The sequence below is a fragment of the Bubalus bubalis genome, chromosome 24 (genome assembly GCF_019923935.1).
Source record: "Bubalus bubalis isolate 160015118507 breed Murrah chromosome 24, NDDB_SH_1, whole genome shotgun sequence".
NCBI lineage: Eukaryota > Metazoa > Chordata > Mammalia > Artiodactyla > Bovidae > Bubalus > Bubalus bubalis.
Window position 1 is genome coordinate 1 of NC_059180.1, and position 72,089 is coordinate 72,089.

General features: G+C 43.0%; 1 protein-coding gene, 1 long non-coding RNA gene and 1 pseudogene across 2 annotated transcripts; all 3 read left to right on the plus strand.

Annotated features, from left to right (window-relative positions):
• The first annotated feature begins 2,512 nt into the window (after window positions 1–2,512).
• LOC123465340 lies at window positions 2,513–5,027 on the plus strand. The gene is made up of 2 exons (XR_006640566.1): window positions 2,513–4,268; window positions 4,787–5,027. It is a non-coding gene; the product is annotated as an uncharacterized LOC123465340 (long non-coding RNA).
• A 16,950-nt stretch (window positions 5,028–21,977) lies between these two features.
• Window positions 21,978–22,927, plus strand: LOC112581841 (annotated as a pseudogene).
• A 5,083-nt stretch (window positions 22,928–28,010) lies between these two features.
• LOC102407860 (patched domain-containing protein 3) lies at window positions 28,011–41,806 on the plus strand. Its single transcript, XM_006078734.4, has 4 exons — window positions 28,011–29,229; window positions 30,312–30,433; window positions 37,063–37,208; window positions 40,094–41,806. The coding sequence occupies exons 1-4, from the start codon at window positions 28,201–28,203 to the stop codon at window positions 41,596–41,598; spliced, it is 2,802 nt and encodes a 933-aa protein (XP_006078796.4). The 5' UTR covers window positions 28,011–28,200; the 3' UTR covers window positions 41,599–41,806.
• The last annotated feature ends 30,283 nt before the right edge of the window (window positions 41,807–72,089 follow it).

The following is a 72,089-nucleotide window of genomic DNA, read 5'->3' on the forward strand; positions in this document are numbered from 1 at the left end:
CTGGAGTGGGTCGCCATTGCCTTCTCCGCTTAAGTGTCCTAGTCTCAGCCTAACGCAAGTGGTGCTGGCTGACCCCTTGCAATGCAAATAGTAGCTGCTAAATGCACTTACTGATCTGGATTTTTAAATCTTCATAAACATCATAATGGATGGATAATATTGAGTTAGGAACATGTGTGACATTGTTAACGATTTCTTTAGTATTTATACATTAAATGTAGGGCTCCTTATAACTCTTCCATTTTAAAACTAAAGCTATTAAAGGAGGGGAAAGAAGCTCAAGAAGCAAGTGATATACAAATATATACATATATATATAATTATTGGCTACTTTGCATTGTTATAGGCAGAAACCAATACAAAATGGTAAAACAATTTTCCACCAATTAAAATTTAAAAGAATACTATAGCTATTCAAATGCCTTTTGTATGCAAAGACATATTGCCACATTAATTTTTTCACTTTTTTAGTAGAATTTTAAAAAATTGCTTTCTACAAACATCCATTTATGTATGTGTGTATTGCACACTAGCCTTCATTTAATTTCCATATTTTGAAAAACATTTAATGTAGAAGAAATTCTTTTTTTGCTTGTGAGACCAAATGTTTTATGTTTTTGTGTTTTTATTCATTATGGAATCTCACCTGTGTGTCCTCAGATTGATATTCGATAAAGACTTAAAGGGATCATGAAGCAGTTGTGGAACTTTTTCTCTGAGTAGCTCCCTCCTTTTTGACGCTCTGCCACACAGATTACAGCCTCCCAGGCCTCCCAGCTCACCAGTGTTCTCAATTCAGATTTTTGCCAGGATGTTTATGGTTCCTCTGCCTGCAGCTGCAGCGTGAAAACCCCCTGAAGGCAGAGAGCTGCGGAGTCATCAGGTTGATGTGTGTGCTCACCTTCACTCAAGGAACCTAGCCCTGGAACCCTAACACTGCCCGCTGTTCAGGGTCTGAGAACCGGTTCCTATTTTGTTCAGCTTTCTAATTCCCAATAGTAGGTGAGGAAGTCTAGATGCTGTTCCTCTTATCGTTGCAGGAAGGGGAACGCTTTCCAGGGCCCTAGAGTGGGCTCACACGTGCTGACAAAGCAAGAGACTTGATTGGGAAGGGCAGGCAGGAGGACAGCAGCAGGGTGAGGAAGCCCAGGGGACTTCTCTGCCACGTGATGTGCAGTCTCAGGTTTTATGGTGATGGGGTTGGTTTCCAGGTTGCCTCTGGCCAAGCATTCTGACTCAAGGTTCATTTCATGGATTTTGTTCAGCTTTCTAATTACCAGTAGTAGGTGAGGAAGTCCAGACACTCCTTCTTGTATTTAGATGCAGAAATCATATTTTATTTTAGAGAAAATTATACTTTTGAATCAATAATTTTAAATCACCTAACCACACAGGCTTGAAGGTGTCTTTTGTTTCATATTCGTTGTTTTGCTCATGAACATGTTAAAATGAAATATCAGGAGACACACTTAGATGGCTTCCCCCCTCCACCCCGCCCCCCCCAGAAGAACTTTATGCCAATAAATCCTGGGTAAGGTCTTAGGAGTCTCTGAGTCTGAATCCTTAAGGTATATCAAGTCACTGAGGCCATTTTTGCTCCTGTTTTCATAAGATCTGTTGGTCTAATAAGTCACACTAAATTTTCCCACAGTTTATATTGTGGAGAATTTTTTTCACCATTGAATCCCAGTGTCCATCTTCTTTTTCAGTCACTAGCAGTTCATTCTGCTCTAAAGTGTGCAGTTCACTATCTCTGGATTGGCTTGAGGTGACCACTTGTGGGACACTTGGTAGCTAGCTCACTTCTCATTTCTAATCCATGAATTTGAATTAAAGGGACCTTAAGGCTCTTGTATTCATTACTCAATAAATACTTATCAACTGAGAATTGTAATCACTGGAGGCACATTAATAAATGAACAGACAGGGACCCTGACCTCATGTGACTTTCTAGAGTACACAGACTCTTATAAATAAAAATTTTAATTGGGGAAAACATTTTGATTAGCATTATAAAGAAAAAACTGAGCTTTCCAGATGACTCAGTGGTAAAGAATCCACCTGCCAAGCAGGAGACATGGGTATAATCTCTGGATCAGGAAAATCCCCTGGAGAAGAAAATGGCAACCCACTCCAGGATTCCTGCCTGGGAAATCCCATGGACAGAGGAGCCCGGCAGGCTGCAGTCCCTGGGGTCGCAGGAGTCAGATGTGACTTAGTGACTAAACAACCACACTGATGGAAAATATCAGGATCATGAGGGATGGTAAAGGGGAAGCACCAGCATTAGACAGGCTGGTCCAAGAATGCCCATCCGAGAGGTTAATATCTGAGCTGCCATCCAGATGAGCAGAAAAGAGCAGCCACTTTAAGCTCTAGGACAACAGCTTTCTAGGAGAGGGAACAGCAGGGACAAGGGCCCTGAGATGGGCACCAACTTGGAGGGTGGAAACATATGGTGGCTGAGTTGACATGATTGAGAGCACACGTGGTGAAGGGAAGGGGTCGGGGCGGGGCGGGGGGCGGAGTCAGTGCCAGCTCAGTGCTGCCAGGCCCTGATCCCGGGATTTGATCCTGCTCTGAATACTTCTCACATAAATACAGCACATTGATGCCACGTGCCCACACAGATGGATGACGCAGGGCCCTGGCAGTCAGACAGAGTGCATGCAGTAGTCAAGGCACCAGCAAGATCACAGGATCTGAGATCAGCAGGAACCTTGATGGCACCACAGAGCCTATTTTAAACTCAGGAGACTGAGGAGCAATTTTTGTAGTCTTGGCCAGTATGGACCAAAATAAATTTATTTCTACAGTTTGCAGAACTGTTGCCTCAAAAAAATGTTGGGCTTTTTATGAAGTTTATGTAGAAAGGAAACATAGAACCCATGCCTAGAAATCCTACTTCCATGGGAGAAAGCCCACCAGGGAAACTGCTTGGAAAGTTTAAGGAATGTGACTTTTAAATTATAAAAGAGAAAGACACTAAATTACAAGAAAAGTTCAGAGACAGAAGGGGTTGATCCAAAGCCGGCAGGCTTTGTCCTGGTGAAAAACCCAGCACACAGCACACTTCCTCACGTTGCTGGGTTTATTCCTCCCATGCTTTCCCATGGACTGTAGCCCACCAGGCTCCTCTGTGCATGGAATTCTCCAGGCAAGAATACTGGAGTGGGTTGCCATTTTCTTCTCCAGGGGGTCTTCCTGACCCAGGGATCAAACCCGTGCCTCTGGTATTGCAGGCAGATTCTTTACGACCCGAACCACCAGGGAAGCCATTGCACTTTACATGGTGCCAATTTAAAATTCAGTTTAAGTAATTTTTTTCAGGTTAAGTAATTCCTAAGACCCAAATAGCTCCCCCTTGATGTTATCTGCCCAGTGGCGCATGTAGTCTGCAAGAACCCCTCTTCCCTGAAGCCCTCCAGTCAGCAGCCTTTTCCACACGTGTCTCCCAGCACATCTGTCCGCCGGTGTCGTGGGCTCTCTGCCCGACTCTGCACAGAACTGCTGCTGATGGCATCTCTTCTAGGCAGGGAGTCATTCTGTCAGCCATCACCTAAACGTCAACGTCCTCCCATCTGAGATTGTATTTCTATGTCCCTTAAAAGAGCATTTTAACAAAATCTCGATTTGAACATGAATAGGTTTTACCTACTGATTTTATCAGTTTTTCATTGTATCCTATGGTCTGATTGTGCCCTTACCCTCTCATGAAGCAACTTGCCAGGACTTATGAATGACTTCTGATCGCTTTTCCATTTACATCCACCCTTCTGTGGCACATGCTTCTGTGACACGTCCTTATTGCCATGACGCTCTCTCCTTCCTTTTGGAATGCCTGCTGTTGCCTTCCTGCCTCTCTGCTGCATCCTGTCCCCGTGTGTGTCTCTCCCTGGCACTCACAGCAGGTTCACAGCAGACTCACTCACATGCTGTTCCCTTTGGAGTCCCCGCCTCCCATTTTAGCTGTGCTATTTGGATACAAATTCCCAAGTACAAATTCTCCAACCAAGACTCCTGCTCCCACATCTGGGCTCTGTAGAATCTTCACCTGAGAAATTACCATGGATCAAACCTAATATACCTTTCTTTCTCCCCATTTACACCCCTTATGGACCCTCCCTCTCTCCTGGGCACCAGGCTTCCTGGTTCAGATCATCCATGACCCATTTCTCTACACTCAAGGAGTTATCTGGCCATGTTGGCTCCAGCTCTAATGGAGTGAGTTGAGCAGTGATGGACCCAGAGAAGAGTGGAGACAACAGGTACGTACCCGGTGAGGTTGTAACTGCACTGAGAATAAAGGGCAGTGTTGATGAAAGGGAAGATTATAGAGGGTTTCTGAATGTTAGAAAGCACTGGAAAGCAGTTTTAAACACAGGTGGGGGAGTGGTGTGATGAAGTTGCAGCTTAAAGAGAAAGGCTCATTGCTGGCTCAGAAGGTTCTTACTGGTAGCAACTTATCAAATGCTCTCTCAGTTACAAATACTCCAGGTTACAAATCCTTTAGAAATATATCCTACACTTGCTCGCAGCAGAAGAGCACAGGTCACAGTTCTCCATTGCAGCATTGCTCGTAATATAAACAGAGTGTTGCATATCAGTGTTCATCCCAATGTGGATGGGCAAGAAGTATTATACTACTACATCATCCACTCAGTGCACTGCTCTGCAGGAAATTATGTCCTGATAGAGGACAACTTCCAAGGCATTGTCAAATGAATAAAAGCAACATGTAACAAAACACCATGCTTAATATACCACTATGTATGTTTTGAATTAGGGCATGAAGAAGGGATATATTTTCATGTTTGCTTACAAGGAACTCTAGAAGGATCCGTAAGAAACAAAATGCTACCTGTGGAGGCAGATGGCCCTGGACACACAGGCTAAACGACAGGAGGCACAGATTAAGGCAAAGTGTATTTTCAGCATCTTGAATCATGTACCTGTATTATAACCTCTTTGGAATTTTCAATAAATTGAATTTTTAAAAACCTCCAAAGAATAAAATGCATTTTACTCTTTTTATTTTACTATATTATTTTACTGTTTTTACCAACTGAATGACTTTCTGGTTGTTTTACCATGGTTGTTGTTTGGCTTCTCTAAAAAATCTATTCATGAGTCTTTTCTGGTGGTTTTGACGTTTTTATTTTAACTTTGGTAAGAAACAAAGAAAAAGATTTTTCTCAACACCCTAGGTAATTTGTCCTTTTCTTTTTTCCTCCTTTTGGATACTTTATATACTTTGTGGGTTTTGGCACTATTTTCATAACTTTTATTTGCAAGAAAGAGGATAAAGCTATGCTAGTTTGCTAGGGTTGCCAGAATAGAATATCACAGACTGAGGCTTAAACAACAGAATTTCACCAGGTTATCCCATCTCACAGCGCTCAGCTGCTCAGAGCTCTCCCTTACTGTGCTATTTTGTCTTATCAGCAGTTATGTTTCCTCTTTGTTGCTGATTTTAGTTGTCTTTTTTCTTAGTCAGTATATCTAAAGATTTGTTACTTTTGTTGACCTGTTTGAAGTAACTTTTGTTTAAAATTGATTTCTTTGGTTTTCCTCTTCTGTACATTTATCTGAGAGCTAAATTCTACTGTTTTCACTCCTTCTTCTAGCTTTGAGTTTGGTCTGCTCTCCCTTTTCTGCCTAGGTGTAAAGATAGGTTGCTTATTGAGCTTTCTTTTTAATGTATGCATTCACAGCTTTACATTTCATTGTTGGTGATGTTTTTGCAGAATCCCATACATGTTGGTATGCTCTGTTTATATTTTGATTAGTCTCCAGGTGTTTTCTAAGTCCCTTTTTTTAAATTATTTTTCAGCCTGCTGGTTATTGAAGAGTGTGTTTAATCTTCACATACTTGTGGATTTTCCCACTTTTCCTTCTACTATTGATTTTTCGTTTCATTGCATTGTGACAGGAAAAAGTTCCTTTGTATGATTTGAGTCTATTTAGAGTAGACTTATTTTCTGGCCTAACATATGGTCAATTTTGGAGAATGTTCCCCGTGCACTTGTGAAAAGTATGGAATCTGTCTCTGCCCGGGTCACACGGTGCCCTAGCTGCACGGTTCTCAGGGGTCACCTATCACTGTCAGGCATGACTGTTGGGTCGGTCGGCCATTTCCGTGTATTAGTCACACGGGGAGATCACTGGGACAAAAGGGACACCTTTCTGTCAGCCGGTGACTCTCAGTACCCCATTCTATGGCAGATAGGCTACGAGTGAGCTCTGGTGCATCCCGGGAGCCTCTCTCAGACTCACCCCTTGGCTACATTCTCAGAAACTGGAAAATTTAGCCCTGCAAAAGGCCTGGCCCAAATACAAACTCAGTTCAGTTCAGTTACTCAGTCGTGTCCAGTTCTTTGTGACCCCATGGACTGCAGCACACCAGGCCTCCCTGTCCATCACCAACTCCCGGAGCTTACTCAAACTCATGTCCATTGAGTTGGTGATGCCATCCAACCATCTCATCCTCTGTTGTCCCCTTCTCCTCCTGCCCTCAATCTCTCCCAGCATCAGGGGCTTTTCACATCAGGTGGCCAAAGTATTGGAATTTCAGCTTCAACATCAGTCCTTCCAATGAACACCCAGGACTGATCTCCCTTAGAATGGACTGGTTGGATCTCCTTGCAGTCCAAGGGACTCTCAAGAGTCTTCTCCAACACCACAGTTCAAAAGCATCAATTCTTCAGGTGCTCAGCTTTCTTTATAGTCCAACTCGATGTTCGCTCTTGCCATCTCCTGTTTGACCACTTCAAATGTACCTTGAGTCATGGACCTGACATTCCAGGTTCCTCTGCAATATTGCTCTTTACAGCATCGAACCTTGCTTCTAAGACCATTCCCATCCACAACTGGGTGTTGTTTTTGCTTTGGCTCCATCCCTTCATTCTTTGCAGAGTTATTTCTCCACTGATCTCCAGTAGCATATTGGGCACCTACCGACCTGGGGAGTTCATCTTTCAGTGTCCTATCTTTTTGCCTTTTCATACTGTTCATGGGGTTCTCGAGGCAAGAATACTGAAGTGGTTTGCCATTCCCTTCTCCAGTGGACCACATTCTGTCAGACCTCTCCACCATGACCCGTCCATCTTGGGTGGCCCCACAGGGCATGGCTTAGTTTCATTGAGTTAGACAAACTGTGGTCCGTGTGATCAGATTGGCTAGCTGTCTGTGATTGTGGTTTCCGTCTGTCTGCCCTCTGATGCCCTATCTCAGTGCCTGCCGTCTTACTTGGGTTTCTCTTACCTTGGACGTGGGGTGTCTCTTCACGGCAGCTCCAGCAAAGCACAGCCGCTGCTCCTTACCTCGGACGTGAGGTAGCTCCTCTCAGCTGTCACCCCTGACCTTGGACATGCTGTAGCTCCTCCTGGACGCACTCCTGCGCCATGGGGGACCCCAAAAAAATGGCGTCTGAAAGGCACACTAGCTTTTGCCAAAAGCAGTGAGAGAACTCAGAATCTCCTTACGTTCAGTACTTCGGGGCCCTCAGTCGGAATCCGGGTCTCAGGGACTCATGCCGCATGTCTCCTTGTTGCCTCCCTGTCTCCTGTCCCCTCTGTCTCTCTCCATCAGGTTTCCTAGACGACCCCTACTCGACCTTTCATGCCCACATGATCTCTTGGAAAGGATTCTGAGGTTCCCTTTGGTCCAGGTCTTTCTCCTATATTCAAAAGCCTGAAGGATCAAAAGCTCTCCTAACATTCTGAAGATCCCCTTCTAACTATGCTTATCTCTCAGGTGGGGAGGGAACCAAGCTTCCCCCACCCCTGAACATCCCAAACAATTCCCTTGTAACTACTCCTGTTTCTCAGGGTGGGGAAGGACCAAGCTTCCCCCACTCCTGCAAATTCCCTTAACCCTTCAGATCCTTCTGATGGGACAAAGACCTCCCTTCCCACCAGAGGGACAATCCACGATTTTTATCAGCTGATCTGCCCCTGATATCAGAGTCAATTTGAGCACTATTTGACCTATAATTTAGGTATAAAACTATGACTACAGAAAGGAAAGGTGACTTTCTGACACAGGATGGCCATGATATTCTTTAGACTTTGGAGAAAACTGGTTAAACTGAAAAAAATTTTTCTTGGAAACTGCAAAACAAGGTCTTTTTGCATATGCAATTACAAACAACAAGTTTGTTAAAAAAGACTGCCTAAGGAAAAGCTTGAAGTTAACCCTTTTCATGTCCCTGAAATACACAGCCCACTTTGCCTGAGACCTCAGCCTTGGGCAAATTAGAACTTCAAGAAAATGGGTGGCGGGGGGGTGGGGGGGGTCATCAAAGAGACATTTTAAATGTCAAGTGGAAAACTATGAGATTTCTGTCTGTCTGTCTCGATTTATGTATGTCTCAATATGTGTCTTTTGTTTGTTTGTTTGTTTTAATAATATTGCCAAAATGGTAAATGAGTTCTAATTTAATTGGCCTAAAGAAAAGTTGAAGAATAAAAATTCTTAAAGTAAGGGTTGGAGGTAGTTGGTTGGTTTATTTCACTTAGCGGCTCTCTAGTTGTTCCACCACCACTTGTTGAAAAGCCTATCCTTTCAGGATGCTGGTTGAAAGTCAGCTGGCCATAGATTTGAGGGTCACATTTTCCTGGTGGCTCCGATGGTAAAGAGTCTGCCTATAATGCAGGAGACCCAGGTTCAATCCCTGGGTCGGGAAGATCTCCTGGAGCAGGAAATGGCAACCAACTCCAGTATTCTTGCCTGGAAAATCCCATGGACAGAGGAGCCTGTTAGACTACAGTCCATGGGGTCGAAAAGAGTTGGACACGACTGAGCGACTTCACTTCACTTCACTTCAAAGAAAAATAAGTACTTACAAATCAGACAATTCTAAATACAAGAGAAATTAACCTAAATGAATATCAGATTCACATGAACTGGGAAATATTCAATATGAAATATCTAGTATTAATGTTTGTTTGCTAATCTAATATAGACATGTCTAAGAGTCATTAACATTAAGCTTAATATTTTCATTGTGCCTAGGTTTATTATAAGTTAAATATTGTTATATCTGTTACAAGTTTGTCAACAAGGAAAGTACCTCTAGAAAAAAAAAAAGCTCATAAAAAATGTAAGTGAGATATGAACTTTTAGATAAACTATTAAGAATGATTATATTTTAGGAATGCCTGTCTAAAGTAGTCTCTCCAGATTGGGGTAACTTGAATTTCTAGGGAGGTGCTAAACTAAGTGACAGGAGCTTATTGAATAGCTGGTCACTTCCAAATAAGGTTCTGAAACATTCATTACTGAACACTAACTTCCTCTTAGAGAGAAACTAGAGGGTTTTGGACTATTAGTGAATAATGTTTGATGCCATCCTGAGATGTTCTCTAGAATTTTCTTTAGAAATTATCACTGGTAATTATGTTCGCCCATCTATAGAATGCTAATATAAAATAGGTCAGTTCTTGGTTGCTTAAGGAAAGTAGGATGTGTGTTTTCAGTAAAAAAGATATGAGACATGAAATTACATTTTATGAAGGGAGAAGGAAGTGGGTCTGACTTACAGGTGGCTGTTTCAGGATGGGAGAACAAAGTAATGGGTACAGAACGTGATGAGAAGCTTTTATGGGAAGTGGACCCCAAGGGAAGAGTTTTGTGCATAAATACAAGTTTTCTTGAGATGTTGAACTGCTTTTGATAATGGATTTTAAGTTTCTTTATCTCTTAAGTGATCTATGTTTACCTTTGAAATCTTTTGTTACCTTTGGCTAAGTGAGTAACTACTGTTTCATAGCGACTTATATGATCCTATCCGACTGAGTGTTATAAACCCGTTTGATATTTATTGAAAACATTTCCTAAATCATTTGACTTCTGGCTAACTTTGGGGTGCTTCAGAGGGCCCCTGAGACATCCCAAAGAGAGATATTAAACTACCTGAGTTCATTTGACATGTTAAATTACATGGGAAGTGTTGTTGGAGGAGTGGTGAATCTTGTCAGGTTATAGTGTATGGTTGATGTTACTAATATAGATATCCTAGAAATTATGTGAAATTCATGAGAATCTGATATGTCCTGGTAAAATGTTGTCAGTTATAATTCTAGTTATCATATTAAAGTGTTACATATCACAGGAATGACCAGGCTACTTTGTCAATTGCAATTTAATCAGATTTTAAACATGCCTTCTATGGTCTCATTCTGATTCCTTTGCAAGAATACTGCTACTTGAAGATTTATGGAAGACTTCTAAGATTCACAGATAAACACATTTTTTTGTTTGTTATCTGGTAAGCTAGTACCAGACTGGGATTTAGTCTACTCTCTATCACGATGGTGTGATCACTCATCTAGAGCCAGACATCCTGGAATGTGAAGTCAAGTGGGCCTTAGAAAGCATCACTATGAACAAAGCTAGTGGAGGTGATGGAATTCCAGTTGAGCTATTTCAATCCTGAAAGATGATGCTGTGAAAGTGCTGCACTCAATATGCCAGCAAATTTGGAAAACTCAGCAGTGGCCACAGGACTGGAAAAGGTCAGTTTTCATTCCAATCCCAAAGAAAGGCAATGCCAAAGAATGCTCAAATGACCGCACAATTGCACTCATCTCACACGCTAGTAAAGTAATGCTCAAAATTCTCCAAGCCAGGCTTCAGCAATACGTGAACCGTGAACTTCCTGATGTTCAAGCTGGTTTTAGAAAAGGCAGAGGAACCAGAGATCAAATTGCCAACATCCACTGGATCATGGAAAAAGCAAGAGAGTTCCAGAAAAACATCTATTTCTGCTTTATTGACTATGCCAAAGCCTTTGACTGTGTGGATCACAACAAACTGTGGAAAATTCTGAAAGAGGTGGGAATACCAGACCACCTGACTTGCCTCTTGAGATATCTGTATGCAGGTCAGGAAGCAACAGTTAAAACTGGACATGAAACAACAGACTGGTTCCAAATAGGAAAAGGAGTATGTCAAGGCTGTATATTGTCACCCTGCTTATTTAACTTATATGCAGAGTACATCATGAGAAAACGCTGGACTGGAAGAAACACAAGCTGGAATCAAGATTGCTGGGAGAAATATCAATAACCTCAGATATGCAGATGACACCACCCTTATGGCAGAAAGTGAAGAGGAACTCAAAAGCCTCTTGATGAAAGTGAAAGTGGACAGTGAAAAGCTTAAAGCTCAACATTCAGAAAACGAAGATCATGGCATCCGGTCCCATCACTTCATGGGAAATAGATGGGGAAACAGTGGAAACAGTGTCAGACTTTATTTTTGGGGGCTCCAAAATCACTGCAGATGGTGACTGCAGCCATGAAATTAAAGATGCTTACTCCTTGGAAGGAAAGTTATGACCAACCTAGATAGCATATTCAAAAGCAGAGACATTACTTTGCCAACAAAGGTCCGTCTAGTCAAGGCTATGGTTTTTCCTGTGGTCATGTATGGATGTGAGAGTTGGACTGTGAAGAAGGCTGAGCTCAGAAGAATTGATGCTTTTGAACTGTGGTGTTGGAGAAGACTCTTGAGAGTCCCTTGGACTGCAAGGAGATCCAACCAGTCCATTCTGAAGGAGATCAGCCCTGGGATTTCTTTGGAAGGAATGATGCTAAAGCTGAAACTCCAGTCCTTTGGCCACCTCATGAGAAGAGTTGACTCATTGGAAAAGACTCTGATGCTGGGAGGGATTGGGGGCAGGAGGAGAAGGGGACGACAGAGGATGAGATGGCTGGATGGCATCACTGACTCGATGGACGTGAGTCTGAGTGAACTCCAGGAGTTGGTGATGGACAGGGAGGCCTGGTGTGCTGCGATTCATGGGGTCGCAAAGAGTCGGACATGACTGAGCAACTGAACTGACTGAACTGACTATGTTAAGAGAACAAAGTTTTCTTAGAATGAGGCTTTCAAAAACAGATTATGAATTTCTTTGCCTTTAAGTGATTTATATTTGTTTTTAACATCTTTTGTTACTTTGGTAAATAAATAAGCATTATTTAAGATTATGGAACATGTAAAAGCTCATTCTGCTTCCACAAAAAAATAACCCCTCACTGTTAGACTTTTGCTATTCTGATGTTCTTAAAACATGGCAACAGTCTACTCCTAAACTGGGGAATTAAAAATGCATGAACAGTAGCTGTAAATCAAGGAGTCAGGGCTATGGGAAATCCAAGGCAGCCGCATGGCTTTTCCCGGCTCCTTGACAAACCTCATTTTTATTTGATGGGTTAAAGCCTTCCCTGGCTTCAGGGCTAATGCCCTCACAATGACAAAAAATATATATTTCACTTAATATTAAGTTCTAGTTTTGTTCGTTAAGGTCTGTGTTTACCACGACTCACTTCTGAGATCATTCCTTGTTGTTACGTTATATTGCTAAAAGGTTTAATTAATTAAGTTATTTAAAAGGACGCTGTAAGTTTGTTTCTAAACCTTATCTCAGTAACCAATCTTTGGATAAAGGTCAGATCCTCCATGATGTACAACCAGGAGATTAACAACTGGCTATAATCACTTAACTGTGTCAGATGACCTGGGGTATACTGGGCTCTCTACCTAATGAAAGTTCTTGACTTAAATTCTTGCTTGTGACCTTACTAATACCTGCTAGCTATATTATTTTCCATGTTGCTTGTTTCAGAAGATTGTTTCTTACATTACTAAATGTGTGACTGATGTGATAAAATGCTGATATGCAGTTCCTTATGCTTTTGAACTGTGGTGTTGGAGAAGACTCTTGAGAGCTCCCTTGGACTGCAAGGAGATCCAACCAGTCCATTCTAAAGGAGATCAGTCCTGGGTGTTCTTTGGAAGGAATGATGCTAAAGCTGAAACTCCAGCACTTTGGCCACGTCATGCGAAGAGTTGACTCATTGGAAAAGACTCTGATGCTGGGAGGGATTGGGGGCAGGAGGAGAAGGGCACGACAGAGGATGAGATGGCTGGATAGCATCACCACCTCGATGAGTTTTCGTGAACTCCGGGAGTTGGTGATGGACAGGGAGGGCTGGCGTGCTGCGATTCATGGGGTTGCAAAGAGTCAGACAGGACTGAGTGACTGAACTGAACTGAACTGATGAGATCAATGAATGTAATAATGTAACTCTAGATATGCAAAGAAGCAACAAGAGGGAATATTCTCCTGGGCCAAGAGGCTAGTAAGACAGGTATGGTCCTGAGACTTTTGCTACTTGCAAGGTCTGGTCTAGTAACACACACAATGGCCTGTCAATGGAATCTTCATTAGACCTGGGACACAAGGGTCCTGAAATGCCCCCAAAGCATGGTCAAATATGTGGTTATGAAGGGACCCTGCTGGCTGGAAGTTGGCACTTGCCAGCTGTCTCTACAAAGATTACATCGTGACCACTGCAAGCTGCTGACCTTGAAAGGAGTTCAGGGTGGAGATCAGATATAAGGCACTCTGTGCTCTGGGAAAAACCCAGAAGAACCGGCCTTCAGAGAACCGGATGTTTTCAGGTAAAGGTTTTTATGAGCCCAGCTTCTCGCCTCTTCTTGCACCTAGAGAAACACTAATGGCATGATCCAGTGTCTAGTCCTGGTTCTCCTGTCTAGCTCCTCGGGAGCTTTTCTGCTTCTCTCAATCTTTGGGCCATGTATCTTTAACTTTCTTGTTAAGTTGGCTTCTTCTAGAATACAACAAACCTCCAAGTGATAGTTTGACAACAATATTCCCTGGCCAACACCCAGACAACGCTGAAACAAGTTGCCTTATCGTTCCATGGGCTCTCATCTCCTTCTGTAAATGCATCCTGGCAGAGAGCAGGCAAAGGGAACCTAGAACCCCACAACGGCCCTGCAGCCTGAAGAAGCCAGAGCAGTCATCGCCCCTTTCCCCTGAGACCGGGTTCCCAAATGCCTGAGAAGGGAAATAGGTAGATCGTTAGACGTGAGCAGCATATCAAAAGGGGCCAAAGAATTGGCCCTAAAAATAGAGAGGGAGGAAGGTGGAGACCCAAGGACAGAAGAGCAGAGAAAACCAAGGGGGAACAGAATACAGGAATGAGAACCAGACCCTGATCGTCCTTCCCTCCCCCATGGTGTAACTACTAACGGATTTCAGGTGCTCCTGAGCAGTACAACCTGTCTCCCCTCCTAGCCCATAGGGAGAGGGTCTTTGCCTTACTCTCCGCACCCCCTTCTCATCCAATCAGCAATGACCCGCAAGACCCCTATCCTGCTCCCTATACCCTGGGTATAAAATTGGACTAAGGGCCCCTGTTCAAAGATGGTTCTCTCTTGATCTGGCCCGCTGTTCTAATAGCGTCTCCCACACTAAGAAACTTTATTTCCCTCTCACTCTGTCTCATGTCAGGAAATTCTTTTTCAACCAGAGCCCAGACCACGACAATTTTCCTTACTGTTGTTACAAAATGCTGATTAAATTTTCCTATCTAAAATAGGAATGTCTGATTTACTTAGAGGGATGACTATAACTGACACAGGAAATCCCACGAGACTATCAGGGGATTTCTCAAAAGAAAAGTACAGGCCAGGAGAGAGTAAAATGAATATTCAAAGGGTAGAGCAAAAAAAAATTGCCAACCAGGAAAATTCTATTCACCAAAGTTATCCTTCAAATATGAAGGGAAAATAAAGGCTTTCCTAAAGAAAAGCTGAGGGAGTTCATCACCACCAGACCTGTCTTGCAAAGAATGCTGAAGAAGTTCAAGCAGAATAAAAAAGACACAAAGTAACACATGAACACACACAAAAGTATATAACACACTAGGTCAGGTAAAAATGTATAGTCAGATTTAGTTAATTCCAGTTACTTAGAAGAATGGTATATTAACAACTTCAAGTATAAAGGTTCAAGGAAAGGATGACTAAAAGTAACTACAGCTAATACACCTTATCACCAAACACACAGCATCAAAGAGAACCAGAACATCAGAACATTGCAGAGGAAGAGTTAAATGGTGGAGCCACTTCAGTGGCTAAAAAAGCCAGGTTGCAATCAGCACAAGACAAACTGTTTTAGGTATAAGATTTTAATGTAAGCTCCATGGTAACCACAGTAAAAATCTAGAGTAGATGCAAGAAATATAGAAAGGGGAAACAAGACCACGATGAAAAGCCACCAATTTACAAAAGTAGGCAGAAACAAAGGGAAAGGGAATCAATGGAGACAAAAAACAACCAGAAAGCAATCACTCAGATGGCAGGAGTCAGCTCTTACAATCAATACCCAGTCTAAATGCAAAGAGAGTGGGTTCACCAATAAGAAGACACAGATGCTTAAAAAAAAAAAAAAAAAAAGACCCAACTATATGCTGTCTACAAGAAACTCACTTCAGCTTTAAGGATACACAGAGGCTCAAAGTGAGGGGATAGATAAACGTATTTGACAGGAATGAAAACAGAAAGAAAGGGGGCATAGTAATTCTTATATCAGACAAAATAGACTTTAAGAAAAAACGATAACAAACATCAAAGGAGGCCATTGTATGACAAAGGGTTAATACATCAAAAAGTATACACACACACACACACACACACACACACACACACATATGCAAAGATATAAAACAACATTGGATCACCTAGGTATTTTAAGCAAATAATAACAGATCTATAGGGGAAAAAAATAGACAACATTACAACCAGAAAAGACTCATGAATAGACATTTTAGCGAAGCCAACCCGTGTGTGACCAGATGACAGACTCAGCGGGCTCATTAGGCACTTGTAATCATTCTGTCTGAGTAGCTCTCTTTTTGATGCCCTGCCCCACACATATCACCTGCTGCACCTCCCTGGCTCACCTGTGTTCTCTGATCAGGGCTTTGCTGGGCTGCATCTGGGTTCCCCTCCCTGTACCTGCAGCATGGAAATTGCCTGAAGGCAGACAGCCGGGAGTCATCAGATGGATTTGTGTATCCATCTTCACTCTAGGAACTTAGTCCTGCATGGCCACTGTCCAGGATCTGAAAACAGTTGTTCCCAGTATTTTGTTCAGCTTTCTAATTACCAGTGCCAGGTGAGGACGTTCAGATACTGTTCCTCTTAAAGCTGGAAGTGGAAGTCACATTTTATTTTTACAGACACTCTTTGAATCAGTAATTCTAAATCAGTTAACCATATATGTTTGAAAGTATCTTTTGCTTCATTTTCTGTGTTTTGCTCTTGCAAATGTAAAAACAAAACCAAATATCAAGAGACACACTAAAACAGGTTTTGTTTTCTGTTTTTCCTGGTTGAACTTTATGCCAACAAATCCTAGGTAAGGACTTAGGAAGCTGCAACTCCAGGGTGGCAAGAATAAAGCAGCAGCATGCACCTCCTGCAGCATGGCAAAAAAAAGGCTCTCTGGTACCATTAAGATCCCTGTTGATTGCAGATCCTGTGATCTTGCTGGTGCCTTGACTTACTGCATATTGTCACCCTGCTTATTTAACTTATATGCAGAGTACATCATGAGAAATGCTGGGCTGGAGGAACCAGAGATCAAATTGCCAACATCCACTGGATCATCAAAAAAGCAAGAGAGTTCCAGAAAAACATCTATTTCTGCTTTATTGACTATGCCAAAGCCTTTGACTGTGTGGATCACAACAAACTGTGGAAAATTCTGAAAGAGGTGGGAATACCAGACCACCTGACCTGCCTCTTGAGAAACCTGTAGGAAGCAACAGTTAAAACTGGACATGGAACAACAATACATGGTTCCAAATAGGAAAAGGAGTACATCAAGGCTGGTGGTTTGGATGTTTTTATTTTAACTTTGGTAAGAAACAAAGAAAAAGCTACTCCCGCCTTTGACTCACAGCTGCCGGGTAGACGATGAGACCCCCGGCCAGTACCCTGTGGAGCACTCACCCAGCTCACGCCGCCTCCCTACCAGACCAGGGCCCTGTGGTGCAGGCTGGGCGGTCGCCTCTGGTTGTGTTCCCAGCCCCTGGTGAGGCTTCTGGTGCCCAGGAGGGGCTCAGGGCACGTCAGCAGAGAGGACAGGGGCAGGCTGAAGGCCATGAGGGTCGGTGTCCAAGGAGAGTCAACAGTGGCTGTGGCAGGGCCACCTCTGCAGACCTTTGTCCCCACCCAGTGACCACGGCAGGTGTTTACTGAGTTGAGGAAGGGGAACGAACTGCAGCTAAAGCAGACAGTCTTGGCCGCCGGGCACCACGTCCGCTCCCACTACAACCATCTCTGTCTCGAGCACTCGGCCCGGGCCCAGCACTGCCCGACGGTCAGCAGAACATACCAACACCCTAGGTAGTTCGTCCTTTTCTTTTTTCCTCCTTTCGGATACTTTATATACTTTGTGGGTTTGGCACTATTTTCATAACTTTTATTTGCAAGAAAGAGGATAAAGCTATGCTAGTTTGCTAGGGTTGCCAGAATAAAATACCACAGACTGAGGCTTAAATAACAGAATTTCATCAGGTTATCCCATCTCACAGCGCTCAGCTGCTCAGAGCTCTCCCTTACTGTGCTGTTTTCTCATATCAGCAGTTATGTTTCCTCTTTGTTGCCGATTTTAGTTGTCTTTTTTCTTAGTCAGTATAGCTAAGGATTTGTTACTTTTGTTGACCTGTTTGAAGTAACTTTTGTTTAAAATTGAATCTTGTCAGGTTATAGTGTATGGTTAATGTTACTAATATAGAAATTATGTGACAACATTTTACCAGGACATATCAGATTTTCATGAATTTCACATTTCCTGGTTGAACTTTATGCCAACAAATCCTAGGTATGGACTTAGGAAGCTGCAGTAATGTATTGGATTCTGGAAAAACATCACCAACAATGAAATGTAAAGCTGTTAATGCATACATTAAAAAGAAAGCTCAAATAAGCAACCTATCTTTACCCTAGGCAGAAAAGGGAGCGCAGACCAAACTCAAAGCTAGAAGAAGGAATGAAAATAGTAAAGATTAGCTCTCAGATAAATATACAGAAGAGGAAAACCAAAGAAATCATTTGACGTCTAGCTAACTTTGGGGTGCTTCAGAGGGCCCCTGAGACATCCCAAAGAGAGATATCAAACTACCCGAGTTCACTGGACATGTTAAATTACATGGGACGTGTTGTCAGAAAGAGTGATGACTCTTCTCAAGTTATATTGTGTGGTTGACAATACTAATATAGATATCCTAGAAATTCTGTGACATTCATGAAAGTCGGATATGTTCTGGTAACATGCTGTCGGTTAGAGTGCTCGTTATCGTATCCAGTGTTTCAGGTCACAGCAGTGGCCAGATCACTTTGCCAATTTCAATTCAATCAGGTTTAAGCACGCCGTCTATGGCTTCACACTGGTGCCTTTGCAAAAATACTGCTCCTTCAAGATATATGGAAAGGACTTTTCTAAGCTTACCCATAAACAATTTTTTTGTTTGTTTGTTATCTGGTAAGCTGGTCAGACTGGAATTTAGTCTACTCTCTAGGTTAAGAGAACACAGTTTGCTTAGAATGAAGCTTGCCATCACAGATTATGAATTTCTTTACCTTTCAGTGATTTATATTTGTTTTTATAATTTTTTTTTTACTTCAGTAAAGTAAATAAGCATTATTTAAGATTATGGTACATGTAGGATGGACCAAGCTTTCCCCACTCCTGCAAATTCCCTTAACCCCTCAGATTCTTCTGATGGGACCAAGGTCTCACTTCCCTCCAGAGGGACAATCCAAGCTTTTTATCAGCTGATCTGCCCCTGATATCAGAGTCAATTGGAGCATTATTTGGTCCATAATTTAGGCATGAAACTATGAGTACATAAAGGAAACATGACTTTTTGATGCAGGATGGCCATGATATTCGTTGGATTTCAGAGAAAATTGGTTAAAATGAAACTTTTTTTTTCTTGGAAACTGCAAAGCTGGTTCTTTTAGCATTTGCGATTGAAAACGTCTAGGTTGTAAGGTCAGTTTTCATTCCAGTCCCAAAAAAGGGCAATGACAAAGAATGTTCAAACTGCCTCACAGTTGCACTCATCTCACACGCTAGTAAAGTAATGCTCAAAATTCTCCAAGCCAGGCTTCAACAATACGTGAACCATGAACTTCCAGATGTTCAAGCTGGATTTAGAAAAGGCAGAAGAACCACAGATCAAATTGCCAACATCCACTGGATCAAGGAAAAAGCAAGAGAGTTGCAGAGAAACATCTATTTCTGCTTTATTGACCATGCCAAAGCCTTTGACTGTGTGGATCACAATAAAGTGGGGAAAATTCTGAAAGAGATGGGAATACCAGACCACCTGACCTGCCTCTTGAGAAATCTGTATGCAGGTCAGGAAGCAACAGTTAGAACTGGACATGGAACAACAGACTGGTTCCAAATAGGAAAAGGAATATGTCAAGGCTGTATATTGTCACCCTGCTTATTTAACTTACATGCAGAGTACATCGTGAGAAACGCTGGGTTGGATGAAGCACAAGCTGGAATCAAGATTGCCCAGAGAAATATCAATAACCTCAGATATGCAGATGACACCACTCTTATGGCAGAAAGGGAAGAACTAAAGAGCCTCTTGATGAAAGTGAAAAAAGGAGAGTGTAAGAGCTACCTTAAAGCTCAACATTCAGAAAACTAAGATCATGGCATCTGGCCTCATCACTTCATGGCAAATAGATGGGAAAACAGTGGAAACAGCGGCAGACTTTATTTTGGGGGGCTCAGAAATCACTGCAGATGGTGACTGCAGCCATGAAATTAAAAGAGGCTTGCTACTGCTGCTGCTAAGTCACTTCAGTCGTGTCCAACTCTGTGCGACCCCATAGATGGCAGCCCACCAGGCTCCCCTGTCCCTTGGATTCTTTAGACAAGAACACTGGAGTGGGTTTCCACGTCCTTGTCCAATGCATGAAAGTGAAAAGTGAAAGTGAAGTCACTCAGTCTTGTCCGACTCTTAGCGACCCCATGGACTGCAGTCTACCAGGCTCATCCATCCATGGGATTTTCCAGGCAAGAGTACTGGAGTGGGTTGGCATTGCCTTCTCTGAAAAGACGCTTATGACTTGGAAAGAAAGTGATGACCAAACTAGACAGCATGCTAAATAGCAGAGACGTTACTTTGCCAACAAAGATCTGTCTAGTCAAGGCTATGGTTTATCCATGTGTCATGTATGGATGTGAAAGTTGGACTATAAAGAAAGTTGACCGCCTAAGATTTGATGCTTTTGAACTGTGGAGACCCAACCACTCCATCTTAAAGGAAATCAAGCCTGAATATACATTGGAAGGACAAATATGAACCTGAAACTCCAATACTTTGGCCACTTGATGCAAAGAGCTTACTCATTTGGAGGTCACTTTGATTTGCCTGTGAGTGTGGGAGCCCAGCCTAGGTGCAGGGCCTCAGGGGCAATTGCTACTGAATAATGACATTAAAGCAAGTGCATTCCAGCCCTGTGTGACTCTCAGCACACAAGAGACTGGGAAAGCTATCTATCTTGGAGGAAGGAAAGGCAGGCGAGAGAATGTGTTTTCAGGGCTCTCCTCGCAGCTGGGGTTTGGCTCCTCAGGTCAGCCCACCAAGCCTGCTCCCAGGGCCTCAGTTCCCAGGTCAGGGCCGTGTGCCGCCTACACCTTCCGAGCCTTGCAAACACATTTCTAGGTGAGCGCAGCACTGCCCGTGGGGAAGGAGGCTTCGGGAGCGTATCAGCACCACAGCGGGGCGCCATGCTGGGGTCACCCAGCCGAGGGCACCTGGCACCTCCCATGGGCGTGCCATGCTGGGGTCACCCAGCCGAGGGCACCTGGCACCTCCCATGGGCGTGCCATGCTGGGGTCACCTAGCCGAGGGTGCCTGGCACCTCCCATGGGCCCCTGGCGAAGAGTGGCAGGCGCAGCCCTGGCTTGCGAAAAACTGAAGCGGAGAACACAGCTAGCTCTGGTAGAAGGAAGCAAACAGCCACGGGAGGCCTTTGCAGGCAGTTGCTGGCCCGCCCTGCGTTAGGGCTCCCCGGGCAAAAAATCACTAAAAATTGGTAACACCAACAATGTTACATCAATAATTTAGAAAGTATTCCTGATTATGTGTTGAAAATAATTAACGTAAAACTATTTGTTGCTGTTCACTCACTCAGTCGTGTCTGCCTCTGTGTGGCCCCATGTGCTGCAGCATGCCAGCCTTCCCGGTCCTTTGCTGTCCCCCGGAGATTGCTCAACCTCAAGTCCATTGAGTAAATGATTATAAAGAACTCTACTTTTTAACATATGTGTATTCTAACTACAAGTGTGCTTTTTCACTTTTAGAAAGTAGTATTTGAAAATGAATAAATTACATATGAATCCAAAATTTGCCTAATTCACAAATAGAAATATTTAATTTCCTCCACTTTTCTATCCATGGAATATCCTGTTTAGCTTTGTATTATATTTAGCATAATGAACATTTGTTAAAATAAATGTCTATTAAAACAAATAAAATGTTACATATTAAAGTTTTACTGCACTGAGAAGTAAATATGGGAGCAGGGTATTTTAAAATGTCTTCATTATATTATTTAATATGACTAAAAATAATCTAAACTTAAAATATTACATATATTTATAAACATTATTTTTATTAAACCTCAATTTTTGGCTTCAGAAAATTATAAATAGTCAGACAGGAGAGTTTGAGAGGGGATATATTTATTTGTTCTGATATTCTGCTTCAGAACTTCTGGGGAACTTCCCTGGTGGCTCAGACGGTAAAGCGTCTGCCTGCAATGCGGGAGACCTGGGTTCAATCCCTGGGTCAGGAAGATCCCCTGGAGAAGGAAATGGCAACCCACTCCAGTACTCTTGCCTGGAAAATTCCATGGATGGACGAGCCTGGTAGGCTACAGTCCATGGGGTCGCAAAGGGTCAGACACGACTGAGCAACTTCACTTATTCTGCTTCAATGAGCAATACTTTCTCAAGTTAAAACACACACGTTTTGGCATCTGATGACAATTCCTTACTCCTGATAACTTATCTGTCTTTAACTTGTCTCTTCAGCAGTTCAGAGACTAGAACAAATGATTGAAGAGAATATTACCAGGTGATGGAACTCATTCTTTTGGGTTTTTCAGTCCAGAGAGAGATTGAAATCCTTCTCTTTCTTCTCATTTTAGTGGTATATTCTCTATCAATGGTGGGAAACATTGGCATGATTTCCTTAATCCGGTTGGATCCTCACCTTCACACACCCATGTACTTTTTTCTCAGTAATCTGGCCTTTGTAGACTTTTCTTACTCCTCATCAATAGCCCCAAAGTTCCTGGAGACCCTCCTGACCAAGCACAGGTCCATATCTCTCTATGCATGTGTGACACAGCTGGGCTTTTTCCTAAACTTCTTGATTTTGGAGACGTTCCTTCTTGCAGTCATGGCTTATGACCGCTCTGTGGCTATCTGCAATCCTCTTCTCTACATCGTGATCATGTCCCAAAAGGTGTGCATGCAACTGGTCGCAGGCCCTTACTGATACAGCTTTTCTGTTGCTTTCCTCCACACAGCTGTTACTTTTCGACTCATCTACTATGGCCCCAATGCTATTAATCACTTCTATTGTGATGATGTCCCTTTGATGGCCCTTGCCTGCCCAGACACCAGCCTCAGAGAGATCTTGATTTTTATCTTTGCTGGATTCAACATGATCAGCTCTTTGACCACGGTCCTTGTTTCTTACCTGCACATTGCGGCTGCCATCCTGAGAGTCCAGTCTGCAGAAGGGAGGCGCAGAGCTTTCTCATCCTGTGGTTCTCATCTGACTGCTGTCACTGTATTCTACGGGACTCTGAGCTTCATGTATCTGCAGCCAAATCAAACCATTCCCTTGACACAGACGAAATGGCCTCTGTCTTCTACACAATAGTCATTCCTTTGTTGAATCCCATGATCTACAGCCTGAGGAACCAAGAGGTAAAAATGCCTTGAGGAAAGCCTTTGAAAAATGTTATTTCCTGTCTCTAGTAAACATTAAAATGTATCTTGTAACACTGACTGTCTTGGAACTATGCCACACACAGATGTGTTGTTTTTATTATCTTTGATAGGTTAATTTTATTTCTACCATTTTTATATGAGCAAAATGACTTTGCACATGTGTTCTATTTTTCATATAATTTATAAGTAAAAGGTTTAAAAGACTATACTGCACATTTTTAACAAATCGCTACTATTTGCATCTGTGACACTTGATAGTTTTGGCCTGGATAGTTTCTATTTAACTGATAATAAGATTTAGCCGCTGCTTTCAAAAATGTTTCTATTTTATACATTGTGGAGACAGAACAAGGGAGGTGGTAAAGGAAGTTTCTTGTCCATCCCCATGTCATTCCAGGCAGTAGCTGTTCCTCAGCTGCACCCTGTCTGCTAAAAATCATTCCTCTCTGCTTCTGACTCCCACTAGACTCTCTGTCGGTCACTCTCTGTAACTCCATGGTTCTCATGTTGTTTGAAAAGATGTCATTTTTCGACATGCAGATCTGGAAATCAGGGTCAGCTTTTAGAAAGTCATACTCTCTTTTTCTGTATCAAAACAAAAATGCAGACATACCCCTACACTCCCTCAGCAAAGCTTAAGATCCCTTTATATTTTAGGGATTTGAAGAAATTACAATGGTTTGACAGGAAGCGGTAGTTTAAAACCAAGTTATAAACGGGGTTGCTGTCAGATGTCAGGAATATTGTTCTATGTTGGGGTGGTTATAAAGTGATGCAATTTAAGACCACTTAAACCATCAAATGGAAGTCTTTTTTTTTTTTTAATTCAGATTCAAATGTTTGGTGTCTACCATGTGGGTGATATTGTGAGCTATTCTCATAGGGCAAAATAAAAAACATTCCTGAATATGCTGAATAGTCTGCTATTTTGGAAAATACTGGCAAAAACTTGATTGTATAAGTTATTTAGAAACAGTTTAGCTTATTTTATCCAAGTTATCTTAGTAAGCATTTCATTGTTAAATTAGATTTCACATTTATGTGAAGACATCAATATTGCCATGTTAACTTATTTATATTAAACTTTATTTTAATATATGCCAACAAAGGTCCGTCTAGTCAAGGCTATGGTTTTTCCTGTGGTCATGTATGGATGTGAGAGTTGGACTGTGAAGAAGGCTGAGCGCCGAAGAATTGATGCTTTTGAACTGTGGTGTTGGAGAAGACTCTTGAGAGTCCCTTGGACTGCAAGGAGATCCAACCAGTCCATTCTGAAGGAGATCAGCCCTGAGATTTCTTTGGAAGGAATGATGCTAAAGCTGAAACTCCAGTCCTTTGGCCACCTCATGCGAAGAGTTGACTCATTGGAAAAGACTCTGATGCTGGGAGGGATTGGGGGCAGGAGGAGAAGGGCACAACAGAGGATGAGATGGCTGGATGGCATCACTGACTCGATGGAGGTGAGTCTGGGTTAACTCTGGGAGTTGGTGATGGACAGGGAGGCCTGGCATCCTGCGATTCATGGGGTCACAAAGAGTCGGACATGACTGAGCGACTGATCTGATCTGATCTGATGCCTCACCTAACCTCAACACCATTATTAAAGCAGCAACAAGGTGTTCTAAGTGGATGTAAACTGTACAAATTCTGAAGAGAAGCAATGAATTGCAATCCTGATTTTCATGTTCTTAAATCAACTTCTTTTGGGGTCAGGGAGCACAGTTGCAGAGAAACTAATCTTAGAAATCATGATTGGCAATTGCCAAAGATAAAACTCAAGAGAGGAGAACATCTTTGTTGTTGCTATTTTTCAAATAATTCCAAAAGTATAATTTAAATAGTTAAAAGCACAGCAGCAAGCTTATATAGTAAACTGCAGAGTAAGGACTGAACCTGAGATTGGTGATGTGAGAAGTGTTTAAAGGTTAGTGAATCTTTCAAAAGGAACCTGGTGCCCCTTCTGGGTAGCACACTGGATTCAGGGGAGGTTGCTGCAAAACCACATGTTTACCAAAGAAACTTCAGGTACTTTTGAAGAGCTCCTAGAGCAGAAAGGATGATAGCCTGGGACACTAAGAAAAACTAAAGTAAAACCAAAGTTCTAACATTGAAACAATACTGTAAAAGAAATATATTAGTTTCATCAGTCTGCGTTAATAAAGTACCACACACTCATTGACTTAGAACAACAAAAATTTATTTTCTCACAGTTCTGGAGCCTACAAGTCTAAAGTCAAGGTACTGGCAGAACCAGGCTCTTTAGAAGCTCTAGGGGAGCTTCCTTCCTTGTTTTTTCCAGCTGCTCATGGTCCCAGGCATTCCTTGTCTTGTAAGCATCTTTCCAGTCTCTGCTGTCTTCTCATGGTCTTCTTCCCTCTACATCTGTGTCCAAATTTCTTCATTCTTGTAAGGAGATCACTCACACTGGATTAACAGTCCACCTTACTTCAGTATGACTTCATATTAACAATTGCATCTTCAACGACCCTACATCCAAATAATGACCCTATAACCCAATGATCCTATAATCAAACTCTGAAGTTCCTCAGGTTAGGAACTTAACACATCTTCTGGGGGAACACTTTCACTCAGAATAAGTGCATGTAAGTGTGTGCATGCTCAGTTGTGTTTGACTCTGTGTGACCCTATGGACTGTAACCCGCCAGGCTCCTCTGTCCATGGGGTTTTCCAGGCAAGAATACTGGAGTAGGTTGCCATTTCCTTCTCCAGGGGATGTTCCCCCAGGGATTGAAATCATGTCTCTTGCCTTGCAGATGATTCTTTGCTGCTGAGTCATTGGGGAAACCCCACTAATAAGTAAGGACAGTTAAAGATGTGCTGGCTCAAATGTATGGTGAAAACACACCTTATCTACATCTGCAAGCACAGTGCAGACAAAAAATAGCTGAGGTTTCCTAAGCTTAAGAAAGAGACTTGTAAGTACCTAAAAAGGCTAGTGAAATGGCCCAGATGATGGGTCAAAAGGGATCCAAAACCAGTTAATGTGACAACTGGACTCTTAAAGGTCATAACAAGCCCAAGCACTCATCAAGTAGTTAGGACAAAGGGATATATAACCTAATATCTAATATAGATCAGAAGCTTGAGTTTTTCTCCTTCTGGTTAAGACAGAAGACTGTCAGGAAGCATTTAACAGGAGGCTTCCTGTGTGCTGTTTTGGATCTGTCAGGAATTCTCTGCTCCTCAGGAATTAAGAGGAGAGGCAAGCCTCTCCCGGGACTGAGGAACCCAGGCATTTCCTTCAGTAGCGTTTCTATATGGTGATAAGTACCCTCTTCCTTCTTGTGAACCATAGGGTAAAAGTGATTGTTTACAAATCTCTGTAATATGGATTGCCTATGTTTTGTAAGTCTGGAATTTTAATCTTTATCTTTGCTGAGAATAACTACTTTGTAAGATGGTATATATGCCCACACCATGTTGATTAAAACACCTTTGCTCCATCAGAGCTTTGGTCCCTGTCTCTCTCTCTCTCTCTCTCTCTCTTTCAGGCTGATCCCCTGGAGCGCAGAGGCTCTCTGAGTTCATGTTCCTGCCCGAGCTTCTAAGATCCTCTCAAGAAGGTGCTCTGTGCCTTCACCCCATTGAGAGGGCGCCTGAAGCCTTCGTGAACAGAGCAAGCCCCATGCAGGGGCTTTATCGGCTTTCTGTGTAAACCAAGGAATATCAGCCCCTTTCTCTCCTTTACTTTCTTATCATCAACTCCGGACCACCAAGTTCTGGTTCATTAAGGACCTCAACAGAAGACAAGATGCCCTTCTCTCAATACCAGAATAGTTTCTGAAGAGACTTGATCATTCTCAGGTAAAAAGTGTCCTAGTGAGTGGTAAGATGCAGAGGTGAACTGCCATGGATATGTTTATGGAAAGTATTATAAGAGCAAATATAGCACTATAGCTAAGTGAACTCCCAAGATGCAGTGACTTAATAAATTATTGCTTTCTCAGGCAGCAGTATGAGTTAAGGGGTTTGGGAAAGGCAATTAGACCCTCAATATGTGGTTTCCATCTTTGTCTAAAAAGTGATCATTTCACTGGCAACATTTTCAAGTGGGAAGGAAGAGAAAAAGGTCCGTATCTAATGGCTTTAACATACAGAAGGTGGTCTTTAGGTTTCAGGCACCACTTTCTACGGACGGCTCATTGCCAGGACTTGAAACATTCTGTCTCCCACTGACGAGGGGCAATGGGAACGTGGTGAGCAGCTGGGTGACAAAGGTTTTACTTATAAAACAAAACATAAAATAGTGGACACTGAGGAATATGTCTGCCATAAGGATCACAGAAAATGTGATCTTAAAGGGTCAAGTTATAATGATCTCTGTCAGTACAATTGTTTCTTGAGCAGCCTATCGTTTCATACTTGACATCAACTTGCTAGAAGCAAACTTGAGTGAAACTTGAAAACTTTAAAAAACATTAAAACTTGAAAACATTAAAAAAAAAACTTTGTTAATGTAGTTTCCAATACTAATAAAATGGTACTCTTTCTTCCTGCTTAGAACCTAAAGTTATGAAAAAGAACTCTCCTCCCACCATCTGCTTTTTCTCTGAACCAATCTGAAGGAATGTGGCTTGTGGCAATTAGTACGTTAGCCTGAGTAACAATACTTTGTGTGCTTAAATGAATCCATCTTTCCCGTGATACTACCGTAAGTAAATGTTACTTCTCAGAGTCTTTCTACACATGTTCAATTGTGCACCCCTTTTAATTGGATTAGCCCTTAAACAAGAATAAACTCATTCATGAGAAATTACTTCTGCTTCTGATTTGCTTTTATGCTGGTATTATTAGCAAGAGTCAACAAGGACAAAAAATGTATTCCACTTATATTAAGAATGAAGGTAGATTAAGTGGACACCAATCAACATAAATTGAATGGTAAACGTGTAATCAGATTGGCCACCTCATGCGAAGAGTTGACTCATGGGAAAAGACTGATGCTGAGAGGGATTGGGGGCAGGAGGAGAAGGGGACCACAGACGATGAGATGGTTGGATGGCATCACCGACTCAATGGACATGAGTTTGAGTAAGCTCCGGGAGTTGGTGATGGACAGGGAGGCCTGGTGTGCTGTGGTTCATGGGGTCGCGCACAGTCGGACGCGACTGAGCGACTGAACTGACCTCAACTGAACCACGTGACCGCCAACGACGCTCCAGCATCGGGGGCGCGAGCAGCCTGGGATCAAACAGACGCGCCTGGAACTTCAGGAAACCGTTGGTGGGTGGAGAGGGGGCTCCGTACGGCAGCTCCTTTCTGATCTGCCGTACTGAGAACGTGGGCTTTCCTTCCTAGAAATGAGCCTTAATCCCTCGAAGGTTGCGCCAGAGCCGGAGCCGGAGCGGGAGGCAGGACAAGGGCCTGGGTCCGAGGCCCAGGGGCCGGGGCCTGAGAGAGAGAGCGGGCCGCCCCCAGGGCCTGGCCCTGAGCCGGAGCCGCCCTCTGCGGCGGGTCAGGACTGGGAGCCCGAACGCGGCCGGAAGCCGGGGCCGAGCGCAGAGCCCTCTCGGGGGCCGGAGGCTCCGCCGCCCCCGCCGGCCTCGCGGTCTGAGAACCTTCTGGCCCCGCGGCCCCGCTGCCACACCAACTGCCTGGAAGCGCTGCTGTCGCGGGCCTTCCAGCGGCTGGGCAGGAAGGTGGGCGCGCATCCCTGGATCTTCCTGCTGCTGCCGTTGGCGCTAACGGCCATCCTGGGCACCGGCCTGATGTACCTGCCCCGGGATGGAGAAGAAGACCTGGAGGAGCAGTACACCCCGATCGGGAGCCCTGCCAAGGCCGAGCGGCGCTTCGTGCAGACACATTTCACCGCCAACGACTCTCTCATCTTCTCCATCTCCAGGAAGAGCGCCGAGGTCCCTTATGCCTCCGTCCTCGTGGTCTCCAACACCGAGACCCTGCTGGAGCCGGACATCCTGGAGGAAATCAGCAAGGTGGACGACGCGGTGCAGGCTCTGACTGTGACCCAGGACAACGGAACCCAGATCCCCTACAGCGAGGTGTGCACTAAGAACCAGGGCTCCTGTGTGCCCCCTAACCCACTCTTGTTCGCCTGGAAAAGGAACAAGGGCCTCAACCTGAGAACCATCACCTTCCCCATCTACAGCCTAGCTGGTCAGATCGTCTCCCTGGCCAACATCCTGGGAGGAACTGTCCTGGGCGAGAGTATGGGGCCGAGCCAGTTACTCCTCCAGGCCAAAGCCATGCGGCTGCAGTACTACCTGGAGACAGGTGAAGGAGAGGAAAATGAACGGAGCAAGGCGTGGATGATCCATTTCCTGATGAAGGTTGGCAGCCTTGAAGAGAGTCTGGCCTTGAAGAATATCCAGGTACCTAGTGGCTGGGGTTTATGGGAGGCCAGGAGAAGGTGGGAGGGATAAGAGGACTTGTTCCAAGGGCCATAAGCAGCAGCACTCCCAGATTATCAGATAGAGCCCTTGACTGGAAGCTAGGTGTGCTCTGCTTTATTTGATCCATAATCCAACTTTCTTAAAATAGCACACTGAAGAAAGCCACAACAGATTCTAAAAAAGAGGGGATATGTGTATAACTGGCTCACGCTGCTGTGCACGTGAGACTAACACAACACCGGAAATCAACTATACTCCAATAATTCTGTTGAAAAAGTAAAAAGAGGACTTTAAAAGAAAGGAGAAGAATGCCACAAATCTTAAATCCCTGGTAACTTTCTGGTCAAAAACACAAATGGTATATTCTCAGGGTAGGTCTGTTCAGTACAGACATTGATCTTCAGGTTTAGTTTGGTTTATCTGGTCAAATTACTCTGTAATTCTTGCTTTCAGTTGAAGCCTTTGCTGTTTCTGGGAGCCCCCTAAACTCTGGAGTTCATTGGAATAAAAAAGCAAAACTTTAAACAAAAGTTCCATGATGTTTTTGAGAAAGATGAGCATTTTAAAAGTAAAATATAGCATAGTGCCAGGCACATATTAGCTGTTCAGTAATTTTGGGGCTGGCAAACCTAATACTTTGAATAAAACTGGTGAGAATGAGAAGATATCTTCTGGGAAAAGCCTTTTAATGCCCAAGCCTGTCTGAAATGATGTTTGTACAATTAAAATAGTAAAAGCTAAGGACTGAATAGAAGTTTAGAAAAAGTTATCATGTCTATAGTTCTTAATGCTTTCACAGTTTTATATAAGATTCAGATTTTGTGTATTCAGGAGTTTAAAACTTTAGATTTTTTTAAAGAAACTTTGAAAAGCATGCAGAGATTTGTGGGAAGAAGCAAATCTTTATTACTTTCTTTATTTTAAAATCATAATCCATATATTTTGGTTTTTCACTGAATTTTAATGTTTAAATTAATAAGTTGTAGTTTTTCAGTATCATATGTAACTCACATGCAGTATTAGAATTGAAAGTCATTTACCTGAGTATATTTTTGTGGCAGGTTGTCTACTTTTCATCACTTTCTAGACAACTGGAATTTGAGGCAACTTCTATGACCGTGGTCCCCTTGTTTCACTTGGCCTACCTTCTAATCATATTATTTGCAATTGTATCATGCTACAGGTAAAGCAATTTTATTAGTTTTTTAAACTCTAAAAAATATTTTATTGTAATAATGTATATAATGTGTATATAACACTTATAACATAAAATGTGTCATTTCAAAAACCATTTTTAAGTGTACGATCAGTGGCATTAATCACATTATCAGTGTCGTGGAACCATCACAACTACCCCTTTATGAATATTTTCCATCACCCCAAACACCGTAACCATTAAGTAATAACTCCCCACTGTCTCCCCCAAGTCTTGGCTAATTTTTAGTCTAGTTTCTGTTTCCATGAATTTGCCTATTCTAGAGATTTCATATAACTGGAATCATACAGTATTTGTCCTTTTGTGACTGACTTATTTCACTTACCATGTTTTCAACATTTATCCATGTTGTAGCATGAGTTCCTTTACATGGCTGAATAATATTCCATTTTATGTATATACCACATTCGTTTAGCTACCTATCTGTTGATGGGCACTTGAAATATTTTTACCTTTGGACTATAGTGCATAATGCTGCAGTGAGCCATGCTGTCCAGATCTCTGTTTAAGCTCCTGTTTTCAGTTCTTGTCAGTATATACCTAGGAGTGGAATCAGTGGGTTGTGTGATAATTCACTGGTTAGCTTTTTGAAGAACCACCAAACTATTTTTCACAGAGGCTACACCATTTTATATCCCACCAGCAATGTATAAGTTTTCCAATTTCTCTACATTCTAAGCGTGATTATCTTCTTAATGTGGTTATTGGTTATTTGTGTATCTTCTTTGGCGCTCCCCAGGTGACGCGGTTGTAAAGAACCTGCCTGCCAATGCAGGAAATGCAAGACACTTGGTTTCGATCCCTGTGTTGGGAAGACGCCCTGGAGAAAGAAATGGTAACCCACTCTGGTATTCTTGCCTGGAAAATTTCATGAACAGAAGAGCTTGGTGGCTAGGGGTCACAAGGAGTCAGACAACTGAGCTACTGCACACACACGCATATCCTCTACGGAGAAATGTCTATTCAAGTCCTTTGCCGTTTTTTTGGCTGCGCCCCAAGGCTTGAAGAATCTTATTTCCCTGACCGGAGGTTGAACTTGGGCCCAGGCCCTTGGCAGCGAAAGTTTGGAGTTCTGACCACGGGACTGCCAGGGAATTCCCACCTGTGTTCATTTTTAGTGAAGCTGTTTGTCCCTCTGTTGTTGAATTCTGTTGTTGTTGAGAATATGTTTTGGCTATTAAATCCTTATCAAGTTATATAATTTGCAAACATTTTCTCTCGCTCTGTAGATTATCTCTTCACTTGCTGATAATGTCCTTTATGTACACAGGCTTTAATGCAGATGAATTCAGCTTGTTATTTCCATTGTTTCTGCTTGTGCTTTTGGTGTTGCCTCTGAGCTTCCGTTGACAAGCAAGATTGTCTGCAATTGCTCTATGTTTCCTTCAAGAGTTTTATGGTTTTAGCTGCGATATTCAGGTGGTTACAATTGGTAATCATAGCTGTACATGATGTGAAGTAGGGGCCCAAGTTCATTCTTGTTCCTGTGGAAATGCAGTCATCCAAGTGCCATTTGTTGAAAAGACTGCTCTTTCCCAGTTGATTGGATTTGGCATCCTTGTCAAAAATCAATGGGCTGTAGATATATGGATTTATTTCTAGGTGCTCAGTTCTACTCCATTGGTCTATATGTCTGGCCATGTACTAGTACCAATTTGATTTAAATACTGTAGCTATAAGGTTTAAAATCAGGAAATCTCAGTTGTCCATTTATTTTTTCTTTTCAAGGTTATTCTGGAATATCCAGGGCTCCTTGTAATTCCATATGAATTTGAGTATTGACCTATACATTTCTGAATAAAAGCTGTTTGAATTTTGATAGAGATTGTGTTTAACATGTAGATCGCCTTAGGCGAGATTGTCGTTTTGACAATATTAAGTCTTCCCCCCAGCGTGGACTGTGAAAGTCTTTCCATTAATTTAGGTCTTTTTTAGTTTCTTTCACCAGTGTTTTGTAGTTTTCCATGTACCAGTCTTTCACTTCTTTGGTTAAATGTATTCCTAAGTATTTCATTATTTTAAACGCTAAATGAAATCACTTTCTTCATTTCTCTTTGGGATTGTCCATTGCACGTGGATAGAAACAACTGAATCCTGTGTGTTGATCTTGTATCTTGCAGCTTTACTGAATTTGTTTCCTAACTTTGGTAGCTTCCTTTGGATTCATTGGAGTTTTCATGTGTAGGATCATATTATCTGTGAAAAGAGAGTTATAATTCTTCCTTTCCAGTTTGAATTCCTTTAATTTCAAGGTCCTGCCTAATTGGTCTGATCAGCACTTCTAGTACCTCTTTGAATGTCACCAATGGAAGTGGGCATCCTTATGTTGGTCCTGATCTTAGAGGGAAAGCTTTCTTTTTTCACCATTGAGTATAACATTAGCTGTGCAGTTTTCATAATTGCCTTTATAATTTTGAGGAACTTTCCTTCCGTTGCTTGTTTTTGAGAGTTTTTATCATGAAAAGACATTGGGTTTTGTCAAGTGCCTTTTCTGTACCTTTTGAGAGAGTCATATGGTTTTTATCCTCTGTTCTGTTAGTGTGCTGTGTTACATCGATGCTCTTGTGTTGAAACACTCTTCCATTCCTGGGGCAAATCCCATATGGTCATGATGTATACTTCTTTTAATATGCTTATTGAATTGTGTTTGCTAGAATTTTATTGAAGATTTTTGTATCTATATTAATAAGAGGTATTTGTAGCTTCCTTGTGGTATCTTAGTCTGACATTGAGATCAGTGTAATAATGGCCTCATCAAAAGAGTTAGGAAGTGTTCCCTTCCTTTCAGTTTTTTTGGAAGGGTTTAAAAAGGATTGGTGTTAATTCTTCTTTACATATTTGATAAAATTCACAGTTGAAGCCCTCAAGCCTGGACTTTATTTCGGAGGTGAGGGGAGGTTTTTTTACTACGGATCAGTCCCTTTACATGTTCTGTTGAGAGTTTCATCTTGAGTCAGTTTAGGTCTTTGTGTATTTCTAGGAATTTGTGTATTTTATCTAGGTTATCCAGTTTTTTGGCATAGGTTGCTTATAGTAATGTCTTAAATCCTTTCTATTTCTGTAAATTCAGTAGTGATGTCCCCATTTTTATGTCTCATTTAGTTATTTGTATTTTTTCCCCTTTATCACTCTAAATAAATGTCTTTCAATTTTGTTGGTTTTTTGTGTTTTTTTTATAACCAACTTTTGGCTTTGTTGGTTTTCTCTATTGTTTTTCTATTCTCAATTATATTTATCACTGTTCTTATTTTATTCCTTCTGTTAGCTTTGTGTTAGGTCTTCTCTTCTTTTTCTGGTTCCACAAGGTGTCTAAATCCACAGAGTGGTTTGAGATCTCTCCTCTTTTTTTAATGCAGCATAAATTTGCCTCTGGGCACTGGTGTCAGTACATCTCATAGGTTTTATGGTATTTTGTATGTTTTCATTTTCCTTATAGATTATCAGCCTAGATGTTTTATCCATTATTGAAAGGGAGGTGTTGAACTTTCCAACTATTACTGTAGAGCTATGTATTTACAATACTGTTAATATTTGCTTCGTATATATTGGGTCCCTGTTATGAGGTCCATTTATGTTTATAGTTGTTACATCTTTTTGATTAATTGTCCCTTTTATAAATATATAATTCCTCCTGTCTCAAAACTTTTAATGGTTTTTGAAACAGTCTATTTTGTCTGTTATCAGTATGGGCACTCCTAGTCTCTTGGTTCCTAGTCATATGGAGAATCTATTTCAGTCCTCTTATCAATCTGTTTATGTCTTTGGATCTAAAGTGAATCTCTTATAAATAGCATATAGTTAAATCATGCTGTTTTATACATTCTGACAATATCTGATTTTTGATTGGAAAGTTTAATCTGTTTAGATGTAAAATAATTGCTGACAAGGAAGGACTTACTTCTATTGTTTGGCTTTTTAATATTCTGTATATGTTAGAGCTACTGCTGCTGCTAAGTCACTTCAGTCGTGTCCGACTCTGTGCGACCCCATAGACGGCAGCCCACCAGGCTCCACCATCCCTGGGATTCTCCAGGCAAGAACACTGGAGTGGGTTGCCATTTCCTTCTCCAATGCATGAAAGTGAAAAGTGAAAGTGAAGTCGCTCAGTCGTGCCTGACTCTTAGCAACGCCATGGGCTGCAGCCCACCAGCCTCCTCCATCCATGGGATTTTCCAGGCAAGAGTACTGGAGTGGGGTGCCATTGCCTTCTCCAATATTAGAGCTATTATCCTTCATTTCATCCATTTATACCTTTTTTTTTTTGGCCAAACCCAGGCCCTAGCAATGACGGTGCTGAGGAGTCCTAACCCCTGGACCACAGGGACCTCCTGCTCCATGCCTTCTTTAGGGTTAAGGCCTTCTTTAATGTGTAGTTAGTGAGCTGTTTTGATTGGTCATTTTGCTGCCAGTGATTCCCAAGTCAGCCTGAGCACTGGAATCACATGAAATTTTTAGACACACGGATTCTGCAACTTCCCTACAAACTGTAGATCAGAGTCTGCAGAGCTGTGTTCCAGGACTGCAGGAATCTAAAGTTCTGAGACTCTCCTAAGTCATTCTGATACACTGCTTAACCAGAGTCCTTCTTGGGGACTAGAAAAGCTGCGAGTGTGTTCACCGGTGTTCTGCATTCACATCGTCCTTCTATTGCCTGTCAAACACTAAAATAAGGATCACTTAGAGAGCCAGCACAGCGACTAGTCGAAGTCAGATCACTCTAGCCAATACTATACTTCACTCCCTCCATCCTCGGAAACATTTGTACCAACAGTCCAGAAACCTGAAAGAGGGAATGGGGCTAAGCATGTCCTACGCAGCTTTTATCCTGTTCATCTTTCCGGTCTCAAGGTTCGTTTGTGTTACTTTTACCTTAAACTCTTGTAAACCAGTATTGTTGCTTTAAGAAAGTGTTGTGTGCATGTGTTAGTCACTTAATCGTGTCCCACTCTTTGTGTCTGTGCCCACCAGGCCTCTCTGTCCATGGGATTCTCCAGGCAACAATACTGGAGTGCATTGCCATTTCCTTCTCCAGGAGATCTTCCTGACCCAGGGATTGCATTGCAGGCAGATTCTTTACCATCTGAGCTCTAGGGAAGTCCACAAGAAAGTATTGGTTGTAATCAAATTTTGTTTTGTAATCAAACAAAATACTTTTGTTTTGGTGCGTGTATCTATGTTGATTTGGGGCCCTGAGTTTAACAGATAGCACCAGCAGTTTGAGAAAAAGTGAAATACAGGCACATATAGTTGTTTTAATAAGAAAGTTTGGTTATCTTAATGTGGCTTTGCATCAATAAGGTCTTTAGTTATAGTCTTGCTTTTGGGAATCAGCAGCTCCATTTCCATAGTTGACTTTCCTAGTCTTCAAACCAGACTGTTTCTCTCTCCTCCTGAAGTTTCTAGAGGCAGCCGTCAGTCATTTGTTTTGACGCAGTTGGCAATGAAGTAAAACAGAAACCTAGAGATTGTCATCAATACTTTAAAATGTAAAGTTGTGGTTGTTGGCAAGTTAAAGTATTAAATCCAATCTTTTTAAAATGCTGTATATATATTCCCATTTTTGTTGGTTCAGCCAAGAAATAGACATAAGTTCTGTTATTCAAAATGGAGTATATATTACTTTTTTTTTTTTCAATTAGTAGCCACTTTTCTCGAAGAAGACAACGGTAACCCACTCCAGTACTCTAACCTGGAGAATCCCATGGACGGAGGAGCCTCGTGGGCTGCCGTCTATGGGGTTGCACAGATTCGGACACAACTGATGCGACTTAGCAGCAGCAGCAGCCACTTTTCTTGGGCTTCCCTGGTGGCTCAGTGGTCAAGAATCTGCCTGCAGTGCAGGAGACACAGGAGATGCGGGTTTGACCCCTGGGTGGGGAAGATCCCCTAGAGGGAAAGCATGGAAACCTACTCCACTATTCCCGCCTGGAGACTCCCGAGGACAGAGGAGCCTAGTGGGCTACAGTCCATAGGGTCACAAGCAGTCAGACACAACTGAATTGACTGAGCACACACACACACACACACAGAGCCTCTTTTCTAGAACATACTTCTTTAGCAGAGGAGAACCATGAAAAACTTTCAGGAGGAGGCTTTCATTCTTTTTGTTAGCCACAATATATATTAAACCAGCTTTGACATACAGGAGGTATTTGGGATTGTGTTTATGGCTGATGGGAGTCATAAGTGGGTGAGAAGGTACCTCGACGTGGGCACTTTCATACTGCTTACTTCTATTCACACTCCTTTGGAGATCAGAGTGGAATTAGCTTTTTGCAATGTTTTAGTATCTTTTTGTGGTTCTGAAAGGCCAGTCGGTGGATTCATGCTTGGCTCGCTGCATAAGAATCAATGAGTATAGTTTGGTAAAAGTACAGATTCCCAACTTTTGTGTCCCCGCCCCGCATGGCCCTTTTTTTTGTTCAGTTGGTCTGGGCTAATGCCTGGAAATTAAAGTTCTCCAGCAGACAGGTTATGGGGATTATTGCCCAGGAGGCTCTGAAGAAGTGTCCGAGTCAAGAATGTTATGAATGGCTGGAATTTTGGTATGGAAGCTACCACCACAAGTTCCATGACTTTTCCCTCCAAATTTACAGGTGTGACTGTGTGCGGAACAAAATGTGGGTCGCGGTCTTCGGAGTCATCTCCACCGCCCTGGCCGTGGTGAGTGGCTTCGGCCTGATGCTGTACGTCGGGGTGCCCTTTGTGCTCATAGTCGCGAATTCACCATTTCTTATCCTGGGTGAGTAAAACGAAGCACAAGGCTGCACACTGCACATGGGGGTGTGGGGTGGGCAAAGGAAGGGCACTGTGTTAGATCAGGCAGAATAGTTATATGTAGGTGACTACAGACCCAAAATGAGGAATCAGGAGAAAAAGAAAATCAAATGGAATTATATGCCTTTAGAGTTGGAAAAATCTGGTACCCCAAATGGAAAAACACAGACCAGGGACATGAACAGGTATTTCACACACACACACACACACACACACACACACAGAATCCAAAATACTAATCCTTGAAAATGTAAGAAAGAAATATTTGACCTTTCAATTAATCAAGAGATGCAAGTTAAACCAAAACTGAGATACTTTGTCTTCTTATTAGATTAACGAATATTATAGCAAGATAGAAGGTTTGGGGAAGATTGTATGCAAGTAAACACTCCCATATTCTGCTGAGGGAGATTTGTAAATTGGTGCACTTCTAAGATATAACTTTGCAATGAATCAGAAGACTTAAAAATTTTAAATGGATTACCTTTGACCTGCCAACTCCACTTCTGGGAATTTGTCCTAGTTATTGGACAGGTTTCCACAAAATAAAATAAGCGTGTTCATTATAGTGTGATTTAGAATAGGGAAAAAACAAAAACAAGCTAATCCTATATCAACATGGGATTGGTCTGCTCAGATCACATTAAAGTTTTGGAATCCTATTCAGTCTTTCAAAAGAGGTAGATATAAAGTGTTAAATGAAAAATGCTGGTTATGAAACAAAATGTTTAAAACATATACAGAGACATGTTTAAAACAGAGAGATATACAAATATGCATATATATTTGTATATATACACACACATATTTGTACATATATACATATATATACACATATATACATATATATATACACATATGTATTTTTTTTTTGCTAAGTCACTTCAGTCATGTCTGACTCTGTGAGACCCCAGAGATGGCAGCCCACCAGGCTCCACCATCCCTGGAATTCTCCAGGCAAGAACACTGGAGTGGGTTGCCATTTCCTTCTCCAATGCATGAAAGTGAAAGTGAAAGTGAAGTCGCTCAGTCGTGTCTGACTCTTAGCGACCCCATGGACTGCAGCCCACCAGGCTCCTCCGTCCATGGGATTTTCCAGGCAAGAGTACTGGAGTGGGGTGCCGTTGCCTTCTCTGATATATATGTGTGTATATATGTGTGTGTGTATATATATATATATATATATATACAAATATGCATATATGTTTGTATAGAGCAAATTCTGGATAGATAATACTTAAAATATTAGCAAGGATTATCCTTGACAGGTAGAATTACAGTTGTTTAAAGGTTTTCTTTGTATTTGCCTGTACTTTCAGGATTTATTTTACAATAAGCATAAGAAGGCAAATATGTTTCTATTCTGGATGGTCAGCAACTTGGAAGGATTAATGATTAGTTTCCTGGGGAAATAGGGGGGGAAGTGTGCACTGGATGTGTGCCTTCCTAGCACACTCACGCTTACACACTCAGTGTTCCCATAGCCATAAACAAACAACGTGTGGACAACTGGTTTTATATCAGCGTCTTTGTATTATCTGTATATGCATAGACATGTGAGTGTAGGGCTGCATGTGTGTGGCAGGGCTGTGATTTCAGTAGCTCAAGAAATGTGTGAGGACAGTTTCTGAACCAAGTCCCATAAATAATAAAACCGGTTTTTAAATACCTGTTCCATATCAATGAGTTTATTTGTGGTCCTTAGTACTTCAGATTCTTGCCCTTCGTCCAACTGAATGCAAGCGAAATCCAGACAGCTGGCTGCGGGGGGCATGTCAGGATGCAGATGTGACAGACCACACAGCGTGTGCCGCTGCAGGCCTTCTGCCAGACCACACGCACAGAGCATCCCAATTAGAGGCCAAGTGCAGTTCCCAGTACCTTCCCGTGTCATCCATGGAGAGGATCTTCCAAGGTTGATATTAAAATCAGCATTCAGTTCCAAGTATTGACACACAGAGACAGGTGTGTAGGAGTGAAGGCATAGGAAGCTTGGGGGAGTGAAGTTTATCTGCAATGTGCTTAGGCTGTCCTTGGTAATCCCCTTTCTTCTCTGTAGTCCTCCTCTCCTAACCTTCAGTGACCACTTCAGAGTCCTCAAAGGTTCTCCTGGCCTCTTTATTCCAAATCAGTCAGGAAGCATCACTGTGGAAGAGACTGGTTACTTTAGTATTCACTTATTATGTAGAGGATTCTTAAGGTTCACTTTGGTACATGTTTCTGATCTCAAGAGTACCTGCATTTTACTGACATAATGCCTTAACCCGGGCAAGTGAAGCTTGAATGACAGCGTCTGGGTGTCAGAACCAGACCAACCGAAAACTACATGTGTGTGTATATCTGCATGTGTGCGTGTGTGTGTGTGTATATCTGTGTGTGTGTGTGTGTGTGTGTACATACCACATTGATAGCTAGGTGCTAACTGGAGAACAGAGAAATCCAGCTCATATTTTAAACAACAGAATACTCAGTATTAGTGCCTTAGAGTAAAATGGTTTATAAGAGAAAATGGTCTCTCAAATGTTCTGATGGAATCAGAGATGCATGGCTAATAATACCCAGTCAGCCAGGTTTCCTGACTCTTCATTGAAACACCCTGAATGAGGACTAGGAGTAGAGTGTACTGTGCTATGTGTACAAAGCACAGAGTTATTATAGAGCAAGGAGTGAAGAGTTGTGTTGTGGATTCAGAGGCAACCAGAGAAGGTGTCAGAGAAAGCAGTATCCAAACACAGACTCTGCAAGATCAGTGAGACCTTGAGAGATGGGCAAAGAAAACGGTTTGAGTTGATCTGGTTAATTTTTAATGGATGTTAAAAAGTACGAAGACTCTGTTTCTTTCTCTAACAGGTGTTGGGGTTGATGACATGTTTATCATGATTTCTGCCTGGCAGAAGACCAGCCTCATGGATAGCATAAGCGAGCGGATGTCCGATGTCTATTCAAAAGTGGCAGTGTCCATTACGATCACCACCGTGACCAATGTCCTGGCCTTCTATACGGGAATTATGACCTCTTTCAGGTCCGTACAATACTTTTGCATCTATACAGGAACAACCCTGCTCTTCTGTTATTTTTATAGCATCACCTGTTTTGGAGCATGTATGGCCCTGGATGGCAAAAGAGAAGTAGTCTGTCTGCGCTGGCTGAAGAAGCCAGAAACGCCTAACCAAAAATGTTCTTCATTAAAAAAGTCCTGCTGCCTCCCAGGTAGTTCTCTCCAAGATGAGTATAAAGCCGACATCCACCCAATGAATCTGTTCTTTAGAGACTATTTTGGTCCTTTTCTCACAAGCACCAAGTCCAAGATTTTTGTAGTGCTCCTATATGTTTCGTACATCATAACTAGTTTATATGGGTGTTTCCGAGTGGAGGAAGGTTTAGACCTCCGAAATTTGGCAAGTGACGACTCCTACATCACACCATATTTTAATGTAGAAGAAGAACATTTTTCTACTTATGGTCCCAGGGTTATGGTCATCGTTACTGAGGTTCTTGACTACTGGGATAAAGATGCTAGGCAAAAACTGGAAAAATGTCTGGCAGATTTTGAAAACAGTGAGTATGTAGATGAAAACCTTACAGAGTTTTGGCTACGAGAATATGTAAAATATATGGAAAACCTCCGTCAAGATATAAATGATAAGACAGCGTTTCTAAGCAATATTCCCACTTTTTTAATGGATTTTCCACTTTTTGCATATGATATTAATATAACATCATCACAGGAAATCATTTGTTCCCGGGCCTTCATTCAAACCATGGGTATTTCTTCTTCAACCAGTAAGAAGCTGATGTTGCTCCAGTTCCGAGACATGGCTGAGAAGTGTGAGGTTCCCCTGATGGTGTACAACTCGGCATTCATATATTTTGATCAGTTTTCTGCAATAGTAGAGAACACTGTGCGAAATGTGATTGTTGCCTCAGCAGCTATGTTCATTGTTTCCTTATTATTAATTCCTCATCCCCTGTGTTCTTTGTGGGTAACTTTTGCTATTGCTTCTGTGATTGTGGGCGTCACGGGTTTTATGGCCTTCTGGAACGTCAACCTTGACTCCATATCCATGATTAATCTTGTCATTTGTATAGGGTTTTCTTTTGACTTTTCTGCTCACATTTCCTATGCCTTTGTGTCCAGTTCAGAGCCCTCAGTAAACAGAAAAGCCATCGAGGCCCTGTACCTGCTGGGCTACCCCGTGTTACAGAGTGCAGTTTCAACAATAATAGGGGTGTGTGTCCTGTCCACAGCTAAAGCATACATCTTCAGGACATTTTTCAAGATTATGTTTCTTGTGATGGTATTTGGAGCTGCTCATGGTCTAATTTTTATCCCAGTATTCTTAACCTTTTTTTGAAAGTTGCTTTGAATAGCCACTAACAAATCAAAGACCAACTATAGAATTCCTGATTGGCCCAATCCAATCTGATGAAAATGCACTATTAAGAATAGTCAATAAGCTAAAAACAAAGGCATGTTTTCTTGGCTTGTAAATACCGTTTTAAAATGTTATTTAAAATATCGTGAGAAAAATTAATGTCTCACATTAAAATATTTTTACTAAATTAGGAAGTGTTTTCATCTTTATTATGGTCTATACAATCAAGCATAACTTTCCAATTATTTGCCCTTTTATTTTATCATTAGTATTTTATGCCTGGAATTCAAATATTTTATGTATTATATTCTAAAATGGAATATTATTTTCATTGTACTTCTCATATGCATTATTGTGTAAAATTATAACTGACTGTTATTTATTCTCCTAGTCTGGGGTTTTTCTGTGCATTTTCTTAATGGTGTATTTTGATGAGCAGAAGTTTTTAAAGTTTTGGAATCAAATTTATTTTTTATGGTTAGTGTTTTCTGAGACATCTTTGCCTAATCCAAGATTACAAAAAAGCATCTATATTTTCTTCTCAAAGCTAACAGTTTTATATTTACATTTTATATCATATTACATATGAATCACAAACCTGTGTTTGTGGGGAGTTGAGTACAGGCTCACTTTCTTCCCATTATAGCTATCCAGTCATCCCAGCGTCTTCAGTGAAAAGACTGTCCTCTCACCAGAGCAACTAACTTGGCAACTCTGTCAGAGACCCAAGTGACAATTTATGTGTGGCTCTATTATCTGTTTTTCTGTAATAAAGTGGATACCACACTGTATTGATTACTGAAGCTTTATATTAATTATGGAAGTTAGGTTAGGTAAGTTATCCAGCATTTTCCCTCTTTTCCAAGTTATTTTAGCTGTTACAGGTTATTTGCATTTAGATACTAATTTTAGAATCACTTGTCCTTATATCAAAAAAATAAAAAGGTTTCTGGGATCGTAATTGGGTCATGGTGAGTCTACAGATCAGTTTGGGGAAAACAGATATATTAGCAATATGAAATCCTCCAATCTGTGAACATGGTTTGTGTCTTACCTATTATCTTAGTTCATGTTTTTCGGAAGTATCTTATAGATATACATGGATTTACTTTCTAAACATCATCATTTTTTAGCACTGTAAATACTTTGAACCCCTTTTTCATTTTTTTTCCCCTAGTACATGAGAATGCAATTGGTTTCGGTACACCTACCCTACTATGTGTAACCTCTTTAGGTTCACTTATTCATGTAGACTTTTGTACTTTTTTTAGTAGTTTTTAATCTATGCAGTTATGTCAGGATCACATAAAGACCATTTTATTTCTCCCTACATAAACTCTATCTCTTACTTACCTTACTGCACAGGCTTAAAACGCCCAGGAAAATATAGGGCAGCACAGTGGCCCCGTTGCCTGCTGTCAGCTTTGTACAGAATGGAATCAGTGTTTCATCAAATATGATGATGGCCTGGAAGCTTTTCATCGCCATCTTCTGTCAGATTGTGGAAGCCCCTTCCTACTTCTAGTTTTCTGGCATGTTTTAACATGAATGGGTATTAAATTTTGTCAGATTCCTGTCTGACAACTGAGATTGTCATGTCTGTTTTTCTATTGTAGTCTGTGGAATGTGACAACTTACACTGAATGATTTTTTTAAATCAACTTATATGGAATCATTTTATACTAACCTTGCGTTCCTAGAATAATTCACATTTGGTCATGGCATGTCATTATCTTCATATATTGCCGTTTTTGTTAATATTTTGTCAGTGATATTTGTCCCTGTGTTCACGAGGCATATTGGTCTACAATTCCTTTTTTTGTGATGCCTTTCTCAGGTCGTGGTATCAGGGTTATACTGCCCTCAGGAAACAAGCCAATAAATATTCTTCCTCTTCTGTTTTCTGAAATATATGATGTATGCTGCTGCTGCTGCTGAGTTGCTTCAGTCGTGTCCGACTCTGTGCGACCCCATAGACGGCAGCCCACCAGGCTCCCCATCCCTGGGATTCTCCAGGCAAGAACACTGGAGTGGGTTTCCATTTCCTTCTTCAATGCATGAAAGTGAAACGTGAAAGTGAAGTCGCTCAGTCATGTCTGACTCTGTGCGACCCAATGGACTGCAACCTACCAGGCTCCTCCGTCCATGGGATTTTCCAGGCAAGAGTACTGGAGTGGGGTGCCATTGCCTTATCCTATTGGCGATGTATGGTTGACATCATTTTTTCATTTCTTATCAAATGTTTGGTAGAATTCACTAGTGAAGTCTTTGCGTGTGGAGTTTTTCTGAGAAGGGCTTTTATTTCAGGTTCACTTTCTTTAACAAACAGAAGGCCATTAAAATGTTCTTTTTCTTCCTGGGTCAATTTTGGTATGTTTGTTTTGTACAGAATTTGCCATTTTCCCAATTGGCTATAAATTTCCTTCTAGCTACTATTTTAACTGTATCCACAAATTTTTTTTTTAATGAGAGATGTTCATTATCATTCATTCCAAAATAAGCCCCTATTTCCCTTGTGATTTCTTCTTTGACCATGAATTAAACAATACCTTTATTTTCTCTTCATTTTTGAAGAATAGTTTAAACAGATATAGATTTCTAAGTTGAGAAGACTTTTTTTCTTTCAACACCTTAAAAATATCATTGCATTGTCTTCTTGATGCAGTGCTGTTGAATTCAGTCTTCACTTTCACATTGATCTTCTCTATGGAATATGCCTTTTTTCCCTCTATATTCATTTAATATTTTTTATTACTAGTTTTCAGCAATTTGACTATGATGAGATTATATGTGGTTTTTTTCTATTCAATCTTCTTAGATATCTTTAAGCACTTAGGACCTGTGGCTTGATATTTTCCATCATATTTGGAAATATTTTAGCCTTTATTTGTTCAAATGTTTTTCTGCCACATTGTCTCTCCTCTTTCCTTCAGTGACTTTAATTATAAATATGTTCTCATTATTTTCAGTTGTCATAAAATGGTAATAGTCCCCAAGATTGTGTTTTATCATTAATAAATTGAAATTTATTGACACTTTCAAAAAAAACTCTTCTCTGTAGCCCATATTTTGTTGAAAAAATTAACTCTTTCTACATATGTTGAGATTCCTGGTAAGCTCAGGAAAATTCTCAGTGAAGGTACATAATTATGCTTTTATGTATGGAAATGTTTAAATATTTTAGTCCAAATATTTTCATCATATCATTTTTATTTCATTAAGACTCATTCTTAGACAAATATTTTATAACACAAAACTCAACAGTATTTCTCCATTTCTAATTATCTTGAATACTTTGCCAAACAAAACAGAGATGTCACAAAACAATAGGGCTTTTCAATTTCATTCTATTCGTTACAGAATGTAAATTTACCCCCAAATGGAAGCTTGTTCAAAACTTGTTCTCACGAGTTATGAAATTACAAAGCGCAGCTATGAAGGGTCACTCAGGCACACTGCGCGCCTCTCACTTGGTTTTGTCACTTTGCCCCTCACTTTCGCACTGACAAATTCAATTACTTCCTGTTTATATACCGTGTTTTCAGGAATTCCATTCTGCTAAAGTCTTCCAAACTTTACGTTTCTATGGTGCTCCCTTCACTGAACATTTTGATTATTCACACTGATTCTGAACAAGTTGCAACAAGAAAGAGTAGAGGAGTCGACTCAGAAACTAGTCACAGCTTCACAGACGAGCTCGATGGCTTTGCAGGGCAGCAGCTTGGTTTTCAAAGCAGTTCCACAAAGAACCAAGCATTTGCACACTCTGATACTGGGCAGCTAAGAGAAACAGCTGTGTACTATCATGCCTGAATATCTTTAATTCAATCTCAACTTAATTGCCAAATATTTGTTGTTCGGTCACTTTAGGTGTTCTATTAGCTCATCTCCTCCTCCTCCATGTATTCCTCCAGATGCAATCTTGGGTTATCCATTCACATTTACAGATGAAGCCTATTTTGCTTAATACAGGTCATTGATAAATTTCCTACACAATTGTGAATTCTGTCTCCAGCAGCCAAAATTGGTTCCTACTGTCATCCTGGTGTACCACCTATTTTAAGTTTGTACTGGATGCCTTGTTTTAAATGAAGTCTTATTATTGAGAGATGAATTAAAATAAGCCTGGACTGGTTTGCTATACCTCTGCTTTTTATGTTCAGATTTTTCCAGGTCCAGTCTAGTGATGCAGATGACGCAAGTGCACTGAATAGAATTTTCGCTTTACGCGCAGTTAATCGTGAAAGTCGCCCACGGACATACCACCCCCTTCCCCGTCCTTTATGAACATTATGTAACCAACATCTCCTGTTCATTGACAGTGGGCAGAGTGCTCACTGAACAGAATGAAGTGTGCTCAGACACGGGTGCTCAGGGAACGTTAGCTCCTCTCTGGATCCTGTATTGCTGAAGCCGTACTGGCCACTTCAATAAATAAATGCCAACCGTGTAGTGGCTCCTCACAGTGCGAGTCTAATTCTCACTCGTGTAACAGTCGCTGTTGGTGTTCCTGGTCAGTGAGTGGCTGTCTTGACCCCTGTAAAGCAGGGACCCAGGTTCCTGCCAACTTCTGGTGCCACAATCCAAATGGCCTCTTCTGTTGCCTGTGTCCAGATGGCAGATGGGACAGAGAACTTCTTAAGGTCTTGGCCTACAGGTGACACACATCACCCCCACGTACATTTTGTAGTGAGTACTGGTCACATGGCCACACACGTAAGTCAAAGGAAGTAGAAAATGCAGTCCTTGATTTGGCAGCCGTATTTCAATTAAATTCCATATTATGAAAAGCGGGCACAATTTTTATTCGAAGCAAGCATTCAATATCATTGATTCTTAACCTCTTTACATTACTTTAAAATAAGTTTCCAGATGGATCAATATTTAAGTGTAAAAACGTAGATAATTATAATCTCAGAAAGAAAGATATCTGTCTACTGTGACACAAAGTCCCGAACTCATTAAGAAGGAAAAAAAAAAAAAAAGCATTAGTTGATTCAATCACAAACTTAAACCATAGCAACCAGAATAAAGGGGTTAGGCAAGGGAGTCCTCATGACTCAACACACAGGAAAAAGTCAAGAAGAAAATTGTACATGTCCAAAAATGGAAACCAGAAAAAGATGTAGGATTGTAGTTCACCCAAAGAGACATATGGTTAGTCTAAGCAACAAGTTAAAAGAATTAAGTCAGAATAAGATACCAATGGCATGAATCACTCTAATGGCCTTCTGAGATAGGCTTCGGCAAAACAGAACACCATACACTATTTTTGAGGGTGTAAATTGATACAGCCTCTATCAATTTTAATTTTCAATAGTTCTAAAAATTTTAATGAGGCTATCCTTTGGCATACTAAGTCCTTTTCTTAAGAAAAATCTCACAAATACAGTTCTTATGTTCTAAGTAAAGACATTGATTCACTTAGCACTGCTTATACCTGCAAAACACTACACAACCTACAAATCTGTCAACAGTTGCTCAATCCCTCAGTCGTGTCTGACTCTTTGTGACCCCATGGACTGCACATGCCAGGCTTCCCTGTCCTTCACCGTCTCCTGGAGTTTGTTCAGATTCATGTCTATCGAGTCGGTGATGGCATCCAACCATCTCATCCTCTGTTGCTCCCTTTTCCTCCTGTTTTCAATCTTTCCCAGCATCAGGGTCTCTTCCAATGAATTGGTTCTTCATATTAGGTGGCCAAAGTATTGGAGCTTCAGCTTCAGCAGGGTTATGGTTAATTTATGTTTCAGCCATACACTGGAAAATTATGTGTGTGTGTATGTTAGTTGCTCAGTCGTGTCTGACTCTTTGCAACCCCATGGACTGTAGCCCACCAGGATCCTTTGTCCATGGGATTCTCCAGGCAAGAGTACTTTGGTGGGGGTGGGGCGGGGGGGTTGGAATATAAAGCAATTCAAAAGAATAAGATAAATCTACATACAGAAGTCTACATACAGATGTTAACATCCTTAGACGTATTTGGTGAAAATTGTGTTATGCATACTGAGATAGTGCAGCAATATTTATGAGAAAGATATAATTGCATATATTTTGATATGCCTGCAAATGCAAAGAAAACAGTTTGTAATGATAAACACCCACTTTTTAAATTTATGTAAAAGAGGAATGAGACAGAATGAAGTTTTAGGGTTGAGTTTTGGGTTCTTTTCTTTTTTTTCACTATTCATTCTATGCATTTACTTCTAAGTTTTTACAAGGAGAATGTTATATATCTATTGTTAAAGAATAAAAATTAGAAACTAAATTTTTTAATAACTAAATGAGGTCTACCAGGTTTCCCAAAGCCTTACCTGAGAACCATGCTTCTGGGTTACCTCCCCAAAGGTAAAAGCTGCCACTTAGAACACACGAAATAGCTATGCCTTGGGTGTGAGGGGTGTGTGTGTGTGTCCGTGAACAAGCCAAATTCTCCCAGTAAACTGTGAGCTGTGCAGGACAGCATTCATTTCATTTGCCTTGAAGAAGTGTGTCTTGTATTAAGTGTATCCTGAAAGGGTGAGAACCAGGGACAAATTTGGGGTGAGTTAGGCTGATCTCGGGTGACCTCGGCCTGCAGTGGCTTGAAGCGGGGCTTGGGTTCCCAGCCAGAGACTGAGGCCAGGCCACAGCAGTGGTCAGAGCACCAAGCTCTGACCACGAGATCAGTGGGCAGTGACAAGAGCCCTGGCCCTTCTGCTTTGCAGGAAAGAACCTCCACAAAGATGGAAAGTAGTAAAGCAAGGAATGTGTCTATTTGGAGGAAAAACAGTACATTGCATGTGGATAGACACACAGATGGATTCAGAAAGAGGGCTGAGTTCTATGCTTGTGGCAACTTGAACTACTTCTATGGGGGATGTCTCTGGATTTCCTTTGGCCAATCATTTCCCTGGTTCACAGCCTATACTTGGTGTATCTCAGGATCCTCCCATGTATGCGCACGCATCTCTTAGCCAAGACAGATTCTACTGCCAAGGCCTGTGGGTAGAGCATCCCTTGACATCTCTCCCCTTTTGACTTCCTGGGAGCCTTTCTGCACATGTGTGGTCGGCAAGGTCTCCTGAGAATGAGAAAGATGTGGTCTGGGCAGGGCCCAGCCTCCTCCCTTAATTGTCCTGCTATTCTCATCTTGAAGCTTTAGTCCATATGGAGTTCATCTCAAGTTGCTTTACCTCCTCCTCGAGATTACTTACATGCCCACCAATGAAACCGCAGCCCAGGTTCAAACAGACTCACTTCGAATTTCTCTGGGAAACTGTTGGGTAGGCGGAGACGGGTGCTCTGTCCAGCAGCTCCTTTCTGATCTGTTCTGTTTGAAAACAGGGCCTTTCCTTCCTGAAAATGAGGCTTGTCTCTCCAGAGGTGGTCCTGAGGGGACCCTGAGCCAAGTGGGAACCCTAACCAGAACGGAGCCCAGAGCAGGGAGTGAAGCTGAACTGGAAGAGAAGCTGCAGCCCCAGAAGTGGAATCAGAGGCGGGGCGAGGAAGTGACTGTCAGCCTGAGAGGCTTCTCTGCAGTCAGCCATCAACACTGGGTTCACGGCATCTGGGGCCTCAAGGAGAGGGTTGGGACGGCTCTAGAAATGAAGGAGGAAACAGAACAGGCTCTATCTTGAAAGCAGGACTCCATCTCAGGCAGACTGTGGACTTAGAGCTAAATGCCCAGCATCTATGGAAACGACATACCATCTGGAAAACCAAGCCCCAAGAAGGAAGAGCCCCAGGGCTCTCCATCGTCTAAAAGAATACCCTAATTATCTGTGTAACTGAATAGAATCATACATTCTATTGTGCTTATTGGGCTTTGACCACAAGCCTATTGATAATTGTCCACTGTTAACTACCTGGGCTTGATTGTCAGGGAATTTGGGGAGGTGGGTTTGTGCACATACACTTTGGGTATATAAGGTTTTCACCAAAACTGGTCGGGGTCCTTGGCTAAGAGGAGACCGCCTTGGGCCCGCCAGTGGAATAAACTGCACTCCACTGTCTGCATTGTCCTTCTGAGTGAGTTTGTTTCCCGGAACGTGCGGCTACAGCACTTTGTTCTCAGGAAAGAAAAGAAAAAAACTCACTCCTCTTGTGTTTTTTTTGTTGTTGTTTTTTTTTTCTTTTCACTGCAACAAATTCCCCCTTCATTTTATTTCCTCCATATCAATGGAGAAAGGGAAATAGGTGTCATTCTTGTTTCTGTCTGGCTGAGGAGAAAACCTCAGTTTTACTGTTTGACAATCACCAGCTTTTCCGCCCAGGGGCCCATCTATCGCCTGCTTCAAATTGCCCTTGAGAGACGTGAACCCCAAGTAATCTTTACTGGGGTGATGAGGGACAGGAGGTAAATCTTTCATTACTTCTTCAATGCTGACATGGTGTTGTAGCCACGCGTTCAGGGAAACACACTCACTCAGAAGGACAATGCAGACAGTGGAGTGCAGTTTATTCCACCGGTGGGCCTGAGGCAGAGTCTCCTCTTAGCCAAGGACCCCGACCAGCATTTGTGAAAATCTTTTACACCCCGTGTGTACGTGTCTGAACCCACCACCCCAAACTCCTTGAGACTTACATAAACAAAGGAATGGTAATACAATCCCAATAACCCCGTCACTCACGTGTTATGTGCTCAAACACTTAAGCAATTGGTCAATAATCAATAAGCCCGAGGTTACACTCTGATAGGTACGGAAATATTTATGGCCTGTCCAGAAGGGGTCTTATCCTTCTGTTGGCATCTCCATAGGCACTAAACACAGAGTTCAGAGTCCATTGGAGAGGTGGCCGAGCATGATCAGCATGAACTGGCCTAAGACGGAGTCCAGGCCGTATGAATTCCCTCTTCAATGGGACTCACAGACCCTATCCAGTCAGGGTGACGCAGCTCTCACCTCGTTTTATTAAGGGGCCCCAGTGGCTTCTGTGGTTCTTCCCACAGGGTCTGTTTGGAGGAGTATCTGTCATCTCTTTGGGGGTGGGTTTTCTCTCTGCATCATTATTATCTTGACATAAATCTGTTGTCATCAGGAGGAGACAAGTCTTAACAGATAGTTTAAGAAAACAGAGGCCATAGATCAGTAAGAGAGTTATTGTAACCAGGGCTCAAAGAAGGAGTAGGAACCAAGGTACACTTGCTGATGATTTTGATTGTGGTTCAGACAGGGTCAGTGCTTGGGTCATCTTGTCCAAAGGGATGGAGCCATTTGGACCCAGAAATAGTTGGAGGAATGACAACCTGAACATTAGACAAATTAGAAAAAATTAACCCTGAAATTGAGCCTGAATCCTAATTTAGACTTAACACTTTGAGGGAACATGTAGCCAGATAGTCAGTTGTCTAGATTTATCTACATAGGTCTTAACCTTTAATGTGGCTATTGGTCATTACACATTTTTTTTTCTTGTCAACATATGATCCAGAGAAATTTCCTTGTCTAAACATATAACAGTTACAAGAAGAGACCTTTAAAAAGTAAGGCTGCAGTCACCTGCTGCTCGCAGACTCGGTTTTCAGAAGGGCTGATGGCAACCTAAGTCTGACGCTCAGAAAACTCAAGCTCTCAGCAATCCCAGGACTTGTCTGAAGTCACACCGTCATGCCGCCTAGTTTCCATAGCTACTCTGTTTTGACTTTAATTGCCATGTTTTCCTTAATAGCCAAAACGGCTGTCGGTGTCAGGACGCTAGTGTCTCTCTAGGCTTGAGAAGATACAAGAACCAAGGCTCATTAAAATCTCCTCCCAAGAATGTCTATCTGAAGGCCTCTTCTGCAGTTTTTTTTTTTTTGGAGCACAGAGTGCTCACTCCCAATTTCCACCCTGGAGTCCTTTCAGGGCGTGTTGAAGGTCAGCGGCCTCAGTGGCCATGATCCAATCTTTGTAGAGGTAGATGGCAGAGCCCCTTCAGGGTCATGGATCTGACCATAGTTTGGGGGCACTACATAACCATTGTGTCACACACTTGATAATGTAAGAGACAACACTTTTTATAACTTTTTAAGATTAATGTTTTTTAATTGGAGGCTAATCAATTTACAACACTGTGGTGGGTTTTGCCAAACATGAACGTGAATCAGCCATGGGTGCGCGTGTCCCCCACCCTGAACCCCTCCCACCGCCCTCCCCCTCCCGTGCCTCTGGGTTGTCCCTGAGCACTGGCTTTGAGCGCCCTGCTTCATGCGTCAAACTTGCACTGGTGACCTATTTCACATATGATGATATACACGCTTCAGTGCTGTTCTCTCAAATCATCCCACCCTCGCCTTCTCCCCGAGTCCAAAAGTCTGTTTTTACATCTGTGTCTCTTACGCTGCCTTGCCTATAGCATCATCATTACTGCCTTTCTAAATTCCATGCATATGTGTTAATATACTGTATCGGTATTTCTCTTTCTGACTTACTTCAGTCTGTGTAATAGGCTCGGGACAACACTTTTGAAACAGGCAATACAGAAAACCATACAGCTAGCAATAATAATAAGGTCATCAGTAAGAACTTAAGTCAAGAACTCCCATTATGTGTAGCCCAGCACATACCTAAGTCATCTGGTCTAGCTTGTTCCATGCCAACCCTGATTTTTCAAGGAAACCATCTAGCATTGCCCATAGGGCACCCAGCCCAGTGTTCTAGTGTTATTAGACTGATTATTCTTAGAATGATTTAATTGTTCCCAGTACAGAGTAGACTGTAAATAGATGTAAAGTGTAGCTTCTGCAGAGTTAGGGGGGCAGGAAAGCAAACTTAGTTATAGACATCAGAGCTAGGAGTGGCTAAAGTGAAAAAAGCGAGGAATACTCAGGCCTGCTCACTATTCTCGTTATCTTCTTTGTTCTCAGGAAGGGAAAAAAGAAGAACTCATTTATCTCTCTTTTTCTTTTTTTTTTTCTTTTTACTGCAACAAATTCCTCTTTTTTCCCTTTTCACTGCAACACAAGCACCTGAGGACCCAGCAGTCCCAAACCTGGACATAAACCCAGAGAAAATAAAAAATTTAAAAGACATGGGAACCCCTGTTCAGCCCAACAAGGTACGAAAGCAAGCTAAATGTAGACATTCCAGATGAATGGAAACAGACAATGAGGCACATGTACACAGTGCAGTATTTCTCAACAATAAGGACGCAGGAGATAATGGCAAGTATGGCCACAGCAGAGAAAGTAGAGACGATCACTCCCAGTGAAGCAAGGGGGACAGGGAGAGACATTATCATATGGCATCACTTGTAGGTGTGATCTAAAATAGATACATATGAAGTTCTTTCCCAAATGGACACAGCCTCACAGATTTAGGAAAGAAACTTCTGGTCACCAAGAAAAGCAAGTTGCATTAGACTGAAAAGGAAACAAAAAAAAAAAAATCCAACGAGATTGTAATTCACCTATACACTACGCTTCAAACCATGGGGTAAAAACAGAAAAATACGGAACAAGAAATGCTGATTCTAGTCCCCTCAGGCCACAGTGACCTGGGCTGGTGCCCCATCCCTGCAACCTGACTGGCTTGGGTCCCAAGGCCGGAGTGTCCTGGGGCTGAGGGAGCTTGGAGCACGTGGCAGGCGGCGTGCCCCCACAGTGGACCCACAGTGCCTCTTGCCCTCTGAAGAGCCCCCAGCCTTCGGAAACAAGTGGGGGAGATTAAGATTTGGAATTAACGTATACACAGAAATATATATCAAATAAATGGTCAACACGTAACTAGTGAATAGCATAGGAACACACTGTAATCACCTATACGTGAAAATGAACCCAAAGAGAATAAATAAACATCTATGCATAACTGAATCGTGTATCTGTACCACTGAAACAAATACATCAGAAATCAACAACATTCCAACTTAAAATAAGAAGGAAATTACAGGGGGAAAATAAAAAGAGTGGGACATGGAGACGTGCTGCCCCCTTGTGGCCTTTTCATTTACTAACACCATGAAAAGCCGCGCTCAGTTCAGTTCAGTAGCTCAGTCGTGTCTGACTCTTTGCCACCCCATGAATCGCAGCACGCCAGGCCTCCCTGTCCATCACCAACTCCCAGAGTTCACTCGGACTCACGTCCATCGAGTCAGTGATGCCATCCAGCCATCTCATCCTCTGTCGTCCACTTCTCCTCCTGCCCCCAATCCCTCCCATCATCAGAGTCTTTTCCAATGAGTCAACTCTTCGTATGAGGTGGTCAAAGGACTGGAGTTTCAGCTTTAGCATCATTCCTTCCAAAGAAATCCCAGGGCTGATCTCCTTCAGAATGGACTGGTTGGATCTCCTTGCAGTCCAAGGGACTCTCAAGAGTCTTCTCCAACACCACACTTCAAAAGCATCAATTCTTCGGCGCTCAGCCTTCTTCACAGTCCAACTCTCACATCCATACATGACCACGGGAAAAAGCATAGCCTTGACTAGACAGACCTTTGTTGGCAAAGTAATGTCTCTGCTTTTCAATATGCTATCTAGGTTTGTGATAACTTTCCTTCCAAGGAGTAAGCGTCTTTTATTTTCATGGCTGCAGTCACCATCTGCAGTGATTTTGGAGCCCAGAAAAGTGAAATCTGACACTGTTTCCACTATTTCCCCATCTATTTCCCATGAAGTGATGGGACCAGATGCCATGATCTTCATTTTCTGAATGTTGAGCTTTAAGCCAACTTTTTCACTCTCCTCTTTCACTTTCATCAAGAGGCTTTTGAGTTCCTCTTCACTTTCTGCCATAAGGGTAGTGTCATCCGCATATCTGAGGTGATTGATATTTCTCCGGGCAATCTTGATTCCAGCTTATGCTTCTTCCAGTCCAGCATTTCTCATGATGTACTCTGCATAGAAGTTAAATAAGCAGGGTGATAATATACAGCCTTGATGTACTCCCTTTTCCTATTTGGAACCAGTCTGTTGTTCCATGTCCAGTTCTAACTGTTGCTTCCTGACCTGCATACAGATATCTCAAGAGGCAGATCAGGTGGTCTGGTATTCCTATCTCTTCCAGAATTTTCCACAGTTTGTTGTGATCCACACAGTCAAAGGCTTTGGCATAGTCAATAAAGCAGAAATAGATGTTTTTCTGGAACTCTCTTGCTTTTTTGATGATCCAGTGGATGTTGGCAATTTGATCTCTGGTTCCTCTGCCTTTTCTAAAACCAGCTTGAACATCAGGAAGTTCATGGTTCACATATTGCTGAAGCCTGGCTTGGAGAATTTCGAGCATTACTTTACTAGCGTGTGAAATGAGTGCAATTGTGCGGTAGTTTGAGCATTCTTTGGCATTGCCTTTCTTTGGGATTGGAATGAAAACTGACCTTTTCCAGTCCTGTGGCCACTGATGAGTTTTCCAAATTTGCTGGCATATTGAGTGCAGCACTTTCACAGCATCATCTTTCAGCATTTGAAATAGCTCAACTGGAATTCCATCCTCTCCACTAGCTTTGTTCGTAGTGATGCTTTCTAAGGCCCACTTGACTGCACATTCCAGGATGTCTGGCTCTAGGTCAGTGATCACACCATTGTGATTATCTGGGTCGTGAAGATCTTTTTTGTACAGTTCTTTTGTGTATTCTTGCCATCTCTTCTTAATATCTTCTGTTTCTGTTAGGTCCATACCATTTCTGTCCTTTATCGAGCCCATCTTTGCATGAAATGTTCCCTTGGTATCTCTAATTTTCTTGAAGAGATCTCTAGTCTTTCACATTCTGTTGTTTTCCTCAATTTCTTTGCATTGATTGCTGAAGAAGGCTTTCTTATCTCTTCTTACTATTCTTTGGAACTCTGCATTCAGATATTTATATCTTTCCTTTCCTCCTTTGCTTTTCTCTTCTCTTCTTTTCACAGCTATTTGTAAGGCCTCCCCAGACAGCCATTTTGCTTTTTTGCATTTCTTTTCCATGGGAATGGTCTTGATCCCTGTCTCCTGTACAATGTCACGAACCTCATTCCATAGTTCATCAGGCACTCTATCCATCAGATCTAGGCCCTTAAATCTATTTGCTGGGCATTAATGCACAAGGGTCAAGGGGTGAAGGTTAAAGACATGTGCATTCAAGAAATTTCCTAGGTGTCACTGAAAAAAAAATTCAAAATAAGGCAGGCATTCAAGTTGTCAATTTCAAGAGGTAAGTCTAACTCACACCCTTTAAAAGAATCACATGAAAAGAGGTCCACATCACTAAACATTAGAGACACGCAAATCAAAACTACAATGAGGTATTTCCTCACACGATTCACAGTGACCATTGTCCAAACGCTGACAGACAATAAACGCTGGAGAAAGTGTGGGGAAAGGGTGCCCTCCCACACTGTTGGTGAAAAGGTGGGTTAGTAGCAGCCACCATGAAGAACAGTGTGCAGGTTCTTTAAGAAATGGTCAAGAGAGTGAAATTAGAATACTGCCTAACAGAATACACAAAAATAAACTCCAAAAGATTAAAGACCTAAATAAAAGGACAGATAATATGAAACTCCTAAGGGAAAAAGCAGAACACACTTTGACACAAAATGCAGCAAGGTTTTCTTTGACCTACGTCTTAGAATCATTAAAAATTAAACAAAAATAAATAAATGGAAAAAAATAAAAATAAATGGGGCCTAACTCCCCTTAAAAGCACTGGCACAGCAGAGGAAACCATAAACATAACAGAAAGACAAACCCCATAATGAAACTAATATGTGCAAACAGAGACACCCATGAGGAATTTCTCTCCAAAATATACAAACAGCTTAGGCACCTCAATATCAAAGAAACAACCCAGTCAAATAGGGGCACAAGATTTAAGTGGACCTTTCTCCAAAGAAGACATAGAGATGGCCACGGAGCACGTGAAAAGATGCTCAGCATCCGCAGGTATCAGAGAACTGTGAATCAGAAGTGACATCACCTCACAGACGCCAGAACAGTCAGCATAGAAACTCTTCACAGTAAGTGCTGGAGAGGAAATGGAGGGAAAGAACCCTCCTCCCTGTTGGTGGGAGTGAAAGTCATTCAATCCACGAAGGAGAACAGGACAAAAGGTCATGAAAAACTAAACAGAGAAGTACCTTAGGATCCAGCAATCCCATTCCTGGGCGCAGATCCAGAGAAAACCATAATTTTAAAAGACAGGTGCACGCCAATGTTCATGGCAGCACCATGTACAAGAGCGAAGACACGGAAGAAGCCTGAGTGGGCAAGGACAGGTGAGGGGTAAACAGGTGGGGTACACACACACAGCAATATCGCTCAGCCAAAAAGAGAGTGACATCACGCCATGCCCAGCAACAAGGAAGGACGTAGGGACGTCGTACAAAGTGACGTAAAAAAGACAAAGGAAGACAAGTATATGATATCTCTTGGAGGTGAATTCTAAAAGTGGATACAAATGAACGTCTTTACCAAACATAAACAGTCTCACAACATAGCAAAGCGCCTCTGGTTACCAAAATGGAAAGGTGGTGGGCAAAGGGAATGAGAGGGTACAGATGAACCCCCACACACACATGTCTCTTTATAAAATAATCAACAAGAACCCACTGTAGGACAAGGACCCATACTCAACACTGCATCATAAACTGTATGAGAAGAGAACCCAGAAAAGAACATGTACACGGTATACATGAGTGAACCATGCTGCTGTACACCTGAAACAAAAAAGCAAACACACTCTACAACACTGTAAGTCACATCTACACCAATACAAAACACTAAGTACAGAAAAAGAGTGCTGACTGTTCCCTTCAGGCCTTGGTGACCTGGGCTGCCGCCACGTGCCTGAAGCCTGAGCAGCCTGGGTCCGTGGGTGGACTGTTGGGGCTGAGGGGGGTGGGGAGGTGGTGCCAGCCAATGAGCCCTGCCCCGTGGGCCTGGGGGCCTGCTCCCCTCTGCCCCGGCTCGCAACCTCCAGATCCAGGCGGGTCCTCCTGCACTGAAACTACACCTGCTGCACCCAAAGGACGTGGCGGCCCGGCTGGAAGAGCGTCGGGAAGGCCCCTGGGTGCCCGCCTGCAGCTCCCTTCCTCGGGATCGCCCCGCCCGTGATGACAGCAGCCTGCAGAGTGGTGTTGCAGGAACTGGGACGTGCCCAGGGCATGCGGTAAGGAAGGAAGACGGGATGGGACACAAGCCTCCGGTGTTTCTTCTGGCATGTTCCACGGTAAGCGGCAGTGCAGGAACAGGACTTTCCCTAAGGCTCTGGCCCCCGTAACCAGCGTAGGGGCGTAAACACGCGCTGCCGCCTTGCGGCCAATTCCCACGACAACAGCTTTGAATGCTTGGCTCGCCGGCACTAGGCCTGCGGCCCTCAAGAAATGCCCGAGGGGAGGGCAACAGGAAAGCATGAAAACCAGAGCAGGCGTTCAAGAAGCCCGTTTAACTCACACTGTTTACAAAATCACATGTAAAGATGTCAACATCGCTAAAGGTGAGAGAAATGAAATCAAAACTTCAAGGAAGCGTCACCTCACGCCGGTCAGAATGTCCGTGGATGAAACAAACAGGAACTGCCGGCGAGCGTGTAGGGAGAGGGCGCTCCCTGCGCAGACGCGGGACCGGAAACGGGGAGCAGCCGCGTGGACGACGCGGGGCAGGTTCCTTAGCAGTGAAATTAGAATGCTGCCGAACACCATACACAGAAACAAACGCCAAACAGATCAAAGGGCCAAATAAAAGGGCAGGTACTACGAAACTCTTGAGGAAAAGAGCACACGCCTTGACATAAAAGGTAGCAGGTTCTTTTTTGATCCACCTCGTAGAATCATGAAAATAAAACAAAAATAAACAAATGGGACCCAATAAACACTAAAAGCATCTGCACAGCAAAGGCAACCATCAGCGAAAGAAAAACAATCTCAGAATGGAAAAAAAATCTTGGAAAGAAAGATACGCATAGGGAGTTTCTCCTCAACGCACACAAACCACCAGTACAGCTCAATAGCAAAAAACAAACAATCCAATAAAAAATTGGCCGAAGATTAAATGCACATTTCTCTAAAGAAGTCATAGAGATGGCCATGAAGCAGATGAGACGATGCTCAGCATCACCAGTTCTTGGAGACAGGCAAATCAAATGTACAATGAGCTATCACCTCACGTTGATCTGAATGGCCACACTGAAAACCCTACAACAATAAAGTCTCCAGAGGGTGTGGAGAAAAGGGGACCCTCCTACACTGTTGGTGGGAATGTAAGTCAGTGCCCCGTCTAGGGAGAATATCATGGGAGGTTCTTAAAAACTAAACACAGAAGTGCCCAGTGACCCGCAATCCCATACCTAGGCATAGATCCAGAGAAAACAGAAATTTAAAAAGACGCCCGCACCCAATGATCATGGCAGCACTCGGTGCAATAACCAAGCAACTTACGCATGCGAGGACAGATGGGTGAAGACAGAAAATGGGGTATGTGCACACGATGCAACGGCACTCAGACCTGAAGAAGGATGAAATAATGCCATTTCCAGCTACTGGGAAGAAGCTAGAGATACTCATACTAAGTGAAGTGAAAGAAAAAGACAAACCTAGGGCATCGCTTCCTGTGGAATCTAAGTGTGGATGCAAACAAACGTCTTTACAAAAGAGAAACAGCCTCACAGACTTAGAAAAGAAACTTATGGTTACCAAAAAAGAAAGGCGGAGGGACAGGGAGTAATTAGCTGGTTCAGATCAATATATACACCTTAAAACAGATGCTAAAGGGCTCATAACACATCAAGTCCAAGAGGGCGGTCAATGACACCTGCCCTCAAGAATGTCCAGGGGTAAATCATCAAAAAAAATTCCAAACAGGGCCAACTTTCAAGAAGCCAGATTGAAGAGGTAAGTTGTTCTCACAAGATGTAAAATAATAATAAAAGCACATGGAAAGATAGTCCACATCAGTAATTATTAGATCAATGCCAAAAAAACTATGAGGTATCACCTCACACTGACAATGGCCTTCATTAAAAAGGATCTACAAAGAATAATCACTGCAGAGAATGTACAGAAAATCAAGTCCTCCCACAATCTTGGCGGCGTGTAAACGGTGAAGCCACGATGGAAAGCAGCATGGAGGTTCTGTGAAACACCAAGCACAGGGGGATTGTATGATCCTGCAATCCCATGCTCAGTTTAGGTGCAGAGAAAATCGCCACTCAAAATGACACATGCACCTTGACTTTCAGGGCAGCACTATTTACCACAGTCAAGACACAGAATCCAGCAAAATGTCCTTGACAGAAAAATGAAGACTGTGTGGCACATCTGTACACTGAAATGCCACTCAGCCGTAAAACAGAAAGAAAGAATGACATTGGCAGCAGCTTGGATATACCAAGAAATTATCATACTATAAATGTTTTTCAGAGAGAAAAGGACAAATATCCTAAGATATCATGTACAGTGGAATCTATAAGTTCATAACAATGAACTAATTTACAACACAGAAACAGACTCACAGACTGAGAAAATCAAATTAGGACTATCAAAGGAAAGCTAGAACGGACAGACAAATTAAGTTTGGGATGAAAATATACACACTAATATACATCAAGTTGATAATGAAAAAGGACCTACTGAATAGAACTGGAGACTCTACCGAACAAACTGTAATAACCTATATGAGGAAAAAACAGAAAAGAAGAGACATGCGTCCATGTAACTGAGTCAAGTTCAGCCGATTCATCGTTTCAGGTGTTTCAGTACAGCGAACACAAGCACAACATCAGAAAGCAACGCTACTCCCAACATAAAACAACAGTGAACTGCAAATTACATCACATGCACTCGGTCTAGAGGAAGCCAGACAGCGGTGGCCCTGTGAATTAGACACATGATATGCTATGATATTAATGTCACACCACCAAAGGCTTTCTTTCACCCAGTGGAACACAGAGCAGCAACTCACTCAGAGGTGCCGGACCTCATGTGAATGGGACAATATGAAGAGAAGAAAAAGGAGCACAGGTTAATCAGGCAACACCCTCAATTCAGACGTTGGAAATCTCAGAGCGGACCAGACACTCTGAGGTAAAGAGCACACATGGGGTCTCTACGTACAGGATCCAGACCTGTGTGCCTGCAGTGAGACCCACACAATCCCCAGACCCTGCACCCGTGCTCACATGTCCACAGTCTGCAAGGTGACCCACCTCCCAGACCCTGCACCTGGGGACACATGTCCACAGTCTCCAGGACGACACACCTCCCAGACCCTGCACCTGGGCTCACACGTCCAGTCTCCAGGGTGACCCACCTCCCAGATCCTGCACCTAGGGTCACACATCCAGTCTCCAGGGTGACCCACCTCCCAGATCCTGCACCTGGGGTCACACGTCCAGTGTCCAGGGTGACCCACCTCCCAGATCGTGCACCTGGGGTCACACGTCCACAGTCTCCAGGGTGACCCACCTCCCAGACCCTGCACCTGGGCTCACACGTCCAGTCTCCAGGGTGACCCACCTCCCAGACCCTGCACCTAGGGTCACACATCCACAGTCTCCAGGGTGACCCACCTCCCAGATCCTGCACCTGGGGTCACACATCCACAGTCTCTAGGGTGAACGCCCTCCCAGAGCCTGCACCTGGGGTGGCAAGACCCTTGGTTAGGACACCAGGTCTGTGCTGGTTGGGCCCCGATGGTGGCCGAGTGAGCTCCTGTGAGCTCCTGGCTGGGTACAGAGGTGTGCCCGGTTGGCCTCCTCCCCGCCGTGTCTCCGGGCAGCCCCTCCTGTCCCTTCCTGTGAGCTCCTGGCTGGGTACAGAGGTGCGCCCGGTTGGCCTCCTCCCCGCCGTGTCTCCGGGCAGCCCCTCCTGTCCCTTCCTGTGACCTCCTGGCTGGGTACAGAGGTGCGCCCGGTTGGCCTCCTCCCCGCCGTGTCTCCGGGCAGCCCCTCCTGTCCCTTCCTGTGACCTCCTGGCTGGGTACAGAGGTGTGCCCGGTTGGCCTCCTCCCCGCCGTGTCTCCGGGCAGCCCCTCCTGTCCCTTCCTGTGACCTCCTGGCTGGGTACAGAGGTGTGCCCGGTTGGCCTCCTCCCCGCCGTGTCTCCGGGCAGCCCCTCCTGTCCCTTCCTGTGGCCTCCTGGCTGGGTACAGAGGTGTGCCCAGTTGGCCTCCTCCCCGCCGTGTCTCCGGGCAGCCCCTCCTGTCCCTTCCTGTGGCCTCCTGGCTGGGTACAGAGGTGCGCCCGGTTGGCCTCCTCCCCGCCGTGTCTCCGGGCAGCCCCTCCTGTCCCTTCCTGTGGCCTCCTGGCTGGGTACAGAGGTGCGCCCGGTTGGCCTCCTCCCCGCCGTGTCTCCGGGCAGCCCCTCCTGTCCCTTCCTGTGACCTCCTGGCTGGGTACAGAGGTGCGCCCGGTTGGCCTCCTCCCCGCCGTGTCTCCGGGCAGCCCCTCCTGTCCCTTCCGTCCCGTGCGTGGTGTCTTTACAGCTGCCATAATAATGTTGAACACGCTGCCCTGGTGATGGCGGTCTTGGGCTTTTGTTGTCCCGCAGACGTGCTGCAAAAACACACCGCACTCTGGGCCGGAAGACAAGGGGCAGCTCTGGTCTCTGCTGAGTTGGACGGTCTGCTGGGAGGAGATCACAGCGGCAGCCTCACCTGCTGCTCATTGGCTTTTTGCCTGATCCATGTGCCCTGCGATCAGTTGCCCAGGTAGCGACTGAACAACAGCGACAGTGCACACGAGCGTGTATGCGGCAGCATTTAAACAGCTGAGACCTGGAAGTAACCAAAATGTACATGGACAGGTGAATGAATTAAGACATCATTTATGCATAGAATGGAACATGAGTCAGCCATGAAAAGAAATAATGCCATTTTGGGGATAATCTAGAACAATCATAGTGAGCCAATTACTTCAGAAGGAGAAACTGACACCAAGGAGCTATTTTATAAAAGCAAAATGCACACACAGTCTCAGGGAACAAGCATGGTTACCGAAGGTGGGTTGCAGGTGAAAGGGATAAATTAGGAGGTTGGGATTCATGTATCCTCACAAATACATATAGAATATAGAATCGACACAGACCTACTTTAGAAAGGGTGGTGTACTGAGTGATGTGAAGTGAAGTCCCTCAGTCATGTCCGACTCTCTCTGTGACCCTATGGACTGTAGCCTACCAGGCTCCTCCCTCCATGGGATTCTCCAGGCAAGACTACTGGAGTGGGTTGCCATTTTCCTTCTCCAGGGGATCTTCCCGACCCAGGGATCGAACCTGGGTCTCCTGCATTCCAGACAGACGCTTTAACCTCTGAGCCACCAGGGCAGCAGTGAGGAGTGGTGTACTACACACTCTATAATAATGTGTATGTGAAAAACACACAGATGAATCAGTGTATGTATGGCGATAACTGATGAAGAATCTCTCCACCTACAAACATAGCATTGTAAGTCAGCTATCCTCCAAAAGAAGTAAAAATGAAGTTTAAAAAGAACAAAACAAGGATTAATGAGCCACAGGCTTCTGGCATGTGCCAGAAGAAACCACGGACTAGGAGTCACCCTAAGGCTCTGGTTACTCTGGTAACAGGAGTAGGGCACGAAGAAATCCTGTCTCCTTGTGGCCATTTCCTGCAACAGAAACTTTAAAGCTATTGCTTATGCTGCAGTTAAGTAAGAAAAAGTTTTTTTCTCCTTGGCCTTTTGAGTTCTTCTCTACTTTAGCTGTTCCTGATCTACGGTCTGCATTGATAACTAAGTTTCCTTCTTTTCAGAAGAAGGACCTATTGACTGTTTTGAAACAAGGCAAAAAGGAACAAAAATACAGGAACCTTATACCTTTCTGGAAACAAATGTTTTCTGGAGGAAATAGAAAGATGGCTTTAATCCCCAAGCTGGCAGAGGAGAGAAAACGCTAGGCTTGTGCCTCAAGAGCTGTGTCTCCCCCAGTGGGGAATCAAGGGATCACACACTTGGGGCTCGTGGTCAGAGGCTGGAGATGGAGAGCAAGCATGCAAGGGCCCTGTGTTCTTTCTTTTTGCTTTGTTTCAAAACAGCCAACAGGCTGGCGTCAGGGAGCCCAGTAGCTTGGGTCCGGCAGGCAGCCCCAGGAGTTGGGGCCGCTGCCTTTTGCAGATTGCACTGCGGCTTTCGTTACGTAATACAAAAAGAGAGACTATCAAATGACAAGGGAAGGTCTGCAGAGAGTAACGTAAAGCATCACTTAAGGATGTGGCTAGCATGAAATTATCTTACGTAAAGCATCACTTAACTTAAGGATGTGGCTAGCATGAAATTAAAAGATAATAGATGCAAAGTATGGCTCATGCAGAGTTACACGGCAATAGGTGCGGGATATCCCTGGAGAAAGCATGGCAACCCACTCCGGTATTCTTACCTGGAGAATGTCATGGACAGAGGAGCCTGGCGAACTACAGTCCATGGGATCACAAAGAGTCAGACATGACCGAGCAACTAACACACACACACACACACACACACACACATGCAGGATAGAGCTTACATAACAGGTTGGTCTTCTGAAAAGAAGGAAACTTAGTTATCATTGCAGACTGTAGATCAGGAACAGTTAAAGGAGAGAAGGACTCAAACGGCAAAAGAGAAAAAGAAAACTTTCTCATTTCACTGCCACACTTATGAACACTTCATATTCACAAGGACCGCTGGGCTCTAAATGATATCTGCACTTTAAAAATGTCCCTGGGTAACTAACTGAAAGTGAATAAAAACTGGGCAGAGTGCAAAGAAGAAAACTTCCGCCGTCAATTCCACACACACTAGTTAAAATCAAAGTCCATGAAAACGTGCTGCACACCAGGAACCGCGGAGACGCGCAAAGGAAGCCACGGCGAGGGAACACTGCCGCTGTCTGAAAGGCGCTCGCAGCCTGCGAAGGGAAGCGGCGGCGAAGGGGCGGAGCAAAGAGAACACCCGCGGCGCTGATGCGGTGCGCACGCGGTCACTGTGGAGCGGAGTATGGAACTGTCTTTTTTTTTTTTAATTGTTTCTATAGTTCCTTTTGGAGAAGGAAATGGCAACCCACTCCAGTGTTCTTGCCTGGAGAATCCCAGGGATGGGGGAGCCTGGTGGGCTGCCGTCTATGGGGTTGCAAAGAGTCGGACACGACTAAGCAACAAACACAAGACAAACATATTGATCCCAGCCCAGCTCACAGGGGGACTTACAACATGTCCTGCTCAGCGTTCCTTCATCGTCAGCACCCACAAGGGGAGGTGCTGAACAGCAGCCCCGCCCGAAGCGGACAGACAGCCTCGGTGAGGGACGCGCCGATCAACTCCGCCTCATCGGGGGGGTTAACGGGGCTCCCGTCTCACAGCAAAGGGCTCCTTAACTCCAAATTCATCTTGCCGGAGAAGAGAAAAGAATCAGACATAAACTGTAAACTAAATCAGGTATCTTTAGATTTAAATATAAAAAATGAAGGATAAAAGCAGTAAAAAAAAATTATACTTTAAGTGAATAAATTACAAAGTAAATCAACGATATATTCTGACACTTATAAAACAGAGGAGGAGGAGAAGGGAAGCCGCACAAACTACCTTGAGTGAGGCCCTTCACTGGTGGGTACCACCCGGGTTCTCCAGTCGACTCCGCCGCCAGACCCGGCTGCAGACGCCGGCGGGACACAGAGCTGCTCTGCCCATCACCCCGGGAGGAGCCCTTGTCGCCGGGCGCGGAGAGAACACAAGTGTATGCCTTCAGGCGCCTCTTCTGCTGGGCAACACGCAGAAGGCTCAGCCTGAGCCTGTTCTTCATCTTCTCCTGCAGGTTAATCGTGTAAAATGAGGTGAAGGAAGTGCCTAGAAGTTGGGCATCTCCCCTTTCTGCAGCTGTTTTATTTTCTTCTTCTGTAAGGGACTTTTTTTGAATCAAAAGAGAAAGGGCAAAAAAAAGAGAGAGAGAGAGAGGGCGCATTTCCACGGTTCTCCTCACCGAGATTTTGGGCTTCAAAGGTGCTCCAGCATGGGACGATTGTTGGGCTCTTTATCACTACTGCCTGCTGCTCCTCTTCATCTTCTTGGGTGGGTGTTGGGTTCTCTTCTTCCCAGCAAAGGCAGGAGTCCTGGGGTCAGTGAGTGGAGTTTCTTTCTTTTCAGGAACACCTAACAAGATACAAGAAGGGTAAGGCTTCACATAAATTTAAAGTGTTTATCTTCCAATACCCTCTCTGCTTTTCGCTGTTTGATTCTTTTCTCCATTTCAAAATCAAAGCAGATGGACCCGGTGGGTGGCTTCTCAGGCAGTTTCTTAGGGGAAACGTGCCCACTGTAAAGAATTCCGGAATCCAATTTCCAGGCTTTAAACTCGTAGAGCCCTGCTTCTACAGGATTACATTTCTTGGATTTTGCATTTGTTTGCACCACCTCTTGCTGTATTTTTGTTCTCCTCCGACTCTTGCTTCTCAGTACTTTTTAGGATCTTCATTATATGGGAAGAAGAACCTGGAAAAGAATAGATATGTGTTTATGCATGACTGAATTAAGTTCCTGTACACCTTATACAAACACAGCATTGAAAATCAACTCTATTCCAATAAGATCAAAATGAAATTGCACAGAAAGAAAAAGAAAAAAGAAATGGGCATGAAAAATGCTGCCACCTTGCGGCTGTTTTCCATAACAACAACCTCAAAAGCTGTGCTGATGGACACAATATTCAGAAGGCCCGTGGGGTTGTGAGCGAAGAACACCCGCCTTCATGGAATGTTTTAGGAGTGTTTATCAAAACACAGGGCAGACGTTCAAGAGTCAATTGCAAGATGTTTCACTCATACTCTTTAAAAAAAAAATCACAGAAAACGATGTCAACATTGATAAATATTACAGAAATCCAAATCAATGCTACAATGAGGCATCACCTCACACCGGTCAGAATGGCCATTGTCAAACACTCTACAAAGAACCAAGGCTGGAGAGGGTGGGGAGAAGTGAGCACCCCCCTGCACTGGTGCTGGGACGTCATTCGGGTAGAGCCTCTATGGAGACAGTGTGTGTGCGTGCTGAGTCACTAAAGTCGTGTTCGACGCTTTTTGACCCTGTGGACTGTAACCTACCAGGCTTCTCTGTCCACAGGATTCTCCAGACACATTCACTGGAGCGGGCTGCATTCCCCCCGCCAGGGGATCTTCCCGACCCGGGGATCGAACCTGCATCTCTTATGTTTCCTACATTGGCAGGTGGGGTCTTTACCATTAGCACCACCTGGGAAGCCCCATAGTTGCTGTGTATCAGGGGGGAAGCCCCACAACACTGTAAATCACCTGCGTGTGGCGGTGGTTTACTCACCAAGCTATTTCTGACTCTTGCAATGGAATGTAGCCCAGCAGGTTCTTCTGTCCATGGGATTTCCCAGGAAGGAATACTGGAGTGGGTGGTCATTTCCTTCTTCAGGGAGTCTTCTTACCCTGGGTTCAAACCCACGTCTCCTGGCTTTGCAGATGGACTCTTTACTAATGAGCCACCAGGGATGCCCTCAAATTACATATATACTACAATTCAAATTATATATTTTTAAAAATGCTGTGTACGAAAACTATAAGACACTGATACTAGAAATCAAAGACAACATAAACTGACAGGGAGATGTTCCATGTTCCTGGGTTGGAAGAATCAGTAGTGTGAAAATTAGTATACTATCAAATGCAATCTACAGATTCAGTGCAATCACAGAATTAGAAAAAACATTTTCACAATTAATATGAAAACACAATAGACCCCAAATAGCCAAGCAATCTTGAGAAAGAAGAATGGAGCTGGAGGAATCAACCCTCCAGACTGGCCCAAAAACAGAAATATAGACCAATGGAACAAACTCAAAAGCCTAGAGATTAGCCCATGCACCCATGGGCACCTTATCCTTGACAAAGGAGGCAAGAATATACAATGGGGCAAAGATAGTCTCTTCAATAAGTGATGATGGGAAAACTGGATAGCTACATGTAAAAGAATGAAATTAGAACACTTCCTAACACCATACACAAAGATAAACTCAGAATGGATTAACAATCTAATTGTAAGACCAGAAACTATAAAACTCTTAGAGGAAAACATAGGCAGAACACTCTGACATAAACCACAGCAAGAGCCTCTATGACCCACCTCCTAGAGTAATGAAAATTTAAAAAAAAAAAAAAAAAAAACTGGGACCTAATTAAACTTAAAACCTTACACACAGCAAAGGAAACTATAAACAAGGAGAAAAGACAACCCCCGGAATGGGAGAAAATAATAGCAAATGAAATAACTGACAAGGGGGTTACTTCCCAAAGTATACAAACAGCTTATGCAACTCAATGTCAGAAAAATGATGCAATCAAAAAGTGGATAGAAGACCTAAAGAGACATTTCTCCAAAGAAGACATACAGATGGCTGAGAAACATATGAAAAGATGCTCAACACTGCTCATTATTAGAGAAATGAAATCAAAACTACAATGAGCTATCCCCTCTCACCAGTCAGAATAGCCATCAACAAAAAATCTACGAACAATAAATGGTGGAGAGGGTGTGGAGAAAAGGAACACCCTTGCACTGCTGGCGGGAAGGTAAATTGAGACAGCCACTATAGAAGACAGTATGGAGATTCCCTTAAAAACTAGGAATAAAACTACCATATGACCCAGCAATCCCACTACTGGCCATATACTCTGAGAAAACCACAACTGAAAAAGACACATGTATCCCAATGTTCACCACAGCACCATTTGCAATAGCTAAGACATGGAAGCCACGTAGGTGTCCATCGGCAGATGAATGGATAGAGAAGCTGTGGCAGATATACACAGTGGAGTATTACTCGGCCATGAAAAGGAGAGCATCTGAGTCAGTGCTAATGATGTGGGTGGAAATAGACCTATTATGCAGAGTGAATTACGTCAGAAAGGGAAACATAGATATCGTGTATTAATGCCTATATATGGAATCTGGAAGGCTGGTACTGACGGCCCTATTTGCAGAGCAGCAATGGAGATGAAGGCGTAGAGAACAGACTCATGGACATGGCAGGTGGGAAGGACAGGGTGGGACAGATGGAGAGAGTAGCATGGAAACATATACACTAACATATGTAAAATAGATAGTGGGAACTTGCTGTATGACTCAGGGAACTCAAACCAGGGCTCTGTGACAACCTGGAGGGGTGGGATGGGGTGGGAGGTGGGAGGGAGGCTCATGAGGGAGGGGACAATGTATACCTTTGACTGATCCATGTTGATGTATGGCAGAAACCAGCTCAATATTGCAATTATCCTTCAATAAAAAACAAAATTTTTAAACTATATCTTTAAAAAAGTGGAAAAGAAATGCTGACTCTATTCCCCTTGGGTGTGGTTACCAGTGCTGGGGTGACACCCCTGGAGCCCTGAGTAGGCTTGGGTCCCAAGGCTGCAGTGTCCTGGGTCTGAGCGAGTCCCCTGGGCACCAAGTCCCTGGGGGTGAAGTCCCACCTCCAGCCTCCTTCCTTACGGGTCGCCCTACCCACGGCTGACACCACCTTCCACACAGTGTTGTTGCAGGAATTGGGCTATGTCCAGGGGATAGAAGATAAGGCGGAAACACAAGAAGCCTTAGGTGTTTCTTCTGGAACATTCTGCTCTAAGTGACAGTCCAGGACAACGGCTTTCTCACTGGCTCTGGTTGCCTAAGTAACCGGAGCTGGGTAGGAAGAAATGCTGCCATCTTGTGGCCACTTCCCATAACATCAACTTTAAAACCTGTGCTGAAGGCCTTTAAATATTCACAAGGCCTGCAGCTGGAAAAAACACCTGACCACAAGTAATCTCAAGGGGTGAACCATTAAAAACAGAATTCAAAACAGGGCTGATGTTCAACAAGCCAGTTTCATCAGGTAAACTGTACTCATGCTGTATAAGATCACAAAGCACATGGAAACACACTCCACATGACTAATTATCAAATCAATGCAAATCAAAACAACACTGAGGAATCATCTCACCATGGTCAGGATGGCCATCATCAGAAAGAGCCACAAGGAATACATGCTGCAGAGGTCGGAGACAAAGGGGATCTTCCTACACTCTTGGTGGGGTGTAAATGGGTGTAGCCACTGTGGAAAACAGCATGGAGGTTCCTTAAAAATCCAACACGCAGGCACCATATGACCCCACAAGGCCCACTCCTAGGTCAAAACTGAAGAAAATAAAAATTTGAAATGAGTTAGGCATCCCTATTTTCAGAGTAGCACTATTTACTGGAGCCAGGACAGACAATCAACCAGCATGTTCAGAGATTGAAAAAGGAAAACTAAGTGGGATCCAAGACCCCGGACTACTCCTCAGTCATAAACCAAAATAAAATAATGCCACTGGCAGAAGAACAGATGGACCAAGACATTGTCATATGCAGTGAAGTAAATCAGAGAGAAAAAAATATCATAAGATATCACTTACAGGTGGAATCTATCAATCTGTACAAATGAACTACTATACGAAACAGAAAGACTCATGAACTTCAAAAAGCAAAGTTTCTTATGCTTATCAAAAAAAGTTAGGAAGAGTGATAAATTAAGACTCTTGCATTAATACATATACATTAACATGTATCCAAAAGATAATCAGAAAAGGTATACTGAGTTGCACAGGGAATCCTATTCAACTCACTGTAATAACCTATGTGGGAAAAAGAGCCCAGAGCAGGAATAGATGCATGTCTATGTATATCTGAAGTAGTTCCCAGATACCTAAAACAAAGACAACATTGGAAATCTACGCTACCACAATATATAATAAAAATGAAAAATACAACAAAAAAAGTAGGACATGAAGAAAGCTGTAGCCTTGTGGCCACTTTCTGTAACAACAACTTGAAAGCTGTGCTGATGGCCATGTAGGGCTTCCCTGGTGGCTCAGCTGGTAAAGAATCCACCTGCAGGGCAGGAGACCTGGGTTCCATCCCTGGGTTGGGAAGATGCCCTGGAGAAGAGAAAAGCTACCCACTCCAGTATTCTGGCCTGGAGAATTCCATGGACTGTTTAATGTTCACAAGGCCTGTGGGGCTATCAGTAAAAAACTCTTGCCTTCAAGAAATGTCCTAGGTGTGGTCATCAAAAAAGGATTCAAAAGGGGAGATGGTCAAGAAGCATGTTTTACTCAAATCCATTCCAAAAATGACATGAAAAATTGTATCGATAAATATAGAGAACTACAATCTAAACTACACCGAGGTATCACCACACACTGCTCAGAATGGCCTTTGGTAAAAACTCTAGACATGATAAGTGCTGGAGAATGTGTGGAGAAAAGGGAACCCTCCAACCCTGATGCTGGCAATGTAAATTGAGAACAGCCACTCTGGAGAACAGTATGGAGCTTCCTTAAACAATAAAAAGGACAATGAAAGTAGAATACTCCCTAACACCATACACAAAAATAAATTCCAAACAGATCTGAACAAAAGGACAGGTACTACATGACTCTTGAGGAAAATACAGGCAGAACACGCTTTGACATAAATCTCAGCAAGTTGTTCTTCATCCACCACTTACGCTAATGAAAAATAAAACAAAAATAAACAAACGGGACCTAATTAACCTTAACAGCATTTGCACAGCAAAGGAAATCCTAACAGAAAGAAAAAGACAACCTTCCAAATGGGATTTCACTCCAAAATGTAGAAATAGCTCGTGCGGCTCAATATAAAAAACACACACATAAATAATTTAATTTTAAAAATTGAACTAAAGATCTCAATGGACATTTCTCTGAATAAGGTAGACACAGGGCCATAAAAACAAGAAAAGATGCTCAGCTCAGTTCAGTCGCTCAGTCGTGTCTGACTCTTTGCGACCCCATGGACTGCAGCACGCCCGGCTTCCCTGTCCATCACCAACTCCCAGAGCGTGCTCAAACTCATGTCCATTGAGTCGGTGATGCCATCCAACCATCTCATCCTGTCGTCCCCTTCTCCTCCTGCCTTCAATCTTTCCCAGCATCAGGGTCTTTTCAAATGAGTTAGCTCTTTGGCCATCAGTTGGCCCAAATACTGGAGGTTCAGCTTCAGCATCAGTCCTTCCAATGAATATTCAGGACTGATTTCCTTTAGGATGGACGTGTTTGATCTCCTTGCAAGATGCTTAGCATCACTAATTATAAGAGAAAGGCAGATCAAGTCCAAAGTAATATCACCTCACACCAGTCAGGATGAGTTAGGAGACAGATGGGCTCTGGTCAGACTTTTACAGCTGGCCTCTTGTTCACGTTCCACGGGGCAGGAAGAAGTGGGCTGCAGGCTCATTTCCTAAGACAAGAGACAGGGGGCTCCAGTCAAGGCGTTAACATCAGCCTCGTTTGCCCTCCGAAATGGAAGGACAACAGAAACAGGGTGAACAGCCGGCGCTTGTCTTCTGTAAACGCGTTAAGGTAGTAGTCATGGCAGCAGTCAAGGCAAGGACAAAGAGGGGTCGAAACCTGTGTGAGTAAAAGATTAAGGGATCTCCCTTCCCCCACTTTTTGGACAAGGGAGACACTACGCATGTGCAGAAAGGCTCCTTGTGGGTCAAAGGTCAAGGAATAATGCCAGGCCATAAGGAGTTGCTTCTCCCAGAAGCCTTCACTT

What these genes read in the sequence shown, in the direction of transcription:
- LOC102407860 (XM_006078734.4), top strand. Translation starts at nt 28,201, where the DNA reads ATGAGCCTTAATCCCTCGAAGGTTGCGCCAGAGCCGGAGCCGGAGCGG. An exon ending in TGGCCTTGAAGAATATCCAG is followed by an intron (nt 29,230 to 30,311) that starts GTACCTAGTGGC and finishes TTTTTGTGGCAG; the next exon opens with GTTGTCTACTTTTCATCACT. An exon ending in GCAATTGTATCATGCTACAG is followed by an intron (nt 30,434 to 37,062) that starts GTAAAGCAATTT and finishes CCAAATTTACAG; the next exon opens with GTGTGACTGTGTGCGGAACA.